This window comes from Tyto alba, unplaced genomic scaffold, assembly GCF_018691265.1.
Source record: "Tyto alba isolate M040663 unplaced genomic scaffold, T.alba_DEE_v4.0 Super-Scaffold_29, whole genome shotgun sequence".
In the NCBI taxonomy this organism is placed as follows: domain Eukaryota; kingdom Metazoa; phylum Chordata; class Aves; order Strigiformes; family Tytonidae; genus Tyto; species Tyto alba.
The window spans coordinates 13,020,618-13,078,544 of NW_024881303.1; the positions used below are offsets into that span (position 1 = coordinate 13,020,618).

At 37.8% G+C, this 57,927-nt stretch overlaps 2 protein-coding genes across 6 annotated transcripts; one reads left to right on the top strand and one right to left on the bottom strand.

Moving 5' to 3' along the window:
- Positions 1-4,457: 4,457 nt before the first annotated feature.
- On the bottom strand, positions 4,458-49,221 carry TECPR2 (tectonin beta-propeller repeat containing 2). Of its 2 annotated transcripts, none has more exons than XM_032981666.2 (20): positions 49,115-49,221; positions 44,336-44,620; positions 44,095-44,223; positions 43,546-43,677; positions 42,460-42,617; positions 41,025-41,337; positions 40,100-40,232; positions 38,289-38,759; positions 36,675-37,669; positions 35,027-35,210; positions 32,822-32,995; positions 30,400-30,580; positions 28,814-28,955; positions 27,243-27,483; positions 26,359-26,448; positions 25,288-25,521; positions 21,502-21,650; positions 8,321-8,462; positions 6,939-7,088; positions 4,458-6,692 (listed from the first exon to the last, which is right to left on the bottom strand). In XM_032981666.2, exons 2-20 carry the CDS (start codon positions 44,567-44,569, stop codon positions 6,535-6,537), a joined length of 4,410 nt encoding a protein of 1,469 aa, XP_032837557.2. In that variant the 5' UTR covers positions 44,570-44,620; positions 49,115-49,221; the 3' UTR covers positions 4,458-6,534. The 2 variants fall into 2 exon arrangements, with proteins under 2 accessions (XP_032837557.2, XP_042655123.1); XM_042799189.1 differs by lacking the exon at positions 49,115-49,221 and adding an exon at positions 45,303-45,368.
- On the top strand, positions 49,199-57,282 carry LOC104362005 (cyclin dependent kinase 2 interacting protein). 4 transcript variants are annotated; one of them, XM_042799193.1, is made up of 6 exons: positions 49,199-49,303; positions 50,005-50,173; positions 51,328-51,454; positions 53,069-53,198; positions 55,039-55,148; positions 55,625-57,282. In XM_042799193.1, the coding sequence occupies exons 1-6, from the start codon at positions 49,297-49,299 to the stop codon at positions 55,652-55,654; spliced, it is 573 nt and encodes a 190-aa protein (XP_042655127.1). In that variant the 5' UTR covers positions 49,199-49,296; the 3' UTR covers positions 55,655-57,282. The 4 variants fall into 4 exon arrangements, with proteins under 4 accessions (XP_042655127.1, XP_042655126.1, XP_042655125.1 ...); XM_042799192.1 differs by having other exon boundaries at positions 55,039-57,282; XM_042799191.1 differs by lacking the exons at positions 55,039-55,148; positions 55,625-57,282 and adding an exon at positions 54,693-55,014.
- The last annotated feature ends 645 nt before the right edge of the window (positions 57,283-57,927 follow it).

Below are 57,927 nucleotides of genomic sequence, written 5' to 3' on the forward strand. Positions count from 1 at the left end.
CTCTTAGCAATACAGTTCTGCAGAGCCAATATTCTTCTTTAGGTCTCTGAACCTGACAGTAAGATAGATGCCAACCTGCTACTAAAACAGGCTTTGAGAAATCACTGGATGTACGATTGCGAAATTTAGGGATTGAATGAAGCATGGCCTATTGAAGTGAAAGCTGAGCTCACCTTGCTCAGTATGCTTTGAAAACTCATCTGGCAAGACACAGTATCTCTTGCCCGTTGAAAAAAAAAAAAAAACAACCAAACAAAACAAAATCAAAACCCAACCATTTGTCACATTCCATCTTGCAAGTCTTCTATGAAAATCAGGTTTTAGAAGTCACCCTACTGCAAGGAGACAGCAATGCTGAAAAACATGCTGCAGAGTACTGTGGACAAGGTTAAAGGTAATACAGAAACCTGCTGGCTTTAGCTTCGGTTTTACTAAAATACCAAAGCTTAAATAGAAGGAGCTGCTTTGCTACCTCCCTGGACTTCAAGTCCTGTCCTACAGCAATTAGAAGCGTCAAGATGGGGAGGAAGGAAAGAAGGTGACAAACAAAACACTTAGAATTGTCTCTACCTAAGTCCTGTGTTTTCCTCCCAGGAATGGTCTATAGAGGCGCCATGCAATCCTGTAGATGTGCATGGAAGGACAGGAGAAGGATCTCTCCACTAAGCAAAGAACAGTATGAAAAGAAGTCATCAGGCCTTAAAAGCAACAGGATTCAGCTCTCCAATGGATCTGTTCTTAGCACAGACAAATACCTGTTTCGGATTTTTTTATTGTTTTAAACAGTGGCCTCATGCTGTTAGTATTTTAAGTAACCAGCTAATTAGACCTGAAGCCCAATAGATCTCCCACACAAGTACCTATGGCATCAATGTTGATATTTAACAAGGCCAGCATTATTATCACAGTAATTACAGTGAATTAACAGTGCTAAACCTGTTATTTCAAGGTGTTATACTGATCGTTTACCATCTTCTCCTTAACTTAAAAGGACCGGCTTTCACCACAGACCATGGAATGAAGTGCAGATCCACCGCTTCTCGTGCTTGTTATTCCCAGTTCGGAGCGCTGGGTGCGGCTCAGGGAGGGAACAGGCTATAGCCCATCTGTTGAGGCAGAGAACGGATTTTAGCAAGACAAGCGTGGGAGCTGAGCAAGTAAAATCTCAGTCATCCTAGCAATTACCCTACTTACATCTCACTTCCCATGATCAGCTGGTTGGTCTGTCCCCTGTAACAACCAGGGATTGCGGGGTTTCTTGCTGGCAGTTGCATTTTTCCCCCTGCAGCTCAAGCAAATTCATTATTTTTCGTACATCTCCCTGCTGCGCAGGCAGGCACATGTGCCAGGCAGTCTGCTGAGGGCTTCCTTGGAACCTTCCTCCCTGTCTTATTTTTCCTGGGGAAGGTCTAATTAGCTTGATCTTCCATCTGACCCAGGCAAGCTTTGCTAAATTCATCCAGCCCACGGTTCGGCAAAATACAGCAGGGTAACAACTTTAGCAAGGAGTCACCTATCAGGTGCTCTCATTTCATGCTTTGACAGACACAGCATCTATGCCACTTCTCCGTTCTGCATACAAGATACCTGTGCACACTCGTAACAACAGAGCCCCTGGCAAAGGCCCACTCCACTGATCAGACCACAGGCCCACCGAATACAAATAAAGCGGGCAGACAACTTGTGCAAATTCAAGACGGGAAGTACAGGACATTAGTACAATCCTGTACCCATCTTGGGTATATTTTCTCTGGATATGAGATTCAAAACAAAAGTGTTGTAAATTGAAGTCTCCTTCCTTTATCTGCCATGAATGACTCTCAGCTGAGGTTATGGGAAAGGTATATAAAGAAGGACAAGTCACAAGTTTCTTCTATATTGGATAGAAATAGTGAAAAATGTTTGAAAGATTGATTTGTAACTACAGCTCCGCTCAGTGCTATTCAGTTGTGCACTATCCAGTGCCACTATCAGAGAATCACAGGCTATAAAAATCAGTATATTCTAGTCATTTCTGAGGGCCAAGATAGAAAGGGCATTTTTCACTGTGGAGGATTCAGTATTTTTGGTATTTTATTATCATTATATTAGCTTTTAGAGAACATAAATCAAAGCTTTTATATATGCACATATATATGTGTGTACATAAAAAGTGACATTCCATAAGAATATAAAGTTTCTCAAACAGATCTTTACCTTTTCTACAGTGTTTTTTTCCCCCACTAGCATCAAGCAAGATTTTAACTTTATGGCTAATATAACAACTTTGATAGAACTATTCAAATAGATCGAGTCAGATAAACTTGAAGACCAAAGGAATCATAATGGTAATTTCACCTAGCTTCCAGCACGATACCACCATTTTAGCTACAGTATTTCCTGCACTGAACCCAAAACCTCACCTCCTATCTTGGTTTCAAGTGGTGAGAAATCCATAGCTATTTGTGTGATTAACCTAGGTATCACCATTCAGCAGACTAGGGAGATAATTTCATTTATCCAGGTATTTTCATCTTTATCAGCGGAGCTCTGGCTGTAATAATTCATAAAAGATAATGATTGCAACTCAACTTTCACTTTCCAGCAATTAAAATCTAGTCCTCTATATTACAAGTTCTCTTCTGTTCTTCTGATGTGAGAGTGGCTATTTTTACCTACAATAACTAATCATCAAACAATCTACTTTGTTTGGCAAGGGATACTTGCTTTATTCGCTGGCTACTTGCCACCACAATACTACTTGCAACATGCAACTTTCACTTTCAGGAAGGCTGCAAGAGGAATAAAGCCTGCATCTCACCTTTTACAGCTAGAAATCCTCAATCCAGACCTTATCTCTCCACTCCTGACAGTAGGGATGGGATGTGGACAGGGCTGGTTAATGTAAAAACTGAAGACCAGAGATTTTTCACCAAGGTAACGAGGAGATTCTCCATGTCTTCACCTAGGTTTTATGCTTTTCTAATTGCAAATTAACAAGGCAAAGCCATAGGCATACAGGCACTTGAATTTCAAGCCTTTACACGCAGAACAGCATTTACTGAAAAGGTGACTCAAGGTTGTTCGTTGAAATCTATCCAGAACTCTAGCAGGAACAACCAGCGACAGCTCACTCATTAAAGGGAGTTTTAAGAGAGAAGCAGAAAGATAAGCCAGAATCCCACACTAGTCCGAAATAACCCACGAGTGCCTTCAAGATACCTGACAGGACTCATCTACTGAGATGTAGAGGAGTTACGGGGTTCAGAGCTTCTGATGTTCATGTGTGTGTATGGGGAAGAAGGGGGATTCTTGTCCATTGCACCAAAGACACTCTTTGTACAGGTACCAAGAGTTTGGAATAAATGTGACTCTTTGTACCTGTATAAATAAAGCTATGTTTAGACAATGACCCAAGTCCATAATTAAGTGTTCCTCATTATAATTTTCTTAGTGGTACCAGTGTTTCTAACAACAGTTTTATTATCTTAAGCAATCGGTGTATTTTCTTTGACACTTGCTAGTGAAAGATTTTCTTTGTACCATTTAACATGATCTTATTCATTTTTATTGCTGGAAGACAAAGAGAAACAAGAGTTACTTCTTTATTCAAGGTGGCTGTTTCACACCAACTCACCACAGTCACCTGAACTTCCTTAAAGTGTGACAGAAGTTGTACTCCTGCATAATGGGAACCGGCTGGTGCTGTGAGGAGACCAGTTTCCCTGCAGGAGCGAGCAGAAGCAGCTGAACAGGGTTGTCAAGCTAAAAGCTATGGTAATTAGAGAGGACATCACCACCTGATTCTGAACAGGATTCCTGGGGCTGGAAGTGTGTTTAGGTGTCGGGAGTGTTATTAATCATTGCTATGCTGCTGTGTGAAGACCCAGGTCGAAACTCTGTCAGGAAACAGTTCTCCCCTTTGGGAAGTGACGCCAAGGTGTTCTCTTGAAGCCCCAGCTGCAGTTCCACTTAAAGGCCAGAAACACAGAAAGTCTTCAGATGAGCTCAGATATTTTAAAATGCAAGGAAGGATGTAGTTACAGCACATGGTACAATCACCTATTTTCTACTTGAACATTTTCTAGCTGTGACCGCACACACATGTTCTTCACTGAAAGCTGAAATATTTAACATGCAAGTGCAACTTTTGTTTAGCATGTAAGGAAGGAAACTGGTTTACTGCAAGACCATTTTATTATGGAGACAATGAGCTTAATATTCAAATATGATAAGTGTTTAATTGTCTTTTTTTGGCAGATGACCGTTTTGCTGGTTTGACACACCTGTCTCAAACAAAATATATGAAAAACTTTACGATATCCAGGTCCTTACCACTGTCGTTACCATATTGTCCCAGGTAACAGTAGGGGAGAAGTTTCAGAAGCATGTCTGTCTTCTGCATCAAGACGATTCCAGACATAGCACAGAGAACTCTCTTGTGAATTATACAACAGATGAGTCTTACCACAGGAATGTATTTCTTAAAAATCTAGTTTATTGCACTTGTCTCAAAGCACAAACAAAACCAAATACCTAAATACAGAAATTAAAGTAAAAAACCCATCCTAATTTCATTAAAGCTACCCTAAAAAGTAGTCTGATAAGAGCTCTTAACACCAATTTAGTATTAGTGACCATAGCAAGGTACAGTATTATACAGTAAATAAACAACTAGCAAGCTCGAGCCATTACTAAGATGACTTTGAAAAATGTAATAAAAAAGTGTCACTATTAAATAATGTTATTATACTTGAGCATCTGGTGCTTGGCAGGGCAGAGAAGTACTCATGTCCCTTCTCCAAAGTGACTGACTCAGGAGCTGCCACAAGATACTTTTAAGCTGAATTTCAGCTTCTTTGGGGTCCTCAAGATACGAAACTATGCTTGCATAAAACAGGCTGGGTTACTTCACAAGCTGATTCCATTACAATCCACTGCCAGACAGGCTAAAAAAAACCCCTGGGGTAATCTCCATATATGGATGAGATAGCAATGAAGCAAACATATCATCTGTAAAAGGGAAACAAATCTGTCCTCCCTGCAAGACTGAAAGATCAGACTGAGAACTGACAGCCAGTATCACAAGTGCTACTAAAAAAAGTGACAGAACTTGGTTCTCTCCCCACCGATTCACATTCTCACCTTGCACTGTGTTTGTTCCAAGTTTAGTGCAGTACATGCATGAATTATTCTGAAAGAGAACAGAGGTTAAGAAGAAAACATATCCTTTTCTGTATGTATTAAGTTCTCAAAACAAACTTCCCCACTCCAACTCCTGGACTTTTCTGAAGCTGGCTCTTTTACAGTATTGATTAGCAGCTGCTTAAAACATTTGATAATTTATAAGCTTAGAACAAACACAAAGTAACTCCTCCGCCTACACACTGAACTCAGGTTCTCTCATCTATAGTTCTATAGCTTAGAAAAGATGAGGTATTTTTCAAAGAAGATTTAGTTTAAAGAAAAATAAACAGCAATGATTAACTTAGGTTACTGCCCAGTTTATCACATACCTCTGCTGCAACATCTGTTAAGTATAAGACACTTTAAAATTTAGCTAACATAGCTAAAAATCAGAATATTGTTAAGTATTTTCTCACAATATCACAATTTTTAATGGGATATATAGGTAATTCTATCAATTACCATTTTTTCCTTCTAATACATCTAAGTCTGGTACTCAGAACAATTTGAGTCCAAATATTAAAGCACTGGCTGGAGGCACAAATACAGCACAACAGGAATTGTGAAAGCTGCTGTGTACATTCCCGCTTTATATTACAAACCCAACGTGCAACTTCCTCCTATTCCAAAATGGGACTTACCCCCCAAAATCTGTCAGCTCCCCGATGACTCTGTGAAATGGGCAAAAGTCCCCCTGATATTAGGTGTAATGCAAACTTCTCCCGTGTGAATGAAGCCAAATTATGAACCAAACTTCCAGAAATGGAAAGTTAGTATAGCCTTGCAGATATAGGGAAATGGATCACACAAAGTTCATTTCAACACCGATGCTGGGTAATCATGATGTTTTGAGACGTTACTAAGAAATACTCTGCCATATTTTCTTCCATACTGCAAGGGAAAATAATTCTAAATATATGTACAATAGTCAGAGAGCATTCCCATCAGTTTGGAGTTCTAAATACAAGAAGAAACTGAGAAACACTTAATGTTTCTGCTGTAGAGAAATATTTAATGCAACAGAATTCCTTCTCAAAGTAAGTACACATGTATTAGTGTGCATGCTGTTGTGAAGTAGTCACTTTCACTGCTAGTAAGATTAACTTAAGAGTTATATTTCCAAAGGAGCTTCTACAGTAGTACGGTATCACAATTGCAGTATGCCACACCTAAGGAGTCTCCAGAGAGATAATGGAACAAACATCAGAACTCACAGCTTGGGGGCTATTTAACAGATCAGTTTTTCAATACAAAAGTGCTAATATCACAGGTCCAGTATGAGTGGCTTTTAGATCCAACATTCTGTACATACATGACACAAATTCTGTCCTCCCGTTCTTTTTCACTGCTTCACAAGCTTGAGAGACTTCATATCACTTCCCATTCATCTTCAAAATCATCGGGGTGAAGCAGAACAGAAGTGTCATTATTTTTCTGCAAACTATGGGAATGGCTAAATGTCTTAGTGAGGCGCTGGAGAAGGGATCCTGAAGTACTGATCGCCCACAGTTCATCTAGAGGGGTCACTGCAAAGCACAAATTATCCATCTTTTAATTAAGGTAGCAGGTTCCAATTACAAACATTAAATAAATAATATTTGGATCTATTTTCCTAATTATACCCAGAGAAAGTTTTTAGTAATGTGATAAAAGCCCCCTTGGTGAACCAACCTCTCGCAGTCAACAGAGCATCATGGTCAGCTCGAGCACCATCAGGCAGAAGCCAAAGCAGCTATCACAACGTTTTGGACTGTCACCCAAAAAGGACTTGCCTGTTAAACGTGAGACATTTCCAGGAATCTTCTTCCAGTAGTCTCCTGCTGGATTCTTGTCGGTAATGCCGTATCGACGAGCTACATCTCCATTTGGACAGCGTGCCCAAACAGTCCTTGTACTTATAGCCAGCTGACAAGCCTGCAAACCTAAAGATAATTGGACACAAAGAGGAAAGAGTCACAGGCTTTCCTATATACTAAACACACTTGCAGAAAAGTTTATTAATAACTTATAGTCTTGCTATCTTTTTCTGATAGATTTTTATATTAATACTAAAGAAGAACTCTCCTTTATGAAAGGCACAAAGAAATGCCTAGCTTTCCAGAAGGCTATCTAAGAAAGGATTGGTAAGACGATGACTTTGAACTACGTATTTCCTTACACTGACTTTAAGGGTGTTGAACAGAGTAGATGCTATTCGAATCTGAGCTTTTGGCCCTGTGTAAGCAGAATAGCAGAAAGGAGGCCACTTGCAGGATGCAAGCACTAGTGAAAAAAAAAGGCTTTTTAATTGCAGACTTCGTACTTGCTGCATCTATGGACCATAAGGATATCACACTCCGGATGTATTTTGTTATGTGGCCACAGCTACAAGCAACAACCAATTAGAGGATCTTCATAACATACTTTTGGAGCCTCCACTTACTACCACATGGACAACAATCCAACAGTTAGAACTTTAGTTTCTCTAAAAATGGTTAACATTATAGGCATTGTGGACTTTTTTTCCTCTCCCTCCACAAGTAAGTAAGTACTCCACAAGTGCCATGCATTTATGCCATGAAAGATCTTCAAAAAGCAGAGAGCATCAATACACAGTTATTTAGAAGGACTAAATTTCAGTTTTATTTACAGGCAAGGCAAAAATGTAATTACCTAATCTAGAATGCATCCAGCATGCAGGATTAATTGAAAGATGTGCAAAATAGCATTAGTTTTTTGTTAGCCACATCTAGATAGGAACCTCGTGTCATACCACATTTAAGTACAAAATTTCCAACAGCACAGTAGTCTTCTATTGCTTAGGAACACTGCTTTAGTTCTAACTGAAAGGGAACTGTACCACCTATTAATTCAGGGCCAACAGCCTGAAATAACACATAACAGAAATACATCCAAAAATAATCAGATTTTTCTTCAGTTAACTACTTAGTGTTTTTAAGTAAAACCAAGGCCCTCTTTAAAAGATAACCCTTATCAAAGACTTTTACTACGTTCCTATAAATAAGCACACCTGATTGCTGAGAAAAAGAGTTGATTTAAGCATTGCTATCCAATTTAAAAAGCAACAGGAAAAAACCCACAACAAACAAACAAATAAAACTACAACACTGAGAAAATGGCAGAAGGAACAAGGAACTGAAGCATTAATCTTTACCTGGTACATGTTCCCAGTCAGTGCCTACAGGCATTTCATCTGTAATTCCAACTCGTACATGGACATTCCATTTGCTATCAATTGCCCACAACATTTGATCATTTGGACTTGAATGAATGCTGACCAAGTTGATTCCTACTGGCTATAAAAATTAAGCAGAGTATTTAAACTTTGTACTACTGTATCTTTGTACTATTGTATCACTTGTTCTTCACAGAAGTATGCAAGAGAAGTAAAATATTTACCAGATACTAAAGACAGGAAGAAACGTAACTGACATTTTATTTGTCATTGTACAAAATTAAATATTTTCCAAAGAGTCAATCGCTTTTTAAGTAGAAAAGGAACATCAATAAATGTCACCCATAGTTACTGATAAATATATTAATATTTAATGTTCAGCATCCAAGTCTAATAAAATTAGTATTTGCTTAACCACTGTTATTCCAATCAGGTATAGTTTCAATTGCAAGTTGAAGAGGGAACTCTTCCACTGAAATGCACCAAGTGCAATACTTTCCTCTTGTCTTCCTGAAAGTTTTCCTAATGTAAATAACTTTGCACTTTATTTCTAAATGTATACAAGCAGTACATTTTTACTGTCTGAATGTCTCCTCTTTGCAATTAAATGGTGATCTGCCTTCTTCCCTTGTACCCCATCCATACAGGAATACAACCATGGAACTCCCTGCAGACTGCTGCGGTACTGGAGCAGCCACACCTGCAGGACAACATCCACAACACTATCTGCTGGCAAACCCAAGTGAAACACATTTCCCATTCTGCTCCCAGGCAAGTCCTTACTCTATCTGCTTCTACAGAGAATTGCTGTAACTACTGTTCAAAATCAGTGTTACTGACCACAACATTTTACCCACATCATAAAGATAGTGATTTTGTAGCAAAACATATCAGCCAACAGGTTTAGTGAATGCAAATATCCTGCAAAACATATATCTTAAATAAAACACAGATAAGAACAGGAAAAAAAGTTTTTTTCCATATCAGTCTAACAAAGCTACTGAAGAAGAGAGTAAAATGCCCTGAAATACATCATCACCCCACAGAGCAGCACTGCATTTCTTGCTTTAGCTTCATAGGCATAAGCTGAATTTCCAGTATGATAATTAGAAGAGCAAGCAGCTCTTTGCATTTATATACCTAGAAATACAAAAGCATAATCTGCACGTGTATATAAGCACTCAGCTCAGTCCTGGGTGGGCTTTCTGTGTACACAACAGTTACCTGCTTTGGATTTGCTTTTAAAATTCTGATGCTAATATGTATCTGACCCAGCTATAACCAAGTTTGATTTGCATCATCAAATTAATCCTGGCTATTCAGTATCAGGAGATTCACTATCTCCTCACGTTTGTGATCTCATTAGGCACTTGCTTTCTGTTGGAAGCTTGCAGCCGGTAGAGACTTGGTGAAGTGTTTACCTCTGGTCACAGTAAATTCACAATGGCTGCAGTTTGAACACTTATAGTAAAACACTAATTGTCTTGAAGAGTGTTGACTGCATAGAATATATAACTGCCTAGCTACTTTCAAACTGGTGTTCTGCCATATTACAAATAAACTAAACTACTGTATTGAAAACAAAACAAAAAAATCCCCAAATCAACTAAAACACCCCAAACCAACTAACCAACCAAAAGCCCCCAAACCACAACAAAACCAGACCACCCAACACCCCATACAGCTCTCCGCTCTGGTCTTGCTGCCTCTTTGCTGGAAGTTATCCTCACTCCTGGCCCTGTTCCTGTTTCTCCCCTCCATTTTGATTTGCTTCTTCCTATGGCTACTTTGGCTCTGACTCCTTCCTACTTCACCCTGCTCACCTCCCCACAGCACTGTCATACACTCTGCCTCCCTATTGTGCTGCTTCCAGCTTTGTCACATTCCTCTCCATGTTTCTGCTCTCGTAGTCCGTGTTTTCAAGTAAGAGGCCTGTACAATTAATAGTTTGGGCAGACTGAATTACTGCACATAGCAGATATTTGCCCTTTTTCTCCTTTTTTTCTTTCTTTTTTTTTTTTTTTTTTTTTTTTTTTTTTTTTTTTTTTTAGTTTTAAAACCACTTATCTCCCTCTCCCCACAGTGTTCTTCTACCGCAGTAGATATGTTGCTCATATTTAGGACTTTCTGCCGCTTTTCCCCCATCTCCTTCACACCACAAACTGCCAGTGTGTCTATCTATGCTCCCCCTCTGCAATATACTTCATGTTCCAACCACAGTCCTTTACCAACTGTGCCAAACAGCTTGGTGTGGCCCTTGTTACTAGTGTTGGGATTTGTGTACCTTGCTCTCCACTCTTCCATGTCAGGATCCCATTCCTCTCTTCCTCTGCCATTTGTCTAGAAAATAACTCCCCAAGAAGGAACTGGAGGAGTACTTCCATCCAGAAAGACCTAACGAGTGCTTACACCTAGTATCTAAGCCTGTGCATTACTACAGGTTTACAGGTGGTGGAAGGTAAGAAAAGCAAATAAAACACCCCGAAGGGGTAGCATGAAGAGTCGCATGATGCTCAGCTAGATTGTTTCTGATGCCACTGCAGGTGCAAGTACAATCAAAGCATTTACCTCCACCGTATTCTGCAGCACCAACATAGCTAAGAAACAAATGGAAATTATCAAGTTCAAAGTAACATCTCTACAAGCTTGGCCAAAAATTCTTCTCATTCTTTGTTTTTTTAAGTGAGCTGTTTCCTCTTCAAGTTTCCCTGTCTCTCTGGGTATTTCACTTTCTGCTTCCCTTCATTTTTCAGGCTACTTAGCTTTTTCTGATAAACTCCCATCAATAAAACAGTCCTCCTACTCACTCTCATTATGAAGGATCCAGGCGATACACTGATGGCAGCATCCAATGCTCTTAACAGAAACACCCCACTCTACTGCAGCTTTCTGCTGTGAAACAGACAGTCAAGGGCTCAACTGGCAGGACAGCTAATGATATTATTATAAACAGCAGCTTTTGGTACAAAACAGTGACAAGACATTAGGAAAAAAGTACAAGCAGTTCTTAGAGCCTGCTGCAGAGTTTTTATCTCTGGGGTTTTTGTTTTGTTTGGTTTAGTTTTTTTGTTTTCTTTTTTTTTTTTTTTACCCAGAAAGCAGCCATCTACAACAAAAAAGATGCTCTCACAGCTACCACACTAGGGTGGATAATATAAATTTAAAAGTTTTCTTGACATAAAGTAACATTTTTTGGAACAATCATATTGACATCTCAGATATCCTTCATTTTCACTACACTCTAATTACCGTAAGCATGCTTTAAGTATTTTATAATCTATATAAGAAGAAACAGATCTCTACAGCTGCAGTTAAAGATTAGAGTTCTCTCAGAGCAGCAGAGATATGTGCAAATTCATAAATCTACTGATAAATTTCCAAGACGGATAACCATGCAAATTAATAAATTATTTCAGTGCAGCCTTTTCTCAGTTGGTTTAACTTCCAACAGCATTCACGAATTTATACGCTTTAACTGTGAATTATGTTGTATTTGCAATTTACTGAAGAGTTTGGAATTTTAAAGCCTCTCAGCCTCCCTCGTCAGACACTGACACACTGAAATCTGTTTATAGGTCTACCCACAATACTCATCACTGTGAGAGATTGACCTGTTAGGGAGCTTTAATAGATTTGGCGTTATCTGATAACAAAAGGTAGAACATTGTTTTCCTTTTACTTGTGGTGCAAAAAATTTCCAAACTAAAAAAAATCTCAGGAGACTGAGTGTTTTAGCCAAGAACAGAATGCAGACTCTTCTGATCTCTGGTCTTATACCTCCACTACAAAATCACTAGTTGCTGTCTTTTTTAATATTGAGGATTTCCCATTACAGCCATGGACTGCAACACATGCCAACTACGTACTTTTCAACATTTAAAACTACATACTAATGGTTGTGAAGATCTTTATTGTCTGCTACAAACAAAAACAATGAAAAATAGTTTGCTAGTACCCACGTGTCTGATGAGAAAATAATGCAGTAAAATGAAGTAAACTTGAAGGAAGCATTTAACCAACAAATTGTTAAATGGTATCAAGAAATAGTATCTATGCTAAACATATTTAAAGTTGTCCATTAGCTTCATAATCCTGTGCAAGTCATCTCCTGCAAACCACTGAAAAATAAGCTTCTGAGTAACAACTTAATTGAAATAATAGTATCAAACAAAACCCAAACAAAACCATCCTCACACATACACACACACACACACGGTACTCAAAAGTTTTGTCTTATTGTAACTGCTTCAGCCACAAGCACAGTGGTTCAACTTCCTTGTCAAGGAGGAAAGGACAAACACACCCCCACACAGAAAGGCATCAGAACATTTCCCACGTCACTTTTCACAAGCACAGAGTCCACGTATCAGCAGACCTCCACTATCTCTGTTCTGCTGCAAATATCCAGGCTGAGGAAAACTAAACATAACATTCTCCGCCTGCCCAAAGCCCAATCCTTTTTATAATAGGTTGGTGGCTACAAGCAGCACAAATGTTCTCCTCACCTTCAAAACTTCAATGAGAAACACCTTCAGCCGGTCCAGGCCAGGCTGTAAGAAGATTAGACCAGAGATACTTCTACACTGTCAAACATTATCAGACTAATGTGACCATTTTCATGGCTAACTGACATCCAGACCCTAATAACCAGAATAACAAAGAATGCAATCTGGAGAGACCATCCGCTGATACAGGCCTAACCATTTTCATATAAATTTTTGAGCTCCATTTGAACAAAGGTTGTAAAGCACATTCAGCATCAGAGATGGCAAGAAAGCACAAGCAATGTAAGAGTAGTACTGACCAGAACATTCTGCATTCAGACTTTGAGGAGAACAGCTTGCTAAATTAAAAGCCCTTTTTTTCTCTGCAGAGAAATTCAAGGCAGTATACAAGAGCAGCAAAGATTATGAATCTATGTTTAGTCTTCCTGCAAGCCACGTGTTCTGCAGTAATGCTGCCATTGAATTGTCAGAAAAAGAGTATTATTCATTGACTGAAAAACTGGAGCACTATTTTCTACAGAAGCCTTAGAACAACAAAATGACCCTTTCCCCCACTTTCTGACTTTAGTGGATAAACAGATGAGAGCCTTAGTTGGATATCTCTAGTCTATGGCTAGCACAATCAGGAAGAAAAGGCAAAGGCAACGAGTCAATTCCTTGACCTCTCCTTCATTGACACTGAGTTTTTTATTCCAAGGGGTTTTCTTACAGAAACATGGGAAAGACTACAGCATGGCATCAAATCCTAGAAAAGGTCAGACCAAACCCATGCAACTCTTCAATATGATAAAGCTCAACAGAACCATAAAATACTTTAAGAATATTTAGTACAACTGTTCCTTACAGGAAATTAGTAAAAAATTATTACAGTTTAATGCAATCACTTTAAAGATGATACAAACTTCAGGCCTAGTCAGGTTTGCCCAAATGTCTTCTGGTCACTGTCTTATACCTCAGATTATAAACTGTAACGTAGGAGATAAACTGTAATTACTGCTACAGGTATTTTTAATAACATACTGAAAAATTTAACTATTATGACAAGAACAACTAAGTTTTTACAGAAATGTATGTTAAGTGAACACTACGTGCCACAACTTCTCATGAAACAGAACATAATTTAGCATAAGGTAATAAAAATCTTGTATAAGTAAAGCTCTGAGTAACCAAGGTTTTGGTTTTGTGTTTTCTTTTGTTTTGCTTTGTGGTTTTTTTTTTGTTTTGTTTTGTTGGGTTTGGTTGGTTGTTGTTTTTTCGTTTGTTTTTTTTTTTTTTTTAAAAAAAAAACCCACAGCTTTAACAAGCATTAGTAAATCACCCTCTCACACACAGTATGCCAGGAAAGTACACTTCCCTAGTTTTTTAACTTAAATACCCTATCAAGTAAGTAAAGTGTTTTTGTAAAGTAAGAACACCCATGCATTTTTAAGTTCAGCCTCAGCCCTGCTTTGCTCTGACAATTTTAAACAGTTAAACTGCTTCTTTTTCTGACATTTTGCTTTTTAATGTTTGTACATGTTATTTGACACATGTGTGATGAAAATGCCACACACCTTTGATAGTAACAGAAATTCCCATTTCATTACTGCACTGCTTTATGACCAAATGCATACAACCTTTGTCTGTTATAACTCATTTACATAACCAGAGGGGGGAAAAAAATGCCAGAACTCAGGGAAGGGGCAAAAGGATTAATTGGAAAAAACAAACAAACAAACAAACAAACAAACATAAACAACAACAACAACAACAACAACAAAAAAAAACAAAAAAGTCAACAGCTGTTGACCAATTCCAAAAAGTTACAATCCATCAGGATGTAAAATACATCCTGTAAGCCACAGGAACACTGGAAATGCATTCAGAATACAACAATTACTATTCATCTAGTAGTATGCATCCATTGCTAAAGATCTGGATTAAGTACTGTCGAAGGTAAAGCATAGCCCCCAGATACAAGGCTACGCAATGTGTTAAACTACTGGATAAAAACAATAGTATTCCAGGGGTCAGGGATCTGAAATGAGGTCACTGCTTCCCAGACAGATGATCCATTTGCTAGACTACCATAGTCCAGCCTTCTCTGCCTTGTTTACTTTTTAAGCTTCATTTGGGTTCAATAGGCAGCATCTTCCTACAGACCAGATGACCCGGCAGCTCTGTAGGAAGGGCCATGGGAGCAGGAGGGACACCACAACCCAGCCCTCAAGCTCCTGGGAAGGCAACTGATCGCTAGGCTGGTCTGCAAAGAGGGGTCATCAGCACCTCATCTGCTTACAGCATCATCATAAAATAGGGAGACAGTAATACACCATGGGGAGGGGCCTCCAAGCTCCTAATTCAAGGTCAAAGGGTCTGATTGCCCATCAGTTATCCCGGGGTGTCTCCTTACTCTGTGCAGACTGGGCTCACCCAAGTTCTCTTCACTGACCACACACTCTGAGCTTAGCACCCACCTTTGCTGTCCCAGTTTACTTCACAAAAGCTAAGCCCCCAATTACAAACCTGTCACCTGAATCTACCCCCCCCCCCACTTTTAAAATCAAGCAAGCTTAAGTTCAGTCACACACAAAAAAAAAAAACAAAACCAAAACACAATAAAAACTGCTCCAACAGAATTCAGAAAGTGCAGATGTAGCTTTAATGAAATCTAAATAAAGCAAAAAAATCCCCCAAACTCTTAGTTTATAATTGCACAAGTAATTTTTTATGACTGACTCTCAAAATCACTTTTCAAGGACTCCTATTAAATACTTCAGGCTATCATTATCACGTGAACAGTTCCACTGAAACCAAAGCACATGCTTGCTAAATCAAGATGTGTATCCTTTACCCATGAATTTTTATATCATTACATTTTAAAAACAAAGTAATTCTGAAAAACTCTCAAAACTCAATAATTGTAGTTACTTTATTTACCCAATTGAATGTTAAATACATTTCTTAATCTCTCTGAAAATGAATTAAATGTATAATTCTGTGTTAGCTAACCAAAATATGGGCACATTGGAAGAGTACAGATGTGAAGATGTTTCTATTACTGAACAAACGGAAGTAGAAAACAGAAGGTTCTCCTTCCCACAATTTTTGTTTTCAGTGTAAGCTAGTCTTGTCAAAAAGCAAATATACCACCTTCAGATCATATTTCAAAAGGATACAGAAGGATCGCCTACTCAGTTTCCTGGGTGTATCTCATTTTGAGCACTTTTTCTGATCTGAAGCTTCTGGTGCTGATAATACTTGCTATCTAACATGACAGGCTCCAAGCATGCTTTTCTGAACATGGCGATAGCACTGCCTTAAAACAAGCATCAGAAGGCTAAAACTCCAAAGCAGAAAAATACAGTGAAATATAGTGATGACAGTTTTCTTAACCAGCAACAAAAAGGAAGATAATAAGCACTGAACTGAACAATGAAACTGGTGTGAGGCAGCTTTAATAAAAATGCTGGAATTGCATTTTTTCAGTATCTAAAGCACCTTTCATGTAACTATGGTTTCTTAAGAAAGGCATGCCTATGAGAAGAGTACGCATTTGAACTTAAATGTTATGGCATTCTAAATCAGCTAAACAAAACACACTGTAGCAGGAGCTTCAATCTCCTATACTTATTTGCAACCCACCTCGATACAGCTATTCTGACTGCTGCCAAACAGCTTTTCTCTACATCATCTTGAAAAGTACAGTCCTCCAGGAAAATCCCCTCCCTATTCATGTCTTCAGGAGGCCTCACATGAGTAAAGATATATGGAACAACAGACTAGCTAGTCTGGTCTGCAGATAACCAGAAGTTTTAGTGACTGTATTACCTCTCCAACATAAGCAGAATTGGTCTAATAAAAGATACTTACTCCACAGCTCATCTTAGTACTCCAAAACAGAACTCACAGCAACTTTAAAAGATATCTGTGCAACAGCTAGGTAATGCAAGCTAGTCTGTGCTAGTGAAAACAATCAGACTTGAAGAGAACAGTGATGTGAATTATGCATTAGAAAGAACAGAGTTTTCTACAAGTACTCTCAAAAATAGCAGGGATGATTCTGAAGTAACAAAGCATTTTCAACAGAAAAATCCCTCCCGCTCCAAATAGCCAATCCTCAAAGATCATTTCAAGCAAACCCTTCCTACATTTCAGCTTTGATTTTGGCACCTACCAGAAGAGGTGTACTGGCAAAATCCGACTTTGAGGAGTGCGCATCACTTCCTCCTGTAAGTACCACTTAAGACAGAACTGGCCTTAATAATAACAAAAATCTCACTTAAAAATGCAAAGGCAAGGCAGATGGCAGAGGAAGAAAGCCTCCAGATTTTCATTAAGTGCTCTGTAAGGTAAGCAGAATTTTATTTAAAGAGAGGAAAGGAAACAAAGATCATGACAACCATTTCTAACAAGTCACCACACATCTGTAAGGTACAACCAACCTCCTTACACTGAACATCAATTAAAAAAAAGGAAGGTATTGAAAAGAAATGAAATCTAGCATGTATTGATTTTGCAGAATCACAGATAAACTTTCTAAACTTCAAATTATATTTTTAACTACCATATGCTAGTTTTAACAATTTTTGAATGACAGTGAAAGTGTGAACAACCTTATTTTGGGGGGGGAGAAAAAAACAGTTGAAATTCTTACTGATCTAGGAGGAGCTATCTTCTCTTACCTATGATATCAAGCTTAAAAATTAGAGAGACAGTTACTAGGTTGTTTATGGGAAGAGCAGTAAATCAAAAGTTTCTCTAACTTGAAATGCACAGAATGCAAGAGACCATATTATGGCAAACTAAGTGGTACTCTTCTGCTGAGACCCTAAGAACAACAAAGGATCAATAAAAGCTTTATACAGTACCAAATAGCAAACATTTATTTAAATAAACCCCTTTTACTCCATAGTTCATACAAGCTATGTGGATATTTAAACAGACCTCTCAATTTAATAAAATTGCTTTTTCAATCCTGTTCCCTATGAAATTTGGTTACAAAAGACCAAAGAGTAGCAATTAAGCATATGGCAATTAATAAAATGTTTTAATCTATTTTTTAGAGTAAGATTGTTTACAAGTAATAGATGATTGTTCACTCATTACAAATACTTGTCCTGATTTACATTTTCTTTAATCCTCTTAAATAAAGTTCTGCTTATCTGATAGATCCCTTAATGTAACTCTGAGAAGGTGGATCTTAAGGCCAGTTTTTATGTTAAGTAGGACTTGTAGGAAGTGAGTGTTTCTCAAGATCAGATTTTATCCCTGCATCTTTTTCAGAAGGTGCCAAAAATCAAAGCTGAAACATTGAAAGAATTCTTTTCAAACAAGCATTCATCTTCTGGGTACCTTTTAACGCAGTTTGATGATTTTTAACTTTTGATCAATTTCTACTCCATAATCACCCAAACTAGTCTTGTTGGCTATGTTAAATTTTATTTTTAATTATTATTCCTTTAGGCTAGAAATCAGAAAAGCATTAAATCTTCATAAATGTACATGCACACACATACGGAAACATACAAATATTATTTAAGTAGATACTACAGAGTATTTCCTGTTCATTTTTAAAATTAAATTTAATGTATATTGAAGCATGCTACAGCAGATAACAGTTTTATTCTGTACATTAACAATAGAATAAAACCACTTTATATTTCCTTGACTAAAATAATTTCATCAAAGAATTCTGATCAGCTTTGTCACTGTCCTTAAAGCAGCTTCCAAAAAGCTGCTTAACTACATAATTACTTTGACTTCTGAGACTGCAGAACAGAATGAATGAAACACAGAAAACATCTACATATAAACTATTACTGCTCGAGATACTGTAATGATGTTATCAACCACTTCTGAAATGTTGAATGATATAAAGAAGAGGGAGGGCAAAGAACATAAAATGTTATTTTTCATCTCAAGAGATACTGCAATAAGGAGCTACAGAGTGAAGGGTAACAAATAAGAATTTTTTTTTTTTAATTTAGACTAAAACTAAACATACAGTACCACAGAGCAAAGACTGAACTTATATTCACTGATTTCAGCAGAAGTAAAATCTTATCAAAACTATTGTCTCTGAATACCTTTGTGAAGTTGTGCAAAGATGGATACTGTGCAACTGCAGCACTCCTTTAATGAGAAGTGACACCATAAAAGCAGAGTCTGTAGCTGCTCACAAACTGCTCATGAGTCATGAGATCTGGGGTATGGCAAGTCATATTGGCCTTGACATTTACTAGGGAATGAAATATCCATAGTTGCTTTTAAATTATGTTACTTGAGAATGCTCCTGTACTTAAAGCAAGGGAAAGGCAATTTTGATTTCCTTCTTCAAACAGAAAATGACCGAATCGTTCACAAATACTTCTTACATTATTTGTGTTGTTCTGAAGATAAAGTGATACAGCATGAACTGTGTCAAAGTCAATTAAGGGACAGATAACAGTAATGTGCTGCTAATAAGCCAATATTGTTATGGACAGATGTCCATGTGGATGGAAATGTCCACTTTTCAGCCATCATGTTATATTTGTTATCCAAACATTAAGCTAGCATTTAGAAATAATTTTCAAGTTCACATATTTTCTTATTTTGCATTAAGAGCTTGAATGGCTCTTGTAAGAGCATGAATGGCTGCTCCTTCCGTACTTTAATGACTTGTTTTAATGTGCTGGAATTGTCTCAAAACGAGCATGAAACCCACAAGTTTTCATTTTCTCTGCAAGCAATGTTTGAACTTTTGCTCTTTCATATTGACTCATTAAATTTGCAATGTCAGATGCTGGCAAGAATGACACTGCTCTGGGTATCAGAAGGTTATCATTTTGTAAGGCAACATCACCCTTATTGAGCTTCCTCAATAAACTAATAGGAAGTAATTTTATTTTCAACCTTGCCTGCTTAAATACTTTCTATATAAGGAAGTCACTGCTAAATAATGAGCCACAGCAAATCCTGATTTCTTGCAAACACTTTTGTATTCAGTAGTTTAATCTACCTCAGTGGAGGAATAGAGAATGCACTTAGTACAGACAAAATACCAGTGTAGAGAAACAGCTTTTCAGGCTAGTTTACTGGATAGATAAATCTTTGGTGAGAAGATACTACACCAGATTAATTCTCTGTCTCTTAGTAAACTCAGTTTAAGTAGAATATGTTTATGTGTTTAAATACATTCTGAAATGTGGTCTTCCCCCTTCTAAAAAATACTGCCTTTATGGAAGACATCATCACTGATCTCCTCAGTCTCCTCTTGCTGCCCTACGCCCTGTTAGCAGGGAAAATTTGTCTCAGATTACATCAGAAAGACCCACTTGCAGCACGTAGAATGAGCAGTGTAATCTAACCCTTGTTGCAAGTGATGTTGGTACTTATTTCTCTGTCTGTTCTAGTATTCTGCAAAACAAGGTGCCGTTTCTTCAGGTTTGACTGACCACATTCCCTGCACAGAACAACAAGTCTAACCAGTGCTGTGCTAACCGACAGGATGCAAATCTGCAGTTTCAGTTCCTTGTTTCCTTGCCCTTTGCTGTTACACCCTGAGATTCCCAGTAGCTAATAATTGGCTGATGAGAGATAAGATGATCTAAAAGTGAATGATGTAAAAAACAAATAAACTATTGCAAATGCCACAAATTTACTTTTATTTCTTAATATGTCCCTTCAAAAGTACCACACATTTCAAAATCTTCAATAGAAATTCTGTAACATTATAAAATGTAAATCAAGTATGCAAACACATCCAGTGCTACTATGCTAGATCAGCAGACAGTTCAAGTGATTTCATGCCAAGGAGCAAAGAATGAAATCGGTAGTCAGAGGTCAGCTCCATTACAGCACTCCCAACCCACGACACAGAAATTACTCCCATTTCATAGTTTCATTGGCAAAGTATTACAGCAGCAGCAAAAGCAAGCACTGAGGTATAAAGGAGAGATTAAAAAAGAAAACAGACACTGGATAAACATATTTTGTCTATTTTCTATGTTCAGAAAAGTTGCTTCCAGGGTAGTTTAGGAGGCTTCTTTCCACTCTGATCCTCCCAGCTGGCAGGTAGAACGTATATAAAGTTTGCCCATTCTGGGAACAGGGAGCAGAGTTACAATTGTAGTGCACGCTTACTAACCACTGGGTGATAAGGAAAGTTCCTAAATCCAGGCGAAGCATCCTGGCAACCATCCCAGACTCACAAGGGTGAGGATAAAAGAGGGAGGCGGGCAGTTCAGCACCATGCCACTTGATCAGTCTTCCCACACCCTCTGCTTCATGCTGTTTGCCAATCCAGCCCCTTGGCTAGCACAGAGAAGGTATTTAGTATATGGTACAAGGCTGCATTCTACTATCTGCGTATAAAGTTGCTGTGTTAAGGGAAGAATAAACTCTCATTAAGAATAGAAAGGAAAACATAACCTTCCACTTTTGGAAAAAAAATAGTTATTTGTAACTATTAGATGAATTCAGGATGACTTAGAATGATAAAGCAGCATTTTCAGAGTACTTTATACAGAGTCTGGGGGTTTGGTTTTTTTTTTTTTTTTTTGAGAGAGAAATCCTGTAGAATTCAAACATTAAAATCTGGCTCTATTGCTTTCCATGAATGCTGAAATTACTCTTTTTCAAATGCAAAGAGCTAAACCACTGGGTTACAAAGAATTGTAATCAACATTTTACCTGTATAGGTGGCTCAATCATTATCCACGCAGGAAGCATCAAACTTGGGTTAAGAGGTTGAGTTCCTACACGGAAATAAATGCCACCACTGGTGTCACAGGCCCAAACATGCTGATTTCCACAGGTCAAGCTGATCAGCTTTACAGCACCTAATAACAAAGAGAATATTAACAACCTGACATTTTCCTTTCAAATTCATCTAATAATAATAACTTTTATTTAGACTTGATTGTACTAAACTAGCTTTAAACACAGTCACATAAAAATGATTAAAGTTACTACAACTTGTGAGAGAAAAAAAATTACTGGATACAATGAATAAAACCAACAGGTAGAGTGTACGTGAGGTATTTCTCTTTCAAATCTAAACATAAATGTTTTAGTCATAGGATACTGCAATTTCTAAAGCACACTAAAAATATGCTATTAAAATAACTGAATTCAAGCCCAGAAATATTGTGTGACAAATGCTATCAGTTCCTAGACAAACTTTCACATGACCTAATGTGAACTCTTCTCTGTAGATGGCTGTACTTGTAGACTTTTAAAGGTGTTGATCTGCTAATACATCCAGCAAAGAACAGTCCTAATGCTACCAGTGCTTTGAAAATATGAGATCATATGGATTATGCATTTCAGTGTTAACGTATCAGTGTCACATCTGTAAATAAAGGAGCTGATTTTCAAATGGGTTTATATTCAACAGTGTATATATTTATTACACCTATCTCAAAAGCTCAGCAGTATTTTAACACTATGTAAGTCAGCACAAAACCAAATCTCTCAAATAAGTAAGTTTTGGAATTTTGGGCTGGAGTTTTTTTGCATACCCAGTCACACCCACCCTGCTATTACAAGTTTACAAATATAGCACAGAAGCATACCTGGTATTTTAGACTAAAAAGAACTGTTAGTTAACTGTCAACTGGAACTCTTTCACATCAATTTTAAAATAGCCATCTGACGTAACATTTGATTTTTATTTCCTCCCAGTGCTGGGACAACACAATGCTAAGTAATGGAAAACATGTTCTACAGAAAGAGGGACCCAATCAGTACAGATATACTACAGAAAGAATGCTCTGGTCAGACTCCAAACTAAAGACTAAAAATAGGCCTCACTGGTGGATTGAAAATGCCAGTGCTGCTTGGGATATCCCATTCCTGGTAACAGTTCTCTCTCTGGTGATGTGAAAACTCACAACAGACCCTTGTAAAGTGCATTGTGTACAGCATTCCTTAAAGAGGGGGTAAAATTTTATCCCACAGATTGCAAGTTTAAAGCATGTATTTCTGTAGCAGGCAATATTCCCTGTTGTTAGGCTTGCTGGGGGAAAGAACAGGGAACAACAGGACTACACAGCTTTAACTTTTAACATTAACATCTTCTCATTAGCTAAAATTACTTAGCTTTCTGAATCACAGGAATTCAAGTTAATTCATCTCACCCCAAAATTTCCTTTAATCACACAGTTTCATATTAAAACAAATTACAAAACTATACACAAAAACTTCTACTGCTTGGGGTAACAACAACTAGAACAACATTCTTTTTGCAGGCAGAGGCTTGACATTCAGCTACAAAGTCAAAATCATACTTAAAACCTAATTATTCCTTCTAACAAAGCATGACTTGAAGTAATGGCTTTAACACATGATGTCTCAGCTGTTTAAATGTTCTGATCCAAACAAGTATCAGAGGACTCAAATATGGAATCACATATCACCTACTCGGCATAACGGATTTTATTTACGTCTACAGTACAATTTGATATTCAAAGAGGCAGCCCTTATGTAAATGTTTTGGGGTTTCTCCTTCCTCCAACTTACCATTTTTATCTTAGGAGAAGGTCATGCTAACCACATTCATCCACTGTTTAGAAAAAGTAGCATGATTCAGAAGGTTTGTTTATTGTTGAAACCTAAAGGTCATTCTACTGTGTTTACAAACCTTGATACCGACACTGGAACCCTAATCAAAATTATTTACTAGATACTACCCCCAGTACATAGTGTAAAGGCAAGAGGAACATAGTATCAACATAATATTTCACCATTAATGCTGGCAACCCCATCACTTCCATATAGAATTCTGATTTGCATTTCACAGCAACTTGCCTGTTTTTTTATTTCCCCCTCAAATTACAGTCCTAATGTGTCAGGAATAAACTTAAACATACATTTGAACAATAAAAATAGTTCTCCAATTTCTTCAGCCCCATTAGAGCAAATACAGGCTCTTATATTATAACCATGGATATACGCTATCTTGTCAGCAGTGAACTACAATGTGCATTCAAATGGAGAAAAAATGCCTACAACATTTTCACACTTAAGTATTAATGCACAGTGACAGGTAAAGTGGAGTGTCTGTAGTACTTTCTGACCCCAGATTTTTGCAATACCACCACTGTGTGCCATGAAGCTAACGGGAACAGCTGAAGGTAAAGTTTGAACTTCTGAATTGCTCAAGTGCACAAGCCAGATACTACAGTCAGCTAGCACCAACTACACTGATTTCTTTGAGATTTTTAAGACAATAGAAAGAAGTTACTTATTACTTCAATCAAATAGTTATTATCTAAACTTCTGGAAAGCAATGGTATCGTGAGAAAAGTTTCAAACTCTACTAAGCAACATGAGAAGGAGAGTATGGACAAACCTATCCTGTATCTCAGTGAAGGTAAAAGGCATCATGCGGTGCTTAAACTATGGAACAATTAGTGATTTGGAACCAACTGATCGGGTCTGAAAAACCTGGTACATGAACAGCAAACAAATTAATTTTTAAAGATCCATTTTAACAAGTTTTCCATGAAGTATTACAAATTGTATACTGAAATTGTACTTGAGGCTTAAAGTCTGCCAGCTGTGTCAGCCTTTCCTTAACGTTGAAGTCAAAATTGCTTGTCTGTTCCCAGATCAGTCACGAACATTGCCATTAAAAATGGTAAAACTGTAAAACAGTTGAATTATTTTTAAAATGGTGCAAGAAAGGTGCATAGTCTCAAATTTTTATCTTCTCTTGAAACAGGAACGCAGGTTAGCTGAATAATGTTCTAACAGTCAAACTATCAAAGAAATAAATCTAATTGGAATATTACTGATGAAGCTGACAAGTGGCCTGATTACCCCAGACCCAAACTGGGAGGATATTTTAATGATCAAAATGTGGTCAACCACCTTGGTCTTATGCCTAATCAAATGAAAAGAGCAGTTAAACAGCAGCATGTTCTTATCATTATGCTGAATCATTAGATCGGTATGAAGATGTGTTATCAGCTGCATCACTGATGGATGATGCAACTCTTGGAGCATAATTTTTCCTTGACAGGATCCTAATGAAGCTTTGACCACTCTGTTAAGAATGCATTTAACCACAAAATTCAGGGCCTTGTGCACGGAGCTGCCCAGGACCACACAATTACAGCTATACTGTAGTACAAGAACTAGACTAGTTAAAGCTACTGGCACACCTGCACAGCACTGTGTCAGGCCAAGTTGTCTCAGACTGACAGACTGTAAGAAGCACATACACATATAAAGTATCTTGCAAACGGTAAAGAAGCTGTCACCAGCAAAAGGCTAAATGAAATATTATTTGAAAGCCATAGTTGTTCCTGATGTTTTACAGTCCTCTGCTGGGAGGCCCACTTTTGTAACGTACTATGAAAGCCAGTAAATGTAATATTTCGTATCAGTAAACCAAAAGATACGTCTGAAGGAAAACATTGACTGTCTGGCTAAGAGAGTTAAGAGATAGTCTACTCAATAAAAATGTCATACCTAGTTGAGAGAGATCCAGTTTTGTCCAATGCATCCCTGTTGGACAGCTAGATGAAAGTGTTCTGATAAATATCTGCCCAAGAGTATCCAAACCCCAAATGGCATCCTGGCAGGCAGAGTAGTGCACCATTTCAGCCTCTGGTGGCAGCTGCACCGTAGAAGGACGAAACTGGGGATTCTGATCACTGAGACAAAACAGATCCTTGTTGCTTTGGCACAACCACAGAAAGCTTCCTATGGAAAGGACACTTCTGTTATTAAAATAATTCCTAATCCACTCTGAGAAATCTTACATGTCTGCTTCTTCTGAAAAAATGAAGACAAAACTAAGGCTTCATGGTCATGTTCACAGGGTAAGATTCTGAAGCACAAATATGCATCCCAAGCCCTTATTTAGGCACCTAAATACTCCCTTTCTCAAATCAAGTAAGTAGTAAGTGATCTCCTTCGAATAAACATCTCATTTAAAGAAACTAACAGAGAGAAGACACACATAACAGCGCACTATCACTTCCCCTTATTCTTTTGTTCTTCTTTATCCTTGATAATTGTCTTTGAAAAACAGCATTCCTTTTCAGCTCTAAATCCCACATTTTTTGCCAATAAAGCTAGTGTACTTAGAGAATGCAATTGCTAACTATTGTAACTAGCAGTTGGATTCTTTAGCATGGTCTCACTTTTACCAATAAAATGTGCAACTTTGCTGCAATAATTGCACTGACGAGATGGTACTTGGTTAGTATAGGCCTTCCAGCAAAGTATGCGCCAAGATTCCATATTACAAATTCTGGCAATTCATGCTGCGGCAGAAGTTACTGCTCCTAAAGGACTACCTGTTTCTCTGTTGGATGCTACTCCACACCAAAGGTGGTAGAGTGATTTATATGCCTTTTTTTTAATCTCTAGTCATTTTACAGACTTATTTCCACCCTACTTCAAATATTTTAGATTCCTGCGTACAGAAAAGGCACCCAAAATCTGAAGTAATTCAGGATATTTCACTAGTTACACCATCAATTCCACTCTGTTTAAAAATCAGATATTATATGCTTGCATTGTTGATACACTAACCTTCTTTAGATGAAGACGTGGAAGCCAACACAAAAATCCATTTTGTGGCAGAAGCGGTACCACGAGGCACAATATTATTCCAGTAAGTGCCTTGAAAGAAAGAACAGAGTGGTATTAGTATGAAACTTAATTTTCTATTAAAAATTGTTATTCTTTAAAATGGTAACATTTTAAATACATTCCATTGCAATCAACTATTAAATACAATCTAGACAAGTTTTTCTATGTAAATCAAGTAACTACTGGGGGGCAGGGGGTTGGAACTTCCTCCTGACACATACATATACATATGTATACATACACACAGAGAAGATTGGGAATACAGAAAAGGAAGAGAAGGGAGAAGATTAATGGTCTTCAACAGGAGACCAGTTTGGTGACAAGGTTAAACAGACAGTGTTATAGGTCTATTCTTAGTATTCAGCTGATCAAAGAAATGTACTACATCTAAATTCTATTTTGAGAAATATAACAAGAAAAAATAAATAAAGCAACTGCTCTATTATCACTGTAAAACCATAACACTACTGTTTTGCATAGTCACACCAGTCATGAATCAGGCTCCACTGTGCTAGATATGACAGGTACAATAGCTTAAGATCACCTCCTCACCTCAGAGAAGAGACAGCTGTAGGTACTAAAAGGAGTAACACATGCATAGTTCACTTGTGGACAACAAATTTTCCATTTAAAATATTTCCCTTTAAATGGGAAAGTATTAAGACCAAATTCTAAGGAATCATTTCATGTTTAAATGTGGAATTGTTTGTTAAAGCTGCCCTTACACTCCATGGATAGTTTCTGAGGTGATAAAACTGTAGTTAGTTAGTTTCTCCTACTTACTTTTCTTAACTTAAAAATATTAGCTGTAAAAGCACACCAACCTATTAAGTTTCCCTTTGCCACATGGAATTCATTTTTGCCTGAAGAGATCCAGACCCCGCTGCCATTAACTCCAAGGAGGCTGGGTTGACACTGAAGCTGCTGTGACCAAAATGCCATTCGAAGTTTATCAGCCACCTTTTCCACAGGTGCCTGAGCTGCTGTTGCCACTGTATGAGTTGCCTGGATTATCGTCTGGAACAGGCTGCACTGGTCAAACACTACATAATCAGTGATGCTTACCTGGAAAAAAAACAAAGTGTTCTTGATAATGAGTTAAGCTTTTGGATGAACAACAGAATCTTTCATCAGAAGCTTTTTTCAATGTGTGTGCTCTATGTACAAGAAATCTACAATGAGTTTGGAAACCTTCAAAGTGTGGGAAGGGAAAAATAAAAATGGTACATTCTGAATAAGTAAGAGTCCTGACAATAAACCAGAACCAGTATTAAACATCAGTTTACAACTCCATCCTACCCAACAATCCACACTCTGAATTCTGCATTTTAAGAAAGCCCTTTGTTTTGGGATGACTCTTCTCTCCCCCAAAAGCCATGTTGAACTCCGCAAACTCAGAAGTGAATTTTCAGTCTCCCAAAGGAAGACAGAAATTTGCATAGTGTAGCAATTTAATTCACATCACAAAAAGTATTTAATACTCCTTTACAACAACCTCATGGACATTTTAATTCATAAGGCAGGAGGAAGTCTAAATAAGCAATTGCCCAAGTTCTGTCATGGACAACAAGGTTGGCAACACTCTGGGATACTCCTAAAAAGGAAAGAAACGCTTAAGAGCACAAAGAGAAAAGCAGTTTGCCAATAACCTCAAATCCAAGCTATTCATAACACCCATATGCAAGAAGAGATTATATATGCACATAAACTGAGATTTTTTTAACTTAGGTGGACATGTAGACAAACACATTTTCTCTGTGACTTTGTTTGTATCCCCTTCTCCCGCACACCTATCCCTGGGGAAAGTAAGAAAAGCCGGGGAAGACAAAGAGTAAGGAATTCTAAATCAATACCAGGGAGTACTTGCAATAACTTCATTTTTACCCATGTGATCTGTGACTAAAGCAAGCAGCCCCACATGGTTCAAAGAAACCTCAACTGAATGGAAAAATGCATAATAAAAACATTTTTGCAAGCTTACTTATTATTTATTTCATCTAGCTAAGGAAAAGGATGGGTACTAGAAGTCAAGAAAAGGGACTGCATTCAGCAGCCAGACTTGAATGCTCTGCCTAAACAGCATGTCTTATTGCCACTGTTAAGATACCAAGCTACATGCACTATTGATACGGCCTGGTAGAGCATTTCTTGTGTTGAAAACTGCTGTGATGCTGCTCTGGATGACCATGGGGTGGATTTTTTTCACCCTTTTTATAGCAGACATAAAAAGGGAATTCAGCCATAGCCACACTGCTGTTTTAATATATTGAATAAAGAGTGCTACAATATATCAAACAATTCATTGAATTTTATCTCAGAATCTCATGGGAAAACAATGCAAATAATAACCCCAAGGTAAAAGACTAAACTGAAAGCAAAATAAAAAAATGCCTACTTGCCACCAATGGTTATCATCTCCTTGTGGTTTCTTTGAAACTATACCAGTTCTGAACCACAGATTTCCATGGATATCCAAAGCCCATAATGTCTGCTGATCTCCAAGGGTTATGCACACTGGTTCCAAAGCTTGCATTTCACTGGAAATGCAAACAAGTAAAAAAAATTAAAAACTTTAATTCAAATTTATGCAGATGGTATTTTAAGGAAGCTGTTACAATGCTAACAGCAGTTCAAAACGATCAAATTCAGTGTGGCCAAGCTCAAAAACACATTTGATTTCAAATTTTCACAATTATTCAGCAATTTAAATTTTATTAGTATGCATAAGTAAAAACCATTCAACAACAAAAAAGTCCTTCAAAGATCACTTGAGATTTGAAACTTAAATACATAACAGTAAAACTAAACAAAACCTAATTTGTTCAGTAAATAAGAAATAAAGATCTGTGTTCTTTAAGGTTTTGATGAAGCAGCTTCATAAATGTATCTCCTCCAACTTCTTTGACCTATTCTGAGAACAATACTAGCAGTTGGGGGACCATACATAGACAACTCAACCTAGCTTTATGGCAAAGATAAATGTTGAGTTTAAGATGATAAGTTTCTCATGTAAGTACACAATTTTCAAGCTCAGAAAGTCAACAGGATCAGTTGATCAGATCAGACATTTAAAAGGTAGCCAACAATGTTGTTTCCTTCAAGAGAACCTTTCTCAACAATTTAAGAACAAACAGGGATTGCTTTCTGCAATTTTAATGCAAAGCCCAAGAACATTAAGTGTACCTAAGGCATAGGTCAAGCAGATATTTTCATTAAATAAACTAAAGTACATGCAAATTTCAGATTTGAACAAGACACTGACTATTTCCTTAGACTTTCCAAGAGCCAAATACCAGACTGGGTGGGAACACAAGTTAAAGCTTCACAGTAGGATATTCAGTAGAAGATAAGATCATATAACAACAAGAACTGGAATTTCTTCCTATACTTGCTTGAGGCTGGTGTCACAAGAGAGACTATACCCTAGATTCTCAAGCCATCAGTAAACACTCAGTGCTTTTATCACAAACTAACTACCGCAAGCGTAGGGCCAGCTACAAAGCTAAATACCAATTACCCAGGATATTTATAAAAATCCATGACTAGGAAGTGTGGAAGTATTATTCAGCTGTATGGATAACCAAGAAAATGCTGAGATTTAATCTCAGAAAAAATTCATTCAAATATATGGAGAGGTCATTACTGCCATTATGGCAAAGATTAAAGAAACAGTATTTTATCAGAAAAGTAATATTGACAGACATTATAAAGATCTTTTAAAAACTTCTCACTTTCTTAAACTCGTTCTGTGTTACCACTTCTGTTTACAACAACTTCTTTCATTACATAGCAGTCATTCATCAGACAAAAACACCACTTATTCTGAATATGTCTGGACAAAGACTAAAGGACACACACACACATATATATGTATACACAAAAGTTTAGGTAACACTTTTTGAAACATCACTAAGTTCCAGCACTGAAAACAATTATTTGTGTCTTTCTAGTTATAACACTGTCCCACCACAGTGTCATTACCTGACAATATCACTCTTCCATTGTTCTCCTTCAGGACAAAAGCTGCGTACTCCCTCCCGGTATAGCAGGGCCCGCTGCTCACTCAATGCCCACACAACATTGTTTCTGGATGTAACCTGCGACAGTGGATAAGGGCAGTCAACCTTTACTGCTCGGGCACAAGGGCGATCCACACTCAGGCCTGGGAATCAAAAAAAGGAGGATTGCTTTACAATCTTTAGCTTTTTGCAACTAAAAAGGAAAGAAACAAAGCTACCCAACCGGAAAAAAAAAAAAAAAAAAAAAAAAAAAAGAGGAGAGGAATATCCCTGACATGCTAAAACTTTTCATTTGATCACTATTTTTTTGATTGACTGTTCTTTCCATAAACTATTAATTATTTCCTCTGATACAACTGAATTTATATTTTAAGAAATAAAACCCTGTATAGCTATCCTTCAACATCCTGCAAAGCGCCCCAGTCCTGTTCCATCATTTCTGTTCCTCTTCTCCCTCTAGTGTCAGTAACAGGAACCTCCATTTATAAAACCCATATTAGACTTGGCAGACCATCAAAGAAAAAGGCAGTAATGGAAGAACTTTTGCCCAAAACATGCCAGGGAGAGAAGCAACCTGATCTGAATAGTGGCAGCAGAGCAATCACAAAAAGAACATGTCACAGTGTGTAGTACTGAAAGAAGGAGAGAGATTGTGGTAGATTTACAGGTACTTTGCACACATTTATACATATATTCTAGATGAGCACGTCTTCTTCACAACTATACTGAAACTTGATTTACACAGCTGCACGTGAAACACCTCAAGAGAAGTAGCTTTTGCTTAATCTTCTTTCTCATGCTGCCAAAGCATGTATGAACAGACTCATCTGTGTGATGTTCTAAAATAACAAGAATGCTCATTTCCAAACCTCTGAGCACATGCTTTTGTTACAGAAATTAGACAGGACAGTGGAGGGAATGAAAAGAATCTAGAGAAACAACTATCACTGGTTGCCTTACAAGAGAAATATACTAAGAATCTATTTTTGGCATCAAAAACAAATTTAGAAGCCTAAGAACAGCAGAATGTAAGCTAATGTAATCAAACCAATTTCTCACTGGGAAGAAAAATACTGATTCAAACCTCCACAGAGCCCTGTGTGATTGGCATCAGAAGTTCACTATCACCACTATCCATGCTTGTTGGCAATATGTAATATCACCTGAGGCAGGCCACTTTATTTCTCTGCAACTACTACACTTAATTAAAAGAAAATAATTTAAAAATAGAGTATCTTTGGAACAATACTCTATATTTATACAGTTTTCGTCATCATGAAGAATTTCTATATTGTGCTACAGCAAGTAAATCTACAAGAGAAATTAGGAGACTAATTAAATGAATTAAATGGAAGATAAATAAGAATTTTGATAACCACTCTGTCCTGCTCCAGTCTGTCTTGTTTCCCCCTTACCCAATCCTACTTTTACCTCTCCAGTAATTCCTTCATGTTATTTGTAATTTTTCCTATTGCACAGCTCTGTGCAAAGCCCACATGCCCAAGAGTCCTCGACACTCTTCTCCCTTAATTCTAAAATTGGAGTTCCATCCTTCATCCTAGTTCCTTCTGTTTAGCCTGAATATTCTCTGCATAACACCTTCCAAATTCATGCTCTTCTATTCACTGAAGCAGAAAAAACTAAGGCCATGATTTCAAAGTTGCCACTGCACTATCATTTTTTCTGATTCTTGCCTCATTCGCATCCAGTGAGAAGGCAGCTATAAAGACTGCTGCTTTGCAGCCCGTTCCATTCCTCCACTGGCTTTGCTCTATCACATAAAATACAGACCACTTATCTGTACTTACAAAGCACTTTATGATCTTCTGTCTCAGATTATCTTCCTTTCATTAACAAGTGGTAAATCTCACCTCCAAAAGGTCTGTGCTTTTCAAAATAAACAGCTTCTACTTTCCTCTAACTCTGCCCCTCCCTGTACCTGAATTTCTTCTGAGCAGCCACACACTATCTCATTGCCTTTCTTAAAACTTTGATAAAATCCTTAAAGCAAGAAAAGAAAACCCACTTAAGGTTCAGCTCTTTCAGTGCACCATACCATTTCCAAGGTAAGGATATTACTTCAGTATTTTCTGCAATCCTTTTCCATTTATCTGCATCTATTCCATATCCTTCCCATGTCATAAATTCTCTATACTCTATGTACTCCACAAGGCGCAAAAAATAAGTGTCCGTGAGCTGGCTTTTCCAGCTTCCTAATTACACAGAATCTCACAACTGTTTCCAACCATTTCTCAAGATAAAAAGGTTTTCTTATGTCCTGGCTGTAGATAAAAGTTTAAAACAAACTGTGATCATTCCACAGACTTGAACTCTAATTATCTTAGCCCACAAAAATTCAAAGAGCCTGCAGTTAATTCAGGTACCTGTTTGCAGATAGAGATCTCCATTTGTTCTGATAATCCAGGCAGTGTCATCACTTAAAGCTACAAACACAGCCTGGGGCAAAGCCTCATACCAGTGGCGTTTTCCTTTTATAGTTACTTTTCCGCAAGCAAATGCTTTGTTAGTCTTCTGTTCAATCTTCCAGAGAAGAGCCCCTGTATGAGGAGTTAAGAGAGAACATAGTATCACTCAGCAATTACTGTAACAGACAGCTGACTTGTCTTACCTACACCTAAACTAATGTGAGGAAAAAAATCAAACCAGCAGCATTAAACATAAATGCAAGATTTAAATACGCTTATAATTTGTTTTTAAAAAGCAAGACCAGATCAGTGGCCAACTTCTCTAAGAATTGATTAAATGTGTTTACCATTAGAGTATGTGTGATTTTTAAATGTTCAAGTGTATGTCACTTCTCCTTACACACTGAAAACTAACAAAACAAGTTCTACATCAGGGCCAAATAAACCTACTATTAAGAGGCTGAAGTTCATGGCTTATTTCTGTAATAGTTTGGTACATCCTCAGTACATAAAGGAAAAGGAGTTAATTGTATTAGTTCACTTTTTACAAATACCAGTAGTATTAATAAGGTAAATCGCAACTTTTGTGGACCAGCCATGAGTGACAAACACCTGAACAAGTGTGCTGTCTCACACCCCAGCAGGCAGTACTATTATCTGCTTGTTACATAGCACGTCACAAGCAGACAGAATCCCGAAATGCAACTGTACAAATCCATCTTGAGCACTTTTTTCCCCTCACTTGAATTAGCAAGGATAACTCAGAAAAAGAAAACCAAATGGAATTCCAAACTTAACTGCTGATTGGCATCCATGCTGGGTCGTACTAGAGCAGTACACCACCATATTAACTTCCTTTGAATCATCCCACAAGTAGCATTTGATTCCATTTTGATGTTTGTGGTTAGCATGCTCTTGTGTTACTACATCCACGGGAAACTGTGGATGCTAGAAATTTGTATGGATTCAGTGAAAGATTGGGTGAGTTCCTGGAATTGAGGGTTAAATAAAGGCAGAGAAACAACATTTTGTCCAGGAAATCTCTAAGCCACCAACAATTGCACTCTAAACTACCTAAGGCAAATGTCACAGATGCTAGCCCATTCCTTTTACTTTTCTGCAGGCATCTGCTTTTGACGACTGTTACAGCAAGATACTGAGCTGGATGAACCTATGATCTGATCTAGTACAGCCACTCCTAAATTTTCTGTCCATAACAAAGATCAGCTACAGATCAAATAGAATATCCTTCTTCTTAAAACAGACAGCAAATCTTTCCCTACAGAGAGAAGGGAGGTTGACATGTGCTTTTAGAGAGGACAGGAAGAAAAGCAGTGGCAAGGCAGGAGACTAAGTAAAGAAAATATGTGAGAAATGTGTATTTTCACACCAGTCCTGAAACAATCTGGAAGGCCAAAAGTGACGCAAGTTTATAACCAAAGTCTGTTTAATTTTAATCCAACATAATCTGCATTCTCAACTATCCAGAACAAAACCTCATATGAAAATGCACCAAAAATTAAAGTTTTTTTCTTTAGTGTTGAAAAAAAAAATTCAAAGCAATAAACAAACCCATACACAAACTGATTCTACGTTTACAACAAAAATAATTTTAAATTTGAGAATCATAAGCAGTATGTCTCAAAATCCAAAGTTTTGTATAGACAAGGACCTCTTCATTCATCTCTGCCTGCCACTGAACTGCTATTTCTGAACGTCCACTTTAATCAGTTAGATGCATGTTGAAAACTTCCCAAAATGTAATGTGAACCTGTTAGAAAAGTAGCCACTTAAACTAGAACATGGTATGCAGAGGTAGTGAAGATGAAGTCATATCACCCAATATGACTTTTTTAAAGAGAAAAACAAAACAAAAAACCCAAGCTACTTATACATGAAACAAGTCCCAAATAACCAAGTTTCTAGAATTACCAAAAAAAAAAAAAAAAAACCAACCCACACAAACAAACAAACAAAAACCACCAAACAATAAACTGCCTACCTGGAAATTACATATACACTGAACTGTATCTGTCATCTCCGAAAAATTACAAGTTTCACCTAATGAAGTAAAAGCTGTTATTAAAAAAAAAAAATAAGGAAGTAAAGAAAATGCCCAAGTTTCATATTCACGAGGTGCCTGCAAAGCAGAAGCCAACCAACCTGAGGGGGAAACTGCTACCTGCTGCACACTGTCTTCGAACTTCTGCCACCGCAGCCCCGCCGCGGGCAGGGCGCTGCAGTACAGGCCGCCTCGGTAGTCCAGGCACCAGATGTACTTCTCAGAGACAGCCAGGCTCAGGATGCCATAACCGGGGCCAGAGTACCCCATCCAGCTCTCTGCAAACTAAGAACTGGAGAGTCAGAACAGCATCAGGCATCTTCAAGCTGCACAAGAAAATGGCTATATAAGCACAGCAGCTCCCACGTGTTAATTTTAAAAAAGCTAAACTTAAGGCTCTTAAGCACCTTAACCAGTGAATAAATTTGCCTTGTGTAAAATAAACCTACATCTGTCAGTGTTCTCTAAGATAGTATGTACTGCAAGATAAGACTGCTAGAATAAAAGTTTTAGAAAAGAAAACAAAACCAAAACCAGAACTGTCATCTACCTCCAAAGAGTGGAAAATCATCTCTTACTAATTACAGAACACATACTTAAAGGAAATGGCAGATGCAAAAAGAAATACAAAAAAAATGTAGTCTGATTGTAATCCAGGCAATCATTTATTGTTTGTGAAGTGATGAGCAAAGGGAACAAGATAGCTGGAGTGCAGAGTCAGTTAAATACTCAACTCTGATATTCTCAGTATGGTAGCCATACAGAAAGTATGTATGGTTGGTTTTGGTTTACAGACTACTCTCTTAAATTTTGATAGCTTGCATGAAGTAAACTTAAGCACTGCATACATGACCTATAACGCAAGCATCTGTGGAGCTTTTCTAAACATTCCAGAGTATAAGAATATCGTACCCTGAAACTAAAGTCTTCTACATTTTGGGCTGCAGTTGTTACTAGATAGGACACCATCAACTTACAACTCAACCTTTATCAACAAGTATTTGGTTGATCTCAATACAAGGCTGCTATAGATCTAAAAATAAGCAAAACCCCCAACCTAGAAGAACTGTATTTCCTTCTTAAGACTTCTGCTAAAACTCCCAGTGATTTCGGCAATTTTGCAGATTTTACAATTAATCTTAGTACCTCCTTTTCTACAGTCTGTATGAGAATTACTATTTCTGGCAATGTTCATCTACAAAATAACAATGAAGGAAAGAGAGGTAACAGAAAAAAATGAGAAAATGTCAACATTTTAAATAGTACTAACTGCTGTCTAGGGCACAGTGAAAGACTAATCCTTATTCTAAGTATTTACAGGTAAAATGATCCTTAAGCAAGGGCCAGTCATGTGAGATAATCAGCATTAAACCCCATGAAGTCATTTGAAGCTGGGAACAGCCTCATGCAGAATTTGGGCTACTGGAGACCCAAACAAGGAGCAGTCTTTGAGCATGACTTGGTTTTACTGTTCACTCTTTAATGGATGGCTTTATGACAGCATTTTTGTTGAGCTGGGAATAATACAGCCAGTGCAGCTTCTTTACATTGTAAGCACCCATCAACCATTCTGAAGTCAGACACATCACATTTCGTAAGTTACAACACATACTGCTGTTTGGCTTTATGCTTTACTTGTTCACTTGAATCAACTAAGAAAAAAATTGCTTTCCTAAAGGAGAGTACCTACATGAATGTTTCTTTTGAAATGTTGCAATTCTGTATTTTAACCAAATTGAAACCATATACCTGGTCAGATTTTAACAGCACCACTTCATCTAGGCTTATCTTGGCTGCATCCTGGGAACCAGGCCCAGCACCAACTTCAGGCATGCTAGTCTCCGAGGATGAATACGGTAATCCATGTCCATAAATATCCTCTTCATCACTTGAGGCAGATTTCTCAGTCTTACTTTCATGAGTGTCTGTTACCCATTCAGCAGTGCTAGTACTAGATTTAGCTTTGATTGCACTTTCAAAATTCCATCCAGAAATGGAAGTGTTATCTGAGTAAACATCGTTAGAAATGTCAAAGTGGAGCACAGAAGGATCTGACAGAGCACTGTGTATTAGAGAGAGTTGCTGTTGGTCTTCTCTACCAGTTTCATCATTTTCCTTTGGTGTCAGTGATGTCTGAACACCAAGTACACTGCCACATTCCAAAAACATTTGGTCTGTAAGGTCTGGCTCTTCCAAAGATTTTTCAGCATCCTGTAGCTTCATTTTATCTAAATTTTCATCTATTTTACACAATGTAGGAAAATCCTGTTCCTCCTCTTGGCTCGGCTTTTCAAGACAGCATTCATTGCCTACAGAAACCACACCACCATTACATTCACCAGCAACAGTGCTTGTCAAGTCTTCTGTGAGGATGAGAGGAGAGACAGACGTCAAAGTATCTATAATAGATGAAGTACCCATGCCACTGTCACTGTTTGGAAGTTTCTGTAAATCAACCATATCTCCATTTTCTTCATTAATTAGTACAGTCGCAGACTCAGGAGACTGGAGGACACTGAAAGTTTCTGAACCATTATCTTCTTGCAAGATTGTATGGGACTCCACACTGAACACGCTTTCCTGATCTGGTGATCCAGTACTCAGATGATCAACGCTGCCACTCATTAGGCTGGAAGTCATGGAAAAGGAGTCTGCATTCAGTGAATGTGGACTATCACCAGAAAGCTGACGTTCATAAATTGGTGTACTTTCCAGAGAGCTGTGATTTTTCCTGGTCCCACTTTCTGTTCTCACAAAACAAAAGCAAAGGGGGCAAAATAAAATCTATTAAATTTCAATGTAAAACAAAAATTTAAATATTCTTATCACTGGGGGAAGAACAGAGTTAAATCTAAATTTTGTCATACTGATTTTTTTCAACTTCAACACTAAATAATACATATAAAGCCAAAAAGTCTTAATAGCAAGATATTTTGAAGTTGTAACATTAATATAGTAAACCATTAAAATAATCAAGTACTCACACTATTTTTAAAAAGCATAGCTAAAAAAGACACTGTCAAACATTCTGAACAGGATGAATAGAAATTACACAATTCCAACGCAAAACTGGAAGCAGAGTCCACTGTACATTACCATTAACCCATGCATTAGAACCTTAAGCATGTTCAGATAAAGCTAAACAAAAGAATAAAACAAATAGATCGAAAAAGACTTAATCAATTTATCACTTTCAAAACAGGCTTTCATCATAAAACATAAACAACCAACCACTCAAATATCAGAAGAGCATGACAATACAATGTAAACAAAGCATGCCAAACACACACACTCTCATGGGAAACACCAAAAGTGACATGTTCTAATAATGAGCAGTGGCAGGGGAAGTTCTGCTAGACCTACCTTGTTTCTTCTTTTTTTTCTTTTTCACTTTAATTGGCTTTACAATGAGTTCTTGATCAAAATCTTCAGAGCTGATTGTGCTGAAACGTTGTGAAGAAAGCTGACCTTCTCTCTGGGTTTCCAGAAGTTGGTCTGCACACATCATGAAGCTAGAGCCACTGTCCACAGAATTTACTGAACTGCTCCTGCTTCTTGACTCGCTTACTACAGAGCATCCTCTTTTTCTTGTTTCATTGTTCAAATCTCCCACTCTATCAAAACTTTTCTCTGGTAGTGTTGGATTTTCCAGATCATCTTTTGCTAAAGAGTATGAGTCATTTTTATCACTAATAACTGAAGGGGAAGTAACCATTTTTTTGTCTGTTTCCACTGAAGGGCTAGATGATACAGGTGCAACTACTGATACTGGAGTCAGCAATTTAGGACTGGTATCTGTTAAAGGATTCGGCACTTTTGAATTCACATCTGAAACTGACCAAAAGAGAAACAGAGGTATAAATACTAGTGTGTCAAGTGAGTAGGAGCATTGTTCTTGGAGAGTATTGAAAGAAAAGAAGCTTTATGCAATGGAAAAAATATTCCCTCTAAGTTCACAACATTTCAAATACATATATGCACACACACAATGTAAACCTCATGTAAGTAAATCCATATGAAAAAATTTTAGTAACATCAATCCCCCAAAGCCTGTATCAAACTTCTATTAGCAAAATTCTGAATTTATGTTCATGCATGAAGAATGGTACAGGTCTTTAGCTTGGAAGATCCAACTGTATCACACACTGAAGTGCCACCCTGTGTCTTCAAATTTTTCATTCAAACATTCAGTATCTTGACAAAATCAAGGAAAATTTACCAGACAAACCACTGTGGTAATTAGAAGAAAATATACTTCAAGAAGGCTTCTTTCAAACTATACTTAGAAGTTAAGATTAAAGTAATAAACATCCCCTAGAAGTCTGTGAGTAAAGAACTGCTTAAATGACTGAAGCTACCGCTAATATGCAATGATAAGTTCTCTAGCATTCAGTGAGAATTCATATCATATTTACTAGCATTTTGCTAATACAAAGCTAAGATGGAGTATTTTAAATGCGTAAGTAGTCCCTCTGAGTGTAATATGCTGGATAATGGTGTTTACAATATTTATGGTTGAGAAATCAGCCAGCACCATCATTAAGAAAGTATTATTAATCCCTTTCAGAGTGTTCTGGTAACATAGATACTGAACTCAGATGGCAACAAGTAAGAAAATAAACACTCAAATGCTTCTTGAAATTTTAGTGAGTGTTCTTCGGTGGTTTTGGCAGTTCTTTTTCATTGCTGGTAAGGTTGAGATTTCCTGTGGTACGTGGGTGGTGACAGGTGGCACAGAATCAACATATTCAGGTATCTCCAACCCACACAATTGAGACTGATCAGTAAAGAGATAACCATGATCAGGAATCCAGATTACTTCAGCATCATGGTTTAGAAAAAGGTCTCAAATGCACAGAGTAAAGATGCCTGGCTAGAATAATGCTGTTCCACACTCAAAAAAAGGGAACCATAATTAATTTCTTAGTACCCCCGTTCTCATTGTAGCAAAAACAGAAGCTCAGACGAGCAGATAAATCAGATCTCTAAATATAAACTGTAGGAACAGAAAAGTAATTCCACAGAACCTGGTAGGTTTTTGCAATAACCTGAAAGTTTGTGTGGGGTTTGTTTTGGTTTGGGTTGTTTTGTTTTCTTTTCTTTTAATATTAAAAAAGTACAATAGGCACCATGTTCCATGAGGTACATACTATAGTTTGTTAAACTGTACAAACCTATTGATGACAGTCCTTCAGGTCTACTTGAAATTCTTATTATGTCTCTATCTCCTTTTAAGAGAAAAACTTCACTGTTGGTACAGGACACAGACACAATATCACCATATCCTTCCAAGCCACCAATCAAAGCCTACAAAGAGTCAACACAGAAAGAAATAATTGGCATCAGATTAACACAGTTTGGACAAGATTGTGCTCTTAATAGAAGTATTCACTGGAATTTAATCAACATATATATAGTTACAGAATAAAGATTTTTTTCTATCAGAAAGAAAGAAAATAGAAAAAAAATAAACAGGAAAGCAGCCTTTAGTCATGAAGTAGTTAATTTTTATACTAATTTTAATTCCATAGATCTGTTAATTTCCTCTGTCCAAACTAACAGCAACAATATAACAACTTAATATACAATTTGGTGGCAGAAAAGAGCCACAGTACCAGGTTTAATACAAGCTAGCATCTTTCTGTCTAAACGGTATTCACTTTCATATGCACTTGTAAGAAGACAAAATAATTAAACAGCTCACTCTGTATCAAATAAAATTTAATACTTGGGGTTTTTTCAGACACTGACAGTAGTAGAAGGGAAAGAATCAATAGTTCCAGGCACATTTTACAGGCCTAAAACTTTTTTGCATAGATTTTAGATTTTTATATGCTTTGCTAAGTATCAGAATTGACTATGATATTAACACTGGGACTGAAAGCTTTAAATATATTTAATATATATAATAAATCAAGCTAGTTTGAGTATATCGTTGCAATGACAATTTGAAGAGGGAGAGAACAAAGTCTTCTTTGTTAGGTTTAAATATGGATTTAAATCATAGAAGTGTAGTGGATAAACCCAAAGAGAGTCTCATGGCATAGCATGAACAAAGACAAGTAAGAAACAAAATATGCACCCACTAGATTCATCTACCTGGTTCACAGTGTCTAGTAAGTAGATGCTGTATTCATTCCAGGTCAGCACCCATCCTTCTCGGAAAAAACACGAAACAAGCCCAAGGTGTTTCTCTGAGGAGCTGTAACTTCCTCTGTCAGGTGGTTCCAAACGAGGATACAGTTCAAAAGTTTTTATTCCTCCAGCAAATACATCTTTCAATATGAATGTGGCCTGAACAGTTCCATGAACATCAGACTTCCAGAGACGAAGCCCAGGTCTGGCAGCAAATAGTGTCAGGTCACTCTGTTTACATAGGCCAGGTATAAAACATGCTCCAAATTTGCCACTGCTAAAATTCAGAAGATGACTTTATTTTAAAAGCTATATACTCAACTCAAACATTTTTTAAAACTGATGGCACAAATGTACAACTGCAAATTATCAAAAATAAAAGTCTTTAAGTATTCAGTCAAATGTCTGAAGTACAAATTTGGCTACAGTAAGACGAGAACAGTGCTTCCAAATAACAGTTTTCCCTCAGCTTTAGATGTCAGACACTACATCTGTTAGGGAAGTTACATGACTCTTAATAAGCTTCCTAGCGTTAATGGTACTCTTTGTCCATCTCGGAAAGATCCTACTATGCAGTCATTCTTCTCCCACAATTAATAAAAAACAAGCAAAACACTACAAACTAATGCTAAGAAACTGACAACCTCTACCTAAAGAAAGCACGGAACAGACCTCAACTGTTAAAATCTTCATATCTCATGCATAAAAATACCATTTCTATCACCCAAGAAAACCCCTCGTACTTAAGATGGTCCTTGGTATTCCTCTTACTATTCAGATCCCTGAAAGATCCATTATAAACCTTCTTTCAAGAGTCAGTTTCCTCTACTTCCAAGATACAGTCAGTCATCCTATTCTAAGACTGGGTTCCCTCTTCCTTCATATCCAAGAAAGATCAGACAACAGAAGATGCCAGAAAGTCCTACAAGAACTTCCTAGCCATCAAGCCAACTTTAAGTGCTTGCTACACATTTTCCCTTTTAATTCACTTAAATGTCTAAGAAAAAATGGGATGCCAACTTGCTTTTTGCATTGAATATTATATGACCCATTAGATGGCCCTGATTACAGTGCTTGCTCACACCAAGTCACAGTAAACCAAGAGGGACTGCAGAGGAAGTTTGGCAGTGATTTCTGTTTAAACAGTGAGAAAACATCTTAAATATATTTGCATAATAGTGCCCTGAAAATATGATTGTGACATATTTGCAACCACATACTTTCTAAGTAAGTAGAATTGTCATTTCATGTTTGAGCACACATAGCTACTGTAACTAACTTTTTATGAGAGGACTGCTGTGTTGTATTAATTTCACTGCTTAGACCACTCTTTTGGTAATCCACTATGAAAAGCTAGAATTAATGGATGTGCCTGCAACAAGATTTTTATGAGGGTTACTTTTTTCTGGGCTGTGTTCCAACTTGCTTGACAGATTTCTCTTCTGTGTAAAAAAGTAGAGTCCGTTGTAAAGTAGAGACAAGCAACACTTTCTGGTTGTAATCCAACTGGACAATTGAAGATGGCTCTTCCAATACAAGGCTGGAGTTGCAAATACCCTTTTAAAGATACATACAGTTAACAAGAGTCAACCTTTCTAAAAATATAGGATAATAACTAACACTTTAAAGAAATTAATAAGCCCAAGAAAGAGAAAACAGATAAACAAACAAAAGCTTCTGAACCACTAAGTTCCATGAAGTTCACTTACTGAATGTGGAGTTCCTTTATGCAGACAAGAAGGGAGCTAGATTGTGTGTGCCACAGTGGCACACTATGAAATTCAATTTCTCTTGGAATATTAGCTAATGCATTTTACTTGAAATCAACAGAAACTCTAGGACACATTTTCTTCCTCCTTCTCCACTCATGCAGTGCTGGGACAATCATTACATTTGGAGATGTAGAACCTTTTTGTCAAATCAAATGAGGGACAGTCATAGGTAAATCAGGATAGTGATTGTTCAAACTTTTTTCCCCATACAGAAATTCAAGTTACTACTTACTTTGCCGATGTCCCAGGCCTGTATTTAACAAGACATTAGAAAAAATCCATTTACTGGTAACATGCTGGTTACCCAGCAGAACCCAAATATTACTTTCATTCTACACTCTAGACTGAGGTGTTGAACAATTCTGACAAAAGTACTACATCAGTATAGTGAATCAGCAATGTCACATCATTCAAAAGTACCCTTTCCAAACAAAAGAGAAAGTACTGGCTGAAAGCTGCGGGAAGATATGATAGTTATTTCAAAAAGAAATGTGATAAAATGAGAAGGATCACCACTTTTTTTTTTTTTTAAGATTTTTTTTTTTTTTTAAAAAGTAAGGCAGTTGTGAAGACAACCCAATAGTTGTCTATCTGGGTGCGTGCACGCTTGGCCAAGAGTACACATACCAACAAAGCAGTCCAACTAAATACACGATACTAAGCAACTAACTGCTAAATACTAAAACACAAAAGTGTCTATAATAAATGCTCACCTGGTCTAGGTCTAGGGCAGAGTAGACAATCTTTCCTTTGTCATCTCCAGAGAACAATTTCATCCCATTGGGACTCCAAGCTAAAGCTGTAATGCTACTTTTGTGGATACCAGCAACGTCAAATCTACGAAGCTGTAAAACAACATCAAAGCATTACAGGGAGGAGAAGAGAAAAATGGACACACAAAGCCAATTCAGTGACTGACAAATCTGAGATCAAGTACAAAAACGTAGATCATTCTAATTTTTATTTAGCACAAAAAAACTAAACAATCAAAAAACCCACCACCAATAGCTCAAATATTATTACAAATGAAGAATTTCTCAAAAGCATTTTTGATTAAACACATCTTTTGTAATGAAAAGCATGCTTTAAGATTATTGTTTTTATAAGCTAAGAAGCCTAAGTGTGAAGCCTAAGAAACGTATTTACAGATATTTCATCAGGCAAAATTCTCTGGTTTTCAATGTTAAAAAGAATCACAATAACACTCTTCTAGGATTCGCCATACTAGACCTCAAGATGTTTAGCCAAACACAAAGATTTACCTGTTTGTTTCTTCCAGGTAATGAAGACACAAGCTGAAAAACTGCAACCCGACCTGAGGCTGTACCAACAGCAACTAGATCATCAAAACAACTCAACAGCTTTACAAAAGTAATAGATTCACACTTCCCCTGTTGAAACAAACCATACATAAAACTCACAAAGTTAAAAAGAGAGACAAACAGCAGCTCAATTCTGAGCAGCTCAGCTTCATTAAAGAGACAAGTAAAAGTTAGTATTTACCTCAAAATTATATTTTTTCATCTGGTTTAAATGTCTGCAGTAGAGATAAAGCATTCCAATACTGCTCCCCACAGCAATGTAGTCTCCATTGGTATCAAGTGCTGTGAGGTATACAACAACAGAGCGAAAGCCTTTTTGGACCTTTGTAGGAATAGCATTGAGAAGATAATATAAGGGACAAAACTCCTTAAATACAACCGTAGAAGCCACAGATGCCATAGCAAGCACTGGCATCAGCAATTTTAAGGCTGAAATAAACACATCTACTTGACCACATAAGGAAATCTGAAAGACAAAAGCAAAAGATATGTAATTAACTTCTTTGGAAAGAGTAAATGGTAAACAGAAAGACACGCTTAGCAAGTATGTATGCAGAAATTCTCAGGTTTTGTTACACAAAGAAAAAGCAAGTTAAACTCTTTCAGTGAACATAAGTTACTCTTAGAAGAGCCTTTTTCTTAAGAACAGGCTTATTTCTTAGGTTCAGCCAATATCTAAGAATGTACAGTAACCACTAAATATGGGATAACCATTTTTTCTTGCAGCTGTGAGCTCATGAAAGTTGAGTTCAAATGCAGTGTTTCTTCTCATCTGGCTAGTGAAAGAACCATAAGGTCTGTGCCACTGAACAATCCATGGGATATATTTCTTCATCTATCTTCAAACTCTACCCTCAATCCTCCCAGTGCAGAGAGCATGGGATATTCACTGTGTTATTGCTGTAAGATCAAAGTGTCAAACTATTATTTATGCTCAACTCCTTAGTGACCCACACCCCAAGAAAAACATGGTTGAGAAACTACTCAGAGCTACATCTGCTATATAATCAAATAGCAACCAATAAATAAGAACAGTCTGTGAAGAAAGGGGCAATGAAAAAATGAAAAAAATCCCAGTTTGACAGACACAGGAAGATATCCATGTAGCAATTGAATTTAGAAAGATAAGGAGCAAACAGAATAAGTACCATATGCCTGTGTTTCCCTTTATGGTTAAGCAAATAATTTCATGCTGATGATCAACATTATCAATATACTTCAGAAATCATTCTGGTATCTTTCTAAGAATAACAGAAACAAAGATACTGTTTGCTTTCTTCAAGAAAAAAATGTAGTCACAGCTCATCATAGTAACAACGTACTGGGATCTTCAGAAAAAGCTGATACAACCACAACATATATAAAAATATTTTTAAAAGCTAATTAAACCCCAGTACTTTTTCTCATCATGGGGTGACAGCCTTGACAAGAACATTTTGCAGCAGCAACTATTCTCCTCACTGATAACTTTGGAACATGGAAAAGGAAAGAAATCTTCACTTCTTGTATTTTATTTTGCCATGAGCAAGTCCAAATAACAAAGTGATTTAGAATCTTCCAAAAATACTTGCAGTTTTCCAAGACAGTTGTTTAAGCCTGTGACATTGAAGATTTTCTTAAGTTTCAGCAGAGTTATCATTTCCTTAGAGAAATTAAAACCAAAATATGCCTATTGAGGTTAGAAACACTTTTAAATGCTCAAAATTATTCTGTAAAGCATTCCTCCTGCAATTTGTGAGATATGTCCTATTGTGTCTAGTTTTTATTTCTCTAAGGATGGAAAATGGTATTTGTTATGCAGCTTCACACCTTGTTTACAGTACATATCAACTAAAAAGCTACTCTAGCTTAATATCTCCAATATTGTGAAAAAGCTCTGATGTCTCAATTTTCAAACTATTTCAGTTATTCTGAGGGAGGATTCAGCACACTGGCTTTGAGCCCTGCAACACTTGCTGTCAACATACAATTCCACTAAATACAAAGGGATTACTTGCATGACATTACCCATTCAAGCCCATGTTAGACAAAACCGCAGGAATAAAGATTAGTTACTGGACCCATTCTTTAACTGTGTTACAAAAACTACCAGTAAGTAAGTTAGCAGCAGTTATTAGATGTTCTTAATTGTGATAAATTTTACCGCTTGCTAGACCTTAGAAATTAATTCCACTCTTCTTCAGTATTTACTACCTGTCATGACACCTTTTTTCATGAGCTGATTTTCATGAGTGTCCAAATTACTGCTGAATGAAGAGTTCCTTTCAGAGTTGTTTACTAAATTAACAGATAGCCTCAGTGCATCACCACTCTTTTACATACCATCTATTTTCTATTCTATATTTTCGGTCTCCTGCCCTTTCCTTCAGCATTTCCTACCTTCTATCTACAGTCAACTAGAAGAGAGAACCCACTGCTAAAGGCTCTTGTTTGCTGTACTAAACATGCTACTTTGTCAGTTTAGTCATTTTACTAGCTGCTGATCTTTTTTTTTTTTCCTTCCCGCCTTTACTTTTTCTAATAAAATAAAATCCAGTCACTGTCCTGCATCTCACATGTACAAATCTTCCTCTGTCTAATTTCAATTTTTACCACTCTACCACTCAATTTCTACCACTGGAACCACCTCACACTCCCCAGTTGCCAAAGGACCTCACAAGTCCTCAAAATTCATTCCCTCAGTTTCCATCACTTATCCTTCCAGCTCAACTAAACTGTTAAAAACATAGTAATTCATTACAAACTATGGAATTATGAAAATCTGGGTTATCCAGAAAAAGACTATTACTCTTTCCTCTGCAACAACCCTATCTGCAACTTGATGCACGTTTTGTAAATTTACATATAATTTAATAAGATTAAAAAAAAAGGGAAAGTTTTACAGGGTTCTTTCCCCCCCACCTAGAAAACAATGACAGGAATTATTTCTTGTCATATACTAACTAAAAAAAAAAAAAAAATGCTGTCAAGTTAGGGTTCTCACTCTTCATAAAATTTAAATACAATCTTATTTCAATCTGATGGCAAAGTTGGAAAAAAATGAAATTAAGTTTTGCTCTCTATAACCCATTCACCCTGCACAATTAAAATATATATTAATAAACTATAATTTCTTGCCAACATGGACAAATTAGTTTCGAGTGGTTTACAGTCTAACAAAACACTTGCACTATTTGAATGAAAACATAACTGAAAGCTCAAATCATCACTTTATTAAAAATGCAACTAATTGAGTCATTTTATCTACACGAAACAAATGTATAAAGGACTAGAGAACTGCAATGTGGCCTATATATATGAAAAAACTCTGCACAAACACCACAATTCTCTGCTTTTGGGCCTAGTCTTCAACATCTCCCTAATCACAGTTGGGTATCACAAGTAGTCTCTTTATTAACAGCTTTAAGACTATCTATTACCTGTTCTCCTACTTCGTTAACGAAAGGCAAACAGTGGATATAATTTATTTTCTCAGACAGATTTGGGAATTGGATGCACATGTTCACTGTGACAGCCACAGTTACTCTCTAGTATATAACAGCTATATAGGGTAAATCAGCTTGTGCTAAGCAGCTACCCTGCAGCAGAGATAAAGTAGAGAAAAATACCTTATGTTGCACATTGAAAACAATCACCAGAGGGTCTTCCTTCTCAACTCACAAAGTTCACAACAAGTTTTTAAATACTGCATTCAAGGCCATGTTTTGAAAAGCAAACTTTTTAAAGTTTTCTCTGATCTCAGAAACAGGAGTAAGGCTGTTTAACAGAGGTAACTAAAGTAAGAGATAATCCCACGGCTAAACAGATGCAGTGGTTAAAGGTTCAGTGCCAGCGTACACCACAGACTGACTGCAGAAGGCTAAAGCTGTTACTGCATTTCTCTGAGACAAAGTGCCCTGTCTGTACAAGAGGGACAACTCTGAGGTTTTTTGTTCTTTAAGCTTTTCAGAGTATGGAGAAACTCATATACGACCACAGCTAAACACAACAGTCTCTGATCTAAACTAGATTCTGCCAACTAAAAAGAAGAGCGTTTTGTTTTCTTTTTTTTTTTTTTTTTTTTCCCTAATACTTCTCATATTTTTAGCCTAAGGAGCAGGCTTCTCCACTGCCACATCTCCGGAGCTTTTCACAGCAAACCGCTGCCAAGCAGAGAGAAGACCACAAATTCACAGCCCACTGAAACAAGGAGCTCTGCTTTCCTGCATCCCGTTTGCAGGCAGAGCACCAGCCAGCACACAGGCCGTGACTTCCTGATTAACAACGCCTGTTGCTCTACACGAGTCATGATATGTTGCATTTCTGTCTCAGAAGAGCGGGGGTTTTTTTATTAAAAATAACAATCCTAGGTGACAGATGGAGAGGATGGAGAAAAGAGCACCTAGGGTCACCGCACGTGCAGGTACGCCAAGGCGAGCAGCACAAAGCAGGCTTTACTCACTGTGATGGCCCTGGGACATCCAGTTTCTCTAGGAAACCTTCCCTAGAGGTATTTCTGTATTCTGACAGATGTTCCAAACCATCCCTCCCTCCTATGCCGCCTTTTAGCGCTTGAGGGAATGCATCTCCTGACAAGGGAGGAAGAATACAGCCACGGGCCAGCAACGCGCCTCGCTTTCCTCAGCTTTACTTCAGCTTATGCCGGATTTACCACCCAGACCCAGAGCTCCCGCCGGGCCGAGAGGGGAAACACGACGACGGCGAAGCCCCTTCAGCCGCTCCGCGGGCGCGTAACGGCCGCCTCGCCCCCGCCCCCAGCGCCCCAGCGCGCCCTCCCGCCCGCGGTGTCCCGCGGCCAGCTCCAGCCGCCGGGCGGGAGAGCCGGCCCGCTCCCCGCCTCAGCCCAGCCGCCACAGGCGGCGCCAGGCCCCGCCGGCGGCGCCCAGGGAGGGACGCCAGAGCCGGAGCGAGACCCTCAGGCGGCTCCCGCCCACCTCCGCAGAGACGCGGCTCCACTCACCTCCTCCCCAAGAGCGCGGGGCAACGCTGGCTGCCAGCGGGGAGCGGAGGGGAAGAGCGGAACGTCCCACCCCACCCGCACCCTCGAGGCCCCGAAGCGGCGGCGGCCCCGGCTGCCTGCGCCGCTCGGCGGGGCCGGGCCTGGGCGGGGCCGGACGTGAGCGCACTTCCGTGGCGGCCGCCATGGCGGGTGAGTGAGGGAGGAAGGGCGGGCGGGGGGGCAGTTCCCCTCAGCCCCGGGCGGGGGGCTGCCCGCGGCCGGGTTGTGCCGCTGGCGCTTCCCAAGTAACTGAATAAGGCGCCTGTTTTGCATCTGAGCTTCGGGCCGGGCTTGCAGCCGCCTCCCCTCCCGCGGCAGGGCCTGGGGCGGCGCATCGTGAGGCGCGGGCGCTGCGGGAAAGCCGCCGCGGCCCTCGGCAGCAGCCGGCTCTCTCCCGGCGCTTCGGGCTCGCCTGGGGACCTGAGTTCGTTCAGGGGTTTTGTGGCGCGAACGCCGCGTGGATACAGTCGTCGTTGCCGTGATTTTTTTTTTTTTTTTTTTTTTTTTTTTTTGGCGTCATACGCGGCGTTAGCATTTGGCTGTGGTGTATCGACCGAAGGCTCCTAGGTTGCTCAGTGCTGCAAAGCCGCTGCTGTCCGGGTGACGACGTCACACCTCAGGACACGTTTGCGTTTTTTTTTAATAACATGATTTTGTTGTAAACAGTAATCAAGCTGATCGATGAGGAATTAGATTTCATGGTTGAAGGGAGCTGATGTAAATTCTATTTTACTTGAATCAATATTCAGTAGAAAAGTAAGGAAATGATTCACACAAAACAACTGCCAGACCCCATACTGATTCATTTCTGTATGCTTTAAATGGCTTAATTTCTTTATTTTCTCATATAGCAAAAAGTCCTGCTGATGGTACTCCAAGAAGACCTGTTTTACCTGTCAGTGCAAGAAAAATTAAAGATAATGCAGCAGACTGGCATAATTTAATGATGAAATGGGAAAGACTGAATGATGATGGATTTACTACAGCAAACAAAATAATCAACATGAAGATCAGTGAGCAGTAAGTATGCTAATAACACAAGTAAAGACAGCATAAAGGTTGCTCTTATTAAGAAATTAATCTGGTTTCTTCACTAGAAAGTTCATTTTGGGGGAATGAGAGATGGGGGAAAGAACATGTCAGAGTGGATAAGCTAGCTCTTAAACTCAGCAGTTGCACTTTCTGGTTACATAAACTATTTACATTCAAATAATAAATGCCTCAGAGATTAAAATAATCCCATAGAATAATTGTATTTACAAGAAATGGAAAATGTTTACTATACATCATAAAGCATAGCAGATATTTAAAATACTTACATAATGTACAATGGTAAAATCTAATCCTATAGATCAGATAGCCCATTTGAGTTCCCTTACTCTTGCATATTTACGCTGAGGCCAGTATTACCAAATTTAACTAATGTCAAATTTCAGCAGATTTTAAGAAAGAATCAGTGTTTTTTATAGACAAAAATGTTATAGCAGTCATGATTAACAAAAACGACTTTGACAGAGCCGTTATCTTCATGCTGTAAAGAAAAACCTATAACTAACAGGGTTTTGAGAAGAAAGTTCTGCAGAGTCCTGGCAGCTGAACAGGGCTTGTCTGACAGGACTCTGACATGTACAAACTCAGGAATATTTTTCTGTAACGGTGTCAGATGTTGCTTTTGCTCTCTAGCAACTCCCTTTCCCCTGACTTAAGTTTACAGCTTCTGTGGAAAAGTCAGCCAAGACAGGACAGGTGTGTGTGCATTAGCTGCTCTGGTTTCACAGTTAAATGGTGCAGCTTAAATCGTGCATGAAGGTGAGTCTGTGATGAGGCACCAGATTGTCAGCTGGAGCAGCTGAAGCCTGGGCATACCTCGTCCATTATGAGCGAATAACCTCCAATACAGGGGCAAGGTAAAGTGGGAAAAGGTGTTATCTTAACACCTGCAACTGTTTTCTCAAGGACATGCTCTAAGGTAAAGTACTTTTACGTTCCTTTGCAGATTATGGTACCAGCCCCAGTTGCTCACCTGGCTAGCTATGTCTCTTACTGTTTTTATGTAGGAACTCTCATGAAGAGCCTGCGAGAGAGATTTTGTATCAGACCACATTGATTTTAAATCTGCACAGCTTGAGTAAACCTATATGCAGTTTTTACTCTGCCTTATGTTTCTATTCTAGATTTCAAGACAACAAACTGGAGATAGCATGTGACAACGGTGCTATAGAATCTGAAAAGCCAGTTCCAAAATACAATGAAGAACTGGACAATTGCTGTGCAGAATTACTTGAGACCTTAAAGCATATGGTAATGCTCATTTTTCAATCTTAGTATGAATCAATTCCAAGTGTGTTCAAGTATGACATAAGGAAATTTCCTCAAGTATTTGTTGTAAGCAGAAAATTGGGATTTTTAGTCATAGTTTGGTGACTTCAGACCTAAATGATTATAAATCTAGTGTGCACAATTTCTTTGCTTGACTGGTAAATTTGAAAGTTGATTTTACATCTGCCTTCTGCTTATAATTCTACTCCTCCCTTTATAAAGTGATCTTCTGAAAACAAGTCGTACAAAAAAATGCATTCTAAAACTGCACCCGTCTTGTTTTCTCATCCTGAATATTCCCGCTTTTTAGAATGAAACAAACAACAAAGCATAAAGCGGTGCTTTACCTGCCATCATATCCTTGCAGCTATCTTTGATCAGACATAATGCATTTATAGTGTTAGTCTGCCTACCTGCATTTTCTGTGCAGAACTCCTTCTCTAGAGAGTAGACGAAGATAATTATGTAATTCACCTTTTTTCTGGATACACTGCTAGGAATTAATGTCACCTGTCGGTTTGACAGGAAGAAAAAAGAATAATTTTTGACTGATACTGCAATTTAAAATTCTGATCAAAAGTAACTTATACAGCCTTCTGCCAAAGTGGAGGCCCATAAAAAAGGGAATAGATTTATTTTTTTATATAGAGAGGATACCAGTCTATTATTTAGAATAAGCAGGAAAACAGCTGGATTTTCTTCAAAATTCTGTTCTGTGGGAAAAAGTAACAGTAAATTGGGTTTTCTTCCTTTTTTTTTTTTTTTTCCCCTTAGGTAGTTTTGTATTCAGACTACCAAGTGTGTTGATGCAATTTTTTTATTACTCCTAGTGCAATTATTTAATTACAATTAAATTATTATGGAGTCTAAGCAGTCAGTGTTAGATTGAATACTGAACATAGCTACTACAGACATATTTGATTTTTCATTCCTTATGCATTCGTATCAGCTTATGAGTTTATAGAAATATCTGTATTTTAGCTTCTTGACTTAAAGATACTGTCTGCAAGCTCCATTTCTTTGTAAACATTAGTCCCCATCAGTAATGCACAAAGTCAGCTGAACGTGAAGGAAGTGGATGGAATGACCTGTTTTTCAAATCAAGCTGTTAAATCAGCATAGGTATGTTGTCAATAGGAGCTTGAGCTGCTTTTCTCACCTGCCACTGATCTTTTGAAATCAAGTTTAAGTCATCTTGATGTGGTAATGCAAGAAAGCATGTGTTTTTAGGGCTTGTGTCACACTTGTTCATAGACAGTCTGGTATTTTTGCCCAGTACTAAATTGTATAGGAAAAACCCAGAGAGAGGTAAAAAGATGAAAGGGCTTTAATATTCTGCATGGAGGAAACAAAAGAATTGTGCAGAATCAGAGTCAGGAAGAAAGACATGTGTAGTGTTCAGAATTTTCAGGTATTTAGTATTAAATCTTTATATAAATTCCAGCTTTGATTCTTGTCTGGAGTTTAAAAAAGTGAGTTAGAAATGGTAAGACTAAATAGTCTTCACAAATTGTATGTTTTAAAAAAATGTTTAAGATTATAGTAGCCTAATGTTCCTGAGATGTGTCCCTAACATTACATGTTCATCATTTTCAGAGAAAAATACAACTGAAAATGGAAAGGCTTACTTCGACTACTAAAGCAATCTGTGACTTGGAAGCATTCCACCATGGCGCCGGGAATTGCACAGCACCCTTCTTTCATACGTGGCCCACACCATACTTCTGTAAGTAAAATATTGATTATCGTAGCTAATTGCATTGTGTCATTGATATAATCTAATGTAGGACTGAAAAATAAACCCTTTTATCTGGATGTGTTGCCTTAGAGAGAGAGAGAGAGAGTGTGTATCTGTCTCCTTTATAATTGACTAATCAATAAACACATGAATGCACCACTTGGCTTAGGGTTACTGCTGGTGGCTGCTTGCATGAATTGCCAAGCATTGTCTGACATGCAACAATTACAGCATAAAACTAAGCTTGTCAGCAGCTTACAGTATCCAAGCTGCAAGAGCCACATCCTTTGTAGGGAGAGACATGTTTGCAACTCGGTGGTGTTAATTGTCTTAACTGACTTGACATGCTGCTTGACACTGAATTAAAATCTGTGAATGCAAAGAACAAGTTATACCTCAGTCAATTCTCAGGCAGACAAAGAAAAATACTTCTGATCTCAATGTTAGTCAAGACAAGTAAAGAAACGTTCAGATACTGTTAGTATCAGTCCTTTTAGCATTCACTTGATGGCAAAAGGTACTGCCTCCCAACTGGCATTACCACAGTTATAAAACTGTTTGAATTTAAGAGAAGCCTCGTTGCGTGCAAACCAACTGCCACCTTTGTGAAGTAAAAGTCATACTTTTGTGAAGCCCTGCTTCTTACTTCACTACAACAAGTTAGTGGGAATCTTATGTATTAGTTCCTGCCAGCTTAAAAGGGTAAGAACAACAAAGACAGCTGCTGTCAAAACACTTGTCATGACTGAATCATTTAGTGATGCTCTCTGCTCCATGAAAGACTAAATCCTCCTCAAGGTAGTGATAGTTGGGGTTAAGTTAGAAACACAAGATCAGTCTCTCTTTAAAAATAATTGATGTGACTATTGTCTAGGAAGTCAAACAATCAAAGATTATTGCATGAATATATTTTAACCCCCCACACCAGTATAACTAACATAACTAGTAACAATATTAGTTTTTACATTACACGCTTCAGTTTTGGCCTGTTGTTTTGTTTTACTGTTACTTTTTACTACTGATATCACTTACTGGTGATCAGGCACTGCTAAAGTGCATGACAGCATGTGGGGACATTCTTTAGATTAGCTAAAATTAACAGTGACTCTAAAAGGTGAAGCTTGTATTTCAAGATAGCATTTCCAAATTTTAACATCAAATTCCAGTTATTTGAAAGGATAGCTATAATTGCTAACGTTACGGTGAGAATCAAGACCACTGCTTGTTCTAGAATTGAAAGGGGATTCATGTCAAAATCACAAGTGTATAAAATATATCCAAAAGCTGTTGGAATTGTTCAGCATTTTATATTCTAGTGTACAAACATTATTAATGCTGTAAAAACCAACATGTCTAAATACAAGCAATAGCTTATGCAAGGTAGGGTTTTTTTAATGTTCCACATATTACAAGTATAATTTAACTTCTAGAGAATTGCTGAAATGTTCTGGTCAGTGTGCTTAGTTTTTCAATCCATTTCAGATGAGGTTTCTCTGAAGCTCTCTGAAATGTACCGGAAGGAACTACAACTCAAGCAAACAATTGTACAAGGAATTGCTCATTCTGATGACCAGGATCTGATGATGGTCTATTTATCATCGTGGTTATACCAGCCTTACATTGATAACAGCAGCAAACTACTACTTGAAGCCATGCTGCTGGAAACAGGACACAGACAGTGCTAGAATTTCAAATGTTACATGGATTGCTTCTAATGATGCTTATATGAAACTGAAATGGCAAATTGCAGGGCTGACCAAGTAAGTTGAGTTTTTGTAAAACTTATTAAAAATATTTTTCTCTATTTGTATTTTTTATTTTGTGTCAGCTGATACTCCTTTTTGTTCATGGGACAGTCTGGTTTTGATTGCTTTATCCATTTTAAGTGCAGCAGAGAAGCTACAGGTAGGAGGCCAAGTCCCCTGTAATCAGAAAGAGGTAAGCACTATTTGGTGGTCTGAGGGGATTCAATGCACATAGACACATACAGCAAATAATGTAACTACTTTCCAAGTCTTGACAGTCTAAAATATCTATGTTGTCCCTTTCACCATAGAAATTCAGCACTTCTTGATGCTCTGCGGTTGGGTTTTTTGCAAGACTTAACAGGGATAGTGCTTTTGTACTTGCTTTATAAATGGGGAAAGGGAAAGGAAAGCACAAAAGCACAAAAAGCAGGATCCAAGAGTGGATCCAGAAGGATCCACACGGTCTGGTATGTGGTTCTGAAATGCTGTCTCACACACTAGTGTAAATTCTGGTTTGGTTTTGGTTATAGTGTGGTTAGGTACATCTGCCTTGAAAAGGGATCCAAGCCTGCATGTACGCTGGGAAGGTTTAGCACAACTCACCACTCCACAGTCGTCATACGAAAAGGTCTTGTCTCTTAATTCATTGTAACTTTTTTCTTTTAGAGATGTTTCATGAAAGCATCTGTTGAATAAAAATGAGACCTGCTTCCGTCATGGCCTTATCCCATATTGTTTGCTTCCTGTCATAGGGGTCAGTGAGCTTTTCCTTGGATTACTGTGCCTGATGACAAGTGGTTTTGGTTTAAAGGTGTGCCCCCTCTGTATTTTTGGTTAGCAGTTTACATGACAAGGATCGATGGCTTGAATTCTTGCTTTTCTTTTTCATGCTGCTTTCTTGGAAAATACAGTAAAGAGTGTGTTTGGGAGAAACAGTTAATGCAAAAGCTAACTGCTGAAGTGGAATTCAATACCCTAATTCGCTTTCACTCCTAAAGGCGTAATAATCATGGTAGTGCACAGTTAGGTCAAACCTGGGTAGCGTGGTGAAGCTGCTACACCTACCCAGCCCTTAATAACCGTTAGCTGCTACTGCAAATTACCACTTTTCAGAGTGTATTACGATGTGAAAACTATGCAGCCGTGCCAACAAATTTTTAGTTAAATCCCTTAGGCCTTCTGCTTCCTTCATTACAATTAATAATCTATAGCCTTCCCATTTACTGATTGCCTGTATGACCTGCTCCTATATAAACTGTTGATTTAGATCTCTTATTTCACACGCTTATGTAGAGTTTCTAAGTCCTGTTGACTCCTTGTTGTGCCCTAATGGATGTTTACCCATGATTCTCCTTGAAGCAAATATTTGACACAAAATGCACACTACTATGAAATGACCGTAATGCATGGGGTTTGACACTAGATAAATCTAATTAAAACAGTGAGAGATTCTGGAACAGATTTCTGATAGGAAAGGTAGGGCCGCTTACATAACTAGTTCCAAGCTGAAACCCCACAAGCATGGTAAGGGAAATAGGTAAATTTCCTGCAATAATGGGACAGATGTGAATTGGAAAAGTTTTCTCAACATGTTGCTCTGTTCAACGAGGTTGTTTCTGACAGCTTAATAGTGTTCTATTCTTACCCTAAATTTCTAGCATCTAAAAAGAAATTCTGCTGTAGCTCAAGGAGAATACAATCAGTTATGAATAGCTTTGTTGAGTTTTATTATTGTTCTGTGCAAGTGTTCCACCTAGTTTGACAGCCACCTTAATTTATCTGAGTAGGGCCAGACCCTTGTCACTCTGGAAACACCTTCATACTTGAAAAGTATTTTCCAGGGAGAAGAGGTTGGTTCACTTACAGAATTGGTTTTTTAAGATGAGAGTAGGTGTGTTTTATTTCCCAGCATGTGCAAATCAATAGGGAAGGCAGAATTGAAGCAAATTTTCATTTTCTGCACAGGTGGAAATTATCATTTGTTCTTGTTTCTTAGAGGAAATAAGCTCTTCAAAAAGAGTCCTCATAGTCACAGACCCCCTTGCTCACTGACAGCTCTCGGACACAGGAAGATTGCTGCAAAAATCATTGCAGAGATGTTTTGTCATTATAGCTCTAAGCAGTTGATTGTTACAGTTGAAGCCCTCAGATGTAGTGACGAGACAATCAGTATAAAAAGAGTGTAATAAAGAATTGCTCACTGCAATCAAACACTTTGAAAGACCAGCAGAACCTTGCTTGGTATGGTACCTTCACTTATAAGGTAGGCCTGTATCTTCTGGCTGTAAGCACCTCCTTAAAAAAAAAAAAAACAAAAAACAAAACAAAAAAAAACTACACCATAAACCCAGCCACCAGACAGGAGCTTACTAACATATGATGACATCTTTCACATCCACACATAAAAGGCAGTGTTTCAGCTAATCAAATTTATCTTCTGTTTAGGCAACCAAGAAAAAAAAAAAAACAAAACAGAAAAATAAGCCACCAAACCCCAAACCAGATGTAGTAAAGAACATTGTTTCATCTCTAAATTATCCTCTCTTGTTTAGACTGAAATTTAGTGAAAGTTTTTCCTCAGTGCCAAGATCATGAAAAAAAAAGAAAAAAATTACTGTTCATACTTAAAAACAGTTCTACATATTACAGGTCCTTTGAGCTGATCTGTCCACTTAGCTCAGTAGCCTCATTTATCTAGTAGTGAGGTGACATACATTTTGGAGGGTATGTAGCCAGTCTTCAGTAAAGTCTACAATAGCTCATCAACAAAATAAAGACGCTGGTCATTTAAGGCTGTTCTTTTTCACCTGCCAAGCTTCTTGAAAGAAAAGACACTGCATTAGACAAGCAGCTGCTAGGAGGTCTCCACAAAAATATTATCACCCAAGCAACATACTGGAAGTATGACAAAAATAGAAGATAAATAGTTTGTTTTCTGTTTGCATTGAGAAACAGGGATTATAGTCAAG

Coding starts and splice junctions, on each gene's coding strand:
- TECPR2 (XM_042799189.1), bottom strand. Junction 43,678..44,094: donor TACCTGGAAGAAACAAACAG/GTAAATCTTTGT, acceptor GTTGTTTTACAG/CTTCGTAGATTTGACGTTGC. Junction 30,581..32,821: donor AGATCTCTATCTGCAAACAG/GTACCTGAATTA, acceptor TTTGATTCCCAG/GCCTGAGTGTGGATCGCCCT.
- LOC104362005 (XM_042799191.1), top strand. Junction 51,455..53,068: donor TTGAGACCTTAAAGCATATG/GTAATGCTCATT, acceptor CATCATTTTCAG/AGAAAAATACAACTGAAAAT. Junction 53,199..54,692: donor GTGGCCCACACCATACTTCT/GTAAGTAAAATA, acceptor AATCCATTTCAG/ATGAGGTTTCTCTGAAGCTC.